Source organism: Zingiber officinale, chromosome 5A, assembly GCF_018446385.1.
Source record: "Zingiber officinale cultivar Zhangliang chromosome 5A, Zo_v1.1, whole genome shotgun sequence".
In the NCBI taxonomy this organism is placed as follows: Eukaryota; Viridiplantae; Streptophyta; class Magnoliopsida; order Zingiberales; family Zingiberaceae; genus Zingiber; species Zingiber officinale.
The window spans coordinates 79,189,538-79,261,626 of NC_055994.1; the positions used below are offsets into that span (position 1 = coordinate 79,189,538).

The 72,089-nt window shown below is 40.0% G+C and overlaps 3 protein-coding genes across 3 annotated transcripts; 2 read left to right on the forward strand and 1 right to left on the reverse strand.

Moving 5' to 3' along the window:
- The first annotated feature begins 14,960 nt into the window (after positions 1 to 14,960).
- Positions 14,961 to 20,026, forward strand: LOC121980690 (ATP synthase subunit O, mitochondrial-like). The gene is made up of 6 exons (XM_042532852.1): positions 14,961 to 15,144; positions 15,384 to 15,434; positions 16,723 to 16,966; positions 18,015 to 18,127; positions 19,041 to 19,127; positions 19,647 to 20,026. The coding sequence occupies exons 1-6, from the start codon at positions 15,025 to 15,027 to the stop codon at positions 19,773 to 19,775; spliced, it is 744 nt and encodes a 247-aa protein (XP_042388786.1). The 5' UTR covers positions 14,961 to 15,024; the 3' UTR covers positions 19,776 to 20,026.
- A 1,095-nt stretch (positions 20,027 to 21,121) lies between these two features.
- Positions 21,122 to 23,127, reverse strand: LOC121980693 (40S ribosomal protein S23). The gene is made up of 4 exons (XM_042532853.1): positions 23,015 to 23,127; positions 21,787 to 21,942; positions 21,588 to 21,714; positions 21,122 to 21,491 (listed from the first exon to the last, which is right to left on the reverse strand). Exons 1-4 carry the CDS (start codon positions 23,017 to 23,019, stop codon positions 21,351 to 21,353), a joined length of 429 nt encoding a protein of 142 aa, XP_042388787.1. The 5' UTR covers positions 23,020 to 23,127; the 3' UTR covers positions 21,122 to 21,350.
- Positions 23,128 to 32,646: 9,519 nt separating this feature from the next.
- On the forward strand, positions 32,647 to 37,350 carry LOC121979685 (myosin-14-like). Its single transcript, XM_042531672.1, has 8 exons — positions 32,647 to 32,697; positions 34,461 to 34,621; positions 34,888 to 34,993; positions 35,079 to 35,117; positions 35,206 to 35,289; positions 35,373 to 35,543; positions 37,272 to 37,306; positions 37,344 to 37,350. Exons 1-8 carry the CDS (start codon positions 32,662 to 32,664, stop codon positions 37,348 to 37,350), a joined length of 639 nt encoding a protein of 212 aa, XP_042387606.1. The 5' UTR covers positions 32,647 to 32,661.
- The last annotated feature ends 34,739 nt before the right edge of the window (positions 37,351 to 72,089 follow it).

Consider the following 72,089-nt stretch of genomic DNA (forward strand, 5'->3'; position numbering starts at 1 on the left):
ATGACATTGGACGGAGGAGCAAACCTCAAGATTGGAGGCAAACAATAAGGTAATATCAATTTTAATTAATATGTTGCCTTCTAATGTGATGAGGTGTGTAGGTGAGTACAAGAATGCTCATGATTTGTGGAGCAAGATAAAGAAGGTTCAATGGGAAGAGCTTATGCCTACACATGAAGAGGAAAAATTTGAAGAAAAGGATGAAGTGTCTCAAATTGAGGAGCAAACAGAAGATGAGCCATGCTCAACATCTGAAGAGGAGAAGGATAAAGAAATGTCATCCACTAGTGTGGATGAGGATACATCCTCAAAGGTTGAAGAAGAATCCAAGACAAGTGAAGAAGAAGAAGAAGTCTTGGAAATCAACCTAGTGAGCACCTCCACCGAAGCAAAGTCAAAAGATGACATTGTGTGCTTCGGGTACAATGAAAGGGGACACTATAAAAGTAGATGTCCTATGGGTAAGAAGAAGATATCTCCTAAACTCAATTCAATTCATTTTGAATCTAATTTGAGTTGTAGGAAGAAGAAGGAGAAAAAGCACTTAGTGTGCTTCACATATGATGAGCGGGGTCATTACCACACCAAATGCCCAAAGAAGAAAGAGATCAAAAAGTTGGCGCATTTGAAGAAGGAGGAGAAGAAGTGGAGAAAGAATGGAGGCTTAAATCAAGGGGGAGCTTCAAGGGTAAGAGAGGTATATCCTAACTTGAAGTTTAATTCATATTTAAATTTTCCCATGCATGCTAGGAGAAATGATTTTGTAAATCATAGTATGCCCATACAAAATTTTGGATTTAAATATCATGATAGAAATAGGGTAAATGTGTATTATAACCCTAAGAGACCAATTCATGATAAATCTAGAAATGATAGACCTAAGAAGAACCTAGGCAAAAATCCCAAGAAGGGGAGACACATGCCTAGGAAGGGTAGGTCTAGGAATGTCCAAGGTGGACATGTTGACTCTAGGTTTAGGATCATAGAAAGGGAAAATCAAGCTTTAAAGGCAAAGCTTGATAAATTGGAGAAAATCCTAGAAAGATTCAATGTTGGATCTAAGGGTTTGGGTATGGTGTTAGGTAGTCAAAGACCCAACAATGATAGATCGAGTCTAGGATACCAATCTAGTGTCTCCAATGCTAAGGGAAAGTCTTATGCTAGGGTTGCATATGACTATAGTAAGGAGAAGCCAATAAATGGCAAGAGAAAGCCATTTAAAGGTAAGGAGAAACTAACCAAGGACAATGTGTCCAAGGTTAAAAAGGTTAGGTTTGTAGGCCAACTGTCACCGGAGGTGCACCGATGTTGCCTAGCCATTGTGGATGAGCCACCTAGGGAGGTGACTAAGGTTAAGAACTCTAGGGGAAGCTCAAAGAGTTAATTTGGGACCCATGACCAATAGATCTCAAGTGAGTTTTACTTGGAAGTTTAGGTTGGGTCATGGAATGTGCCAAGTGGTTTAAAGACGGACTTGAGTCTCAAACCTAGGGTTTTGGCACAATTGGGTTGTGTTTCATGCTTAGAAATATGACATTGGGGTCATATAGCATGATAATTAGTTTTTGATGTATAAATGCCAAATAAACCAATGCTATGGATGTATTGTGGGTTAGTATGGGCAAATACATCAAGAGGAAGCCAAAACTAGGACTTTAGGGCAAGGTTCAATTGAATTTTTTAGCTAGTTTTATGTTTTGTGTCAATCTTAGATTTGTGATAAATATATTTATATATATATATTTTTCCCAAGTAGATATTGATAATAGACCTCTCCATAAAATTTGAGATTTTTTTGGAGGTCTGTGGAATTTTTAGCGCATTTCTGAAAGTGGGTCAAAAGGTTGATTTTTATCAACATAGTGTACCAGTCGACTGGTACAGTTAGTAGTCGACTGATAACAGTGTTTTTAGCACAAAATGTCTCTGTAAGTTCGTTTTCATGGGGGCAGTCGACTGGTACTTATGGCAGTCGACTGATACCAGTTTGAAACTATTTTTCAGCGTTGTTCTTGACCGTGTCAACTTGTTTAGATGTATGGGATCCATGGGGGATAAATACACGAGTTTAGGGTCAATTAGTTGATAAGTTTTCAACAATTGGGATATTGTTTGAAAGCTTTTTGAATGTTAGGCAAAGGGGGGGAGAAGTATGGTTTAGTTGGGAAAACCTTAGTGTCTTTGCGTAGGGGGAGCCTTGTGATAGGTTCTTAAATATCCCTGTGGGAAAATCCTAGCTCATTGGGGAGCATAGTGTAGGGGGAGCCTTGTGATATGTTCTAATGCATGTTGCATTTTGTTTCGGCAATATAAGTCCAAGTGTGTATCCTTGGCAACGTAAGTCCATTCGGCGGTGTAAGTCAAAGCGTGTAGTTTTGGCAACATAAGTCCATTCGGCGGTGTAAGTCCAAGTGTGTAGCCTTGGCAATGTAAGTCCATTTGTTTTAGCATATTTATTTGCTATTGTTTTCCTTAACTTAAACGTATTGCCAAACATCAAAAAGGGGGAGATTGTTGGAGCAATCCCAATGGTCCATGCGATCATGTGTTTTGGTGTTTAGACAAAGGGTTTAAGTTAGGTTCACCCTTGTATTTGATATGTGTATTTGAGTTGTGCAGGTTTGCAAGATACACATGTGACTCAGGTTGATGGCTTCGGGTCCGGTGAAGGATGAAGCATCCGAGGGACCGTGGACAAGACAGCGAGGACAAGGGTTGAAGGAAGCGACTTTGAGGCATACGCGAAGGATGACATTGGGGATTAGCTGCGGGCTTGAATGCATCCGAGGGACGAGAGCCAAAGGAAGTAGGCTTGAAGGCAAGAGGTCAAAGTTGCAAAGAAGCGTCAAGTGAGTCATAAGGGTGAGGGTACGAGTGCACGAGAGATTGTACTTGGAGTAAAATCCTAGTTTTAGGGTTTTACTGTAGCGTTACTGTAGCAGTAATGTAGCAATGGACTGCATGTTTTAGCAGTTGATTGGTGCAGTCGACTGGGAGCAAACAGAATGCTTCTGTTCGTTCGGTCAGTGTGGAGCAGTCAACTGCTAGTTTTAGCAGTCGACTGGTATCGAGCCGTTGGGATGTAACGGTCGAATTTCCACATAGGTCAGTCGACTGCATGTTTGGCAGTCTACTGGTAGGCGAAATTTTCAACCCACGGACTATATAACCAAAGCTTGGGAGCTTGGTCATAGCTGACGAAATTAGTGGTGGTAAACCTTAATTAGTAGTTTACTAGTCTCAAGAGTCTTGGTTAGTGTTGCGGTGAGGTTTCTCCACCCACAAGGAGCGACTTGAGATAGCCGGAATTTGTCGGGGGCTAATCTACCGACGGATAGGGATCGCCCACTTCAAGGACACGCCGTGGAGTAGGAGCCCTAATCTCCGAACCACGTTAAACGAACGTGTTAGCAATTTGCTTGTTTTTCTTTCCGTTAGTCTTTAGCTTGTTGTTTTGTTTGTATTCCGCTGCGCAAGCTAACATTGTAGGAAGCAATCGATTTGGGGGTGCAGTCTATCCAACCCCCCTTCAAGCCGGTCACCGATCCCCAACAGTTAACCCAACCTTGTTAAAGTTGACACTTGAGAGTATTTTCAAGGTTATTGTTAACCTTTGAAAATGAAAAGGATTGTAGGGTTACTCTTCGAAAGAGTAATATATAAGCCAAAAATTTGAAGAGTTGAATTTAATCTAAATTGGCACACTTAAGAAAAGTATAAGAAAAATCAAATTGGAATTTTGATACTTTCTTAAAGAATTAAGAGAAAACTCATGCTTTAATCAAATGTGATTAAGTCTTGAAGAGCAAAAATGTGACAAGTTTTGAGGATTTGTAATTAGGTTAAAATTGGCACACTTAAAGGAAAACCATAAGAGATACTAAGTTGAGATTTTGGTGTTCTCTTAATGGACTAAGGGAAATGTAAACCTTAATCTAAATTGTCACTCTTAGAAAGAGTAACATGTGCCAAATCTTAAGGAATCATGTGTGAATTAAATTGGCACAATTTGGAGAATCATATGAACTACCAAGTTGGGATTTTGGTATGTTCTTAGGGAGTCAAGGGCAAATCTGGGCTTAAAATATAAGGTTATTACTCTTTCGGAAGGATAAATATGCCAAAATTTGAGAAATGTACTTAATTTTAATTGGCATAAGTAAATCAAGAGAGTAAAGAAATGCCAAGTTGGGGTTTGACACTTTCTTGATGAAATTGGGCAATCTAGGATTTAATTCTAAGATTAGCTAAGGTTTAAGGACACTTAGATAGACAGTCTAGGTATCTTATGTATGCTAATTTGTCATGCCTTGTTTGCCCATCATATGTCATAACATCATATTTATTTTTACATTCATGATTATTATGAAAAATATAAAAATACCATTTCATATCATACATACATCATGTAGTTATAGGAAATTTTCTTTTGAAAATTATTTCTTTTTGATGCATGTCATAACATCATGCATTATTTTAATTTCCTTGCTATTAAGGACAAATGACATATATTCTGAATGGTAAATATCCCAACAAGTGGGATTATACCAAATGACATATTAGGTGGATGATCACAAGTTTCCTAATATCTAGATAGTTATGCATGATCCCTTAGTTTAGGGCAAAACCAAATATACATCTCATAAAAAACCATAAGGTGATTTGTATATGTTTTAGTACACATTAGATACGAGTGAGATGTTAGGATGTTGAACAAAACTCAAGATATTGATTTAGTGCATCTTGTTGAGTTTTAGGTTCATTAAAACACATAGTTATGTGTTTTCCAATCATTAGGAAAGCTAATGTACAAGGCATGTGCATTGAGCCCAAAGAACATGGTTGGATATTGGTTTTTAAAATATTTTTAAAATGCTTTTGAAAACCTTGGTGAAGACTATCTGTTGATAGTATTCATCATTGAAAAGTTAGATACAAACTAAGAGAAAATATTGAACTTTTCAAGAGTTTTCAAACTTGTGTCACTCTTTGAAAATAGGAACTATTTTCATAGAAATCTATTTTTCTTTGATAAAGTATACCCTAAATAATGTCTACATGAATTTTCATGATTTTTAAAATTTTTTAGAATTTTTGGGGAGTTTCAGAATTTTGCTAAAATTGAATTTCATGAAATCAAAAACCCAATCGATCAGTTGATCGATTGGGATGAGTTCGATCGATCAATCGATCGATTGGGAAGTCCATTTCCGTGAACAGAGGGTCAGTGGATCGATCAACTGATCGATTGACCCAGGCTGGATCGATCAACCGATCGATTCAGAGAGAATTTCTGCGAGTAGTAGCTTGCGTAATCGATCAATGGATCGATTGAAGTAGCTTCAATCGATTAAGTCCCAACTTCAATTGATTAGGAAGTCTGATTATGGCTGGAAAAGTCTGATTTCAGTACATTAAACCACTTCAAGTTCCAATAATCATTCCAAATTCCTTGGAATACATTTGTATATATTTAGGGGGGGTTTGTTGATGAAAACAGGTATGGATTGGTTAAAATAAATCAAAGTGAAGTTTAGGATAAGGTTTAGTTTCAATTTCGAATTTTGGAACCTCAAAACTTCAAGTTTTGATTTTCAATGGTCATTAATCATTTCTAACCCTTTGGAATACACTTGTATACATTTAGGGGGGAGTTGTCATGATGAAAACAAGTATTGATTGGTTACGGTAGACTTCGGTGAAGTTTAGGTTAAGGGTTAGTTTCATTATTGAATTTTGAACCTTAAAACTTCAAGTTTTAGTTTTCCTAACTGTTTAGGAACTCCACGTCATTGTTGGTGCAATAATAGAAGTTTGACCATGTTTTTAGGGGGAGTTACTCCTTGAATGCATGAAAAATTTATTTTCAAGGATCTTGGAAGGGGGTTAAACCTTCGTGATAGATAATACTCAAGGTTGAGTATTGATGAGCAATGGAAGATTGGTTATCTTCATTGCTAGGATGATAAATGCTCTCGGATGAGCATTATGAAGAAGATTATTGCTCAAGGGGGAGCATTGGGTTAATGAAGGGGATCAGACCTTCATTGGTAAAGTGAAAAATGCTCTTGGATGAGCATTGAGAAGACAATTACTACTCAAGGGGGAGCATTGAATACAATGAATGAGCTTTTCATTGGGAAGTTGATGCATGTTCTAGGATGAGCATTATGAAGTGAAGTAGAGCTCAAGGGGGAGCTTTGGCGGCAATGAAGAATATGAGATCTTCACTATGGGGTTATTAACAACATGTGAGGTTGTAAATAACGTAGAGTTAACTTTTATGGAGAAGAGTGTGTTTTCAATTTTTGATGTGTGACAAAGGGGGAGAATGGAAGGTTAAGTTAAGTCTTCATCCCAAGCAGGGGGAGTTTGCCCTCTAGGAAAGGGAGAGGATGAAGGAAACCTCCAGTCATGCCTTGTCAAGAAGAGGTTAAGACTATGAGATTTAGCCTTGGTATAAAGAAGAGGTTAAGGCTATGAGATTTAGCCTTGATATAAAGAAGAGGTTAATGCTATGAGATTTAGCCTTGTGATAAAGAAGAGGTTAAGGCTATGAGATTTAGCCTAACTTAGAGGTATTGCCAAACATCAAAAAGGGGGAGATTGTTGGAGAAATTTCCCTAAGTCAAGTTTGACCAGTTTGACTAAGCTTGAGTTGAGTCAAGCTTGAGTCGGAATTTGAGTTTTGATGTTTGACAATATAAGGAGTTTGCTGGAGCAATCGTCCGGTTATGGAGATAGTCAAAGAATTGACCAGGTTGATAAGAATACAAGTCAAGTAGGTCAAGGTTGACAGGAGACTTGACTGAGAAAGTTCTAACTGGATGTTAGACATTTAGAAAGTCCTAGTGAGGAGTTAGGCAGGAGAAAGTCCTGGTGAGGAGTTAGACAGTTGGAAAGTCCAAGTGTGATCTTGGCAAAGGAGAAAGTCCTGGTGAGAAGCCAGGCAATTGGAAAGTCCAAGTGTGATCTTGGCAAATGAGAAAGTCCTGGTGAGGAGCCAGGCAATTAGAAAATCCAAGTGTGATATTGGCAAAGGAGAAAGTCCTGGTGAGGAGCCAGGCAATTGGAAAGTCCAAGTGTGATCTTGGCAAAGGATGTAGTCCAAGCATGTGGTCTTGGCAAGGTAAGTACTAGTGTAACTTGGCAAAGAGAACTCGACAACTAGGATGAGGCCGAAGGAAGCTCTTGAAGGCAAGGCGTGAAGGATGAGAGATATCCGAGGGACGCAAGATTGATGGAGGAGGCTAGAAGGCTACCATCGACATCTTGAAGGTAGTATGCATTAGACACAAATTTCATGATGATTTTATATGGCCAATTCCATTGAGGTGCTAGCTTAATCATGTCTCCGACCGGCTTTATTTTCTTTCAAACTAAGTCACCTTCCTGGAAGGATCGAAAAATTACCCACCGATCGTAGTTTTGTCGAATTCACTATCAGTAAGCCATGAGTCAGGTAGTAGTTTTGTCTCAAGTTTTGCTGATGAGCTCCAGCCCGAGGAGGTGTCGATTGGTATTGTCCTGCTCATACAATAATCGTTGGTCGAACTCCTCCCTGACCTCAACTGAAATGACTACTTCACTGTTGTAGACAAGGTGGAAAGGAGTGAGTCTGATGCTTTCCCGAGGAGTCGTTCGATAAATTGATAGGATGCTTGGGAGCTCTACGACCCAGTTGCCTCCCATATGATTGAGCCTGAGCTTAAGCCTCTTGACGATTTCTTGGTTGGTGACTTTCTTTCAGGATATGTCATGGATGTGAAGGCTTGGGTGATGCCAAACCCTCGCCATCATTCTTGGATTTTGCGCCGTTGGAATTACCGATCGTTATATGAGACTAGCTTGTGAGGAATTCTGAATTGACACAAGATATTAATCCAAAGAATTTGATCATGGCCTGCTAAGTGATTTTGGGTAGGGCCTCCACTTCCACCCATTTGGAGAAATAATCCACATCCATTAGTAAGAACCTCTTCTGAGCAGGGGCAATGGGAACATACCCACAATATCCATCCCTCATTGGTTAAAGGGGCAACAAGAGACTATCGATGTTTTCAATGGTTTGGTCAGTCGATGAGATATATTTTAGTGTCTCTAGCAAGAAACGTAGGTAGCTACTAGCCGACTGGCGTCCGTGTGTAGAGTGAATAAAAAATAACCAGCTAGTAACACCTTATAAGCTAGCGTTCTCCTCCAGACATGGTTACCATAACAACTTTTATAGATTTCTTGTAAAATCTAATCAACTCCGTCTAACCCAACACATTTGAGGAGGGGTTGTGAAAATGCTCACTTATATAGTTGAACTCCAATTAAAGTGAAGTGGTCGACTCTCCTCCTAACTAGCCTAACTCACTCAAAGTTGACTGGCAAAACTCCTTGTTGTAGATATAAAGTGATCGAGGTTTTCCAATCGATTGACTCCTACACATTAGCCTACAGGTTGATTTGAGCTATTAACAGGTTTTGTGCTATTGAGCGGTCCAGGACCCAGGTGGACAACGAGCTTGTCATTTTGGCCAATTCACCCCTTGTGATTATCGGATCAAGGTATCTTGACTAATGTGACCTCCACAAAGTCTTCTTTTAGTTTCTCATAGGCCTCTTTGTACATATGCAACCTCTCACTATTGATTTTGAAGTTGCCCACAACCTTTTGAGCCACGAGCTGAGAATCTAAGTAGATGATTACCTGGGTGGTTTCTATGTATCTGGTTGCCTGTAGCCCAGCCAACAAGACCTCGTATTCAGTCTCAATATTAGATGCTCGAAAGTTTAGCTAGACAGATAATTGCATGATATCTTCTTGTGGGGATATGAGAAGAATACTTACATCGCTTGCTTATCGAGTGAAGGACCTGTCTACATAAATTTTCCATGTTCCCTCAGACTCAGGTTGATGAACTTTAGTTAAGAAATTAGCCAAGGCCTTGACGGCCGTTCAAGGTTGATAGTGTACATTATATTCACTCAACTCAATAGTCCATTTAATGAGTCTGCCAACTACTTCAGGGTTGGTGAGGACTCTTCCCAGCGAGCTATTAGTGAGCATTGTCACCGAGTGTGCAAGGAAGTATGGCAGCAAGCGGTGAACAGTAAGGACTAACCCGTAAGCCAACTTTTCAAGCGTGGTGTAGCTGGACTCAGCTCCTTTCAATATATGGTAGAAAAAATACACTGCCCATTATACACTATCGTATTCCTTGACCAAAATCACCCCCATGGTCTCCTAAGTGGTGGACAAGTATAATCAGAGCAGCTCTCCAGCGATATGTTTAAAAAGAGAAGGCAAAGTTTCCAAATGCTGCTTTAGTTCTTCAAAGACTTTGTTGCACTCTTTATCCCACTGGAACCTTGCCGCTTAGCGAAGTACTTTGATGAATGGAAGGGTTTGGTCAGCTGATCAGGATATGAATCTTAAGAGTGTTGTGATTCGACCCACTAGCTTTTGGGCCTTGTTGAGGTTCTACAGAGCTTGCATATCTAGGAGCGCCTACTCCTTCTCCAGGTTTGCTTCAATTCCCCGCTCGGTATCCAGATATCCTAGAAAAATTTTCCCTTTAGCTCCAAATACACACTTTAAGGGGTTCAGCTTCAACCCATACTGTTGCAAGGTGCCCCAAGTCTCTTCAAAGCTCTTAATAAAATTTACCGCCTGAACAGACTTGATGTGAATGTCGTCTACGTAGACCTCGACATTCCTCTCGATCTGGTTCCAAAAAATCTTGTCCATCATCTGTTGATATGTTGCACCTGCATTTCTTAAGCCAAAAGATATAAATGTATAACCAAAAGTGTCATACGCTGTGATAAAACTAACATTCTCTTGGTTCTCCTGGGTGAGAAGGATTTGATGGTATCCTTGATAAAGATCTAGTATGCAGATCAACTCACACCCTGAAGTGGAATCAACCATCTGGTCGATCTATGGGAGTAGAAAAGAGTCTTTGGGACTTGCCTTATTGAGATTACGGAAGTTGATACAGACTCGCCACTTGTTCTTAGGTTTTACCACCAAGATGACATTGGTGAGCCAAGAAGGGAATTGTACCTCCTGGGCATGTCCCACCTCAAGGAACTAGTCTACCTCTGCATGGATAATTTTATTCTAATCAACTAAGAAATCTCTCTTCCTCTACTTGACTGGTTAAGAGTCTGACATAAGGTAGAGCTTGTGCTCTGCCACTACCGGGACGACTCTTGTTAATTCCTTAGGAGACCAGGCGAAGACATCTCGATTTCATACTAGATAATCCACTAGGCTCTTCTTAGTCTCTGGTGGCATATCAGCTGCTATCTTTGTAATGCTCTTAGGTCAGTCGAGGTATAGCTACACTTCTATTGGTGTATAGCTACACTTCTATTGGTGTAGGTTATATTAATAATCAAGTTTTGATGTATGACAAATATGTTAAAGTTAAATATATTGTTTGTCTAATCTTTTACCAAGTGTGCAGGACTTGATAGGTCTAGAGGACCGAAACACCAGACTGAAGTCTAGCTAGGTTGATAGCTAGCACGAAATCTAAATTGGTTGAGATATGGCAAAAGGAAGTCCAGATTAGTTGAGATTTGGTAAAGGAAGTCCAGTTGGGTTGGCAACTGGTTGAAGTCCAGATTGGTTGAGATCTGGCAGAAAGTCTTGTTGAGTTAAGGGACTTGACATCAAGGAAGTTTGCAATTGGTAAGTGGAGGTAAGTAACTAGAGGAGAGATCTAGTGAGGATGCGTTCCCAGTTGAGGGAACAGTAAGCATCGGTTCGACCTAGAGTTTCAGCAAAACTCAAAGTCAGGATCGGACAGTCTAGAGAATGTCAAAATTTACCTTTATATATTATTTTTGCCTGGAATAACCTGTGTTGCAGGGTGAAGATTGCTGGAAAACAGGCATTCAGGCACCTAGAGCTTGTCCGGGCGCTTAGAGATAGGGGTGTAATCAAGCCGAGCTGAGCCGAACTCTTGAATGTTTGAGTTTGGCTCGTTTATAATCAAGCCGAGCTTGAGCTTTATTTAACGAATATATTCATGGCTCACGAGTTTATTCGAGCTTTTATCGAGCCTAAATGGGCTTAATAAATAATAATTATAAATCTAAATATTCATTAAAAACTAAGTTATATATTTAGAGAAAATTATAATATTTTTATTAAAATTTATAATTTTATTCTAATAAATAAATTTAATATATTTGTCTATATGTTTCATAAGTAGAGTGTAAAATATATAAATTCAATATTAAAAATTATTATTTTTATTTAAAAGTTAATTCATGAGCTTAACGAATATGTTTACGAACTAACGAGCCAAATATTGTGAAGCTTGAGTTTGATTTGTTTATTTTAATGAGCTTTATTAAACGAGCTCAAACGAGCTTTTATCGAATCGAGATTCGAATAACTCATGAGCGACATGGTTTATTTACACCCTTACTTGGAGATACTCTAGGCGCTTGGGTAAGGCGCTTTAAAGTAGCACCCGGGCGGCACCGCAGGCACCTGGAGGGTACGGACGCTCGGAGCATGTCCAGGTGCCTGAACCAGCAAAGTTCATCTAGAAGCTGAGTTAGAACGTGACGACTGGCCAACCCACGTCAGCAGTCTAGGCACTTGAAGGGGGTTTGGGCACCTGGATGTCAAGGATGAAGTTTCGACGAGAGCTCACCACGTCAGTACAGTCCAGACGCCCGGGAGGGGATCCAAGCATCCAGATGGAGCTATAAAAATGAGGGTTCGACCAGTAGCTTGAACACAATATTTGTTACAATTTTCATTCTTATGCGCTGCTCTGAGAAGACTCCAACGATCCTGAAAAGCTGCTCCGACAACCGACGATTAAGAAATTATGTTCATACTTTTTTCTCGTTGGTAACTTTTTATTTTATAGTTCGTGTACTCAAATTTTGTAACTCAAAATTTCAAACTGATAGTGATTGTCTAACGAAAGCACTCAATAAGTGTGAGCCTTGGTGTAGGAGTCGTCGAAGGTTCTGAATTAAGTAAAAATTTACTCGTGTTAGCGAATGCCTTTTTGTTTTCATCTCACTTCTTTTTCTTAGTTTTATTTATGCTGCAAACTCGGTATCTTAAAAAAGAAAAGAACGATTTCAAAATTGCATGATTCACCCCCCTCCCCTCTCCCTCCTCTCACGTGCTCACGATCCAACAACTTCCTCCTGTTGGATTGGCTCCTCTACTAATAGTAGAGGCTCCTCTTGGATTGCATGCACCCTTCCATACTGAATCTTTTGAGCCTTGCTCGCTTTGATTTTTATTTCATCTATATAAAACCTCCGCGTGGTTAGCTACTCTCCCCTTACTTTGCCGATCTGGCTCTCTACCGAAATTTTGATTTTTTTGATGGAAAGTAGAGATGACCACCCAAAATTCATGTAGGGAAGGTCTTCCCAAGATAATGTTGTATGAGAATGGAGAATCTACTAATATGAAGGGACTTCTCCGAGTCCTTACTAGGGGCTCGGTGCCTAGGGAGATGGCCAGTTTGCTTTAGCTAATCGGTTGCACCTTATTCCCTAAGCGATTGCACCTCATTCCCTGCAAATCCATACAAGACAGTGACCACTGGTTGAAACTCACTTGTATTAAGCTGCATATTGTCGAATGCACTATTAAACATCACGTTAATAGAGCTTCCGGTATTAATGAAAACTCTAGCCACTCGGCTGTTAGCGATGATCGCCTTGATGATGAGCTCGTCATCATGCGGGAGCTCCACTCCTTTCAGGTCTTGAGCCCCAAAGCTAATTTGGGGCCTCGTCGCTCTCTCCTAGGTGCAACTGGCCACATAGATCTCTAGTCGACACCCATGAGCCTTTTGGCTCGGGTAGAATTACCATCCGTGGGGCCTCTTGAAATCATGCTGATATCCCATACTGCGGCATTTCCTCGGTTCTCCTCTTCCTAGGCCTCCATTAGTTCTTTTCCTTGGCCAACCAATAGACCATCCTGATTTTCCCTCCCTTAGGCAGGTTAGCGGGGTGGCCAGAGGTGTTAGGGTGGTTGGCTTGTTGGGGTGGTTGGCTTGCTGCCTCAGGAGTTGAGTTGTGATTTAAGGTGGGGGCAAGCTTAGTCAGCCGCACGACGATAGTCCTAAGCAAACTTGAGACAATTTTCCATGTCGTGGGTATGAAACTGGTGGTAAGTACAATACCGGGATTTCCACTAGGAGGCTTGTTAGCAGGGGTCTAAAAAGCCTCCACCTGCTGCGCCACTCTTGCTTTTTGGACCAATGGAAGATTCGGTTGGGAGCCTATGGGGTGGATTGGAGGTGGTGGTGGTGGTCTTCACTTAGCTTGACTTGTCGGGCTGCCACCTCTTTCTTTTAGGTGGCTTGAGCTTCCTCTATATTAATGTATTTAATTATTTTCCCAAACATGTCATTGAAGTCCTTGGCAAGCTTCCTGATGAGGGCTCAGAAAAAATCCCCCTCCAACAGATCTTGAGAGAAGACGCTTATTAATATCTTTGAGGTGGCTGATGGGATGTTCAATGCCACTTGGTTGAAACGCTTAATGTACGTTCTCAAGGACTGCTTGGCAACTTGTTTGAGTGTGAACATACTATAATTGGTCTTCTAGTATTTTTTACTATTGGCAAAATGGTGCAGAAAAATGTTTCTGAATTCTTGGAAGCAAGTGATAGATCCGATTGATAGTCTGACAAATCATTTTTGTGCTGAGCCAGAAAGAGTAGTCAGAAACACTCGACATTTTATTGTGTAGCTATATTGGTACAATAGAGTGACGTTCTAGATTTTTCGGAGGCGATCCTCCTGATCATTGTTGCCTCTGTATTCTTCAATATACAAGGGTTTAAAACTCCTAGGCAGCTTCTCGTCCAACACTTCTTGAGAGAAAGATACGCTGGGTTGTTCAAATGTCTCCTGAATGGTCTGGGGCTTTCCTTTGTTTGGGTCCCTCGGGGGTGAATTCTCGACTGAGGAAGTTTGCGATTGCTCAATTTTGGTGCAGCCTTCTCCTGGCGCTCGGGAAAGTGCTCGAGGTAGGTTGCATAGTAGCTTCATCTTGGATCTTCCCTCAGAGGTAGGGAGCCCGATTGTTGAGGTCGCAGGTGCCCGACGTAGGTGAGACTCTGCAATTTGTCTCTCTGATGCTGCTCACGCCTTGGGTTCTTGAATAGTTCGTATTCTTCAGGCGTCACGGAGACATTGATTCTAACAGTATCATCCATCTTCAAGTTCTGGATGAAGCGAAGAGGTTCCCATAGATGTAGTTTAATTTAATCCCGTCCGAAAAATGAGTCAGTCGAGAAACTGGTGATAAGGGTAGGAATGTTGACGGAGGGGGATTGAGAGCTAGAACTCGAAGATGCGCCGCAGACTTTGGATCTCCGTGTGGGCAGGGAAAGACAGTCGAAAGTTGTACTCATGAGTCTGTCCACAGAGAAATCACACAAGAGCGTCAGGGTATAAGTCTCTGGCACACTCCAACACTCAAGTCAGAAAAAGAGCGTATATACACCCATTACGAATCCTTCGGCGGTAGATCTGCCCCTTACTGCCACGCCATCCCTGCCCGGCCGCCTCACTCCGCTGCGGATCGTGGCATCTTCGTCTGGAAACAGTGGCCCCTGCTCAGCAACACTAGTGAACGTCGCCGGCCCCCTGGATCGTCACCGTTGGGGGTGGAGCCCTCGACCACGACTTCCCGTCTTACGCCCGTCTCGAAAACGACTCGAAGTACACCGGCCTCCTTGCCCCGCCGCCTCACGCGGCCCTGCGCGGCGGCCGCTCGCGCTGCTGTTTTTGTGTTTTGTTTTGTTTTTGTTTCTTTGATGGTTTCTCTTTCTTTAACTCTTTTCCGTCTTCCAATTTCCAAATGGCAACTTCCGCAAGGATTCGTAATGGGCCATTGGGCCCGAGCTTATCAGGCCTAGGCCCGGCCCACTTTCTCCGCTATATTCCACTGCTGAAACTGGACCTCGAGCTTCTCGATCGCGCTGATTTAGTTCGCCGGTGAAAGCATTAGGGTTCGTTCACTGCGATGGCTCTCGCGGGGCGCCTCAGATCTGCCTTCCCTCTCTTAAACAAGGCCCTTTCCGCCGAATCATCAGTCCTCTTTACTCGATCGGCCGCCGAGGGGTCCTTGGGAAACCTTAGCACGGTAAGATCCACAACCCGATCTTTGCAATTCTACCTTTTTCTTCTTCTTCTTTTCTTTTGTTGAGGGCAGCTTTATCCTATGCTCTCACGTTGAATTTGGTTTTGATTCGCAAAGATTAGTGTGGAGTCTTCTAGGAAATATGATATGTTTCTTTTACTTTAGTTAAGGTCTTCTATGTATCTCTGCAATTTCTGATGTTCGTATGCTTTGATTTTGAAAGATTGAGATCTTTTCTGCAGGGGCTGAGGACTTTTGCGACCCAGACACAACCAACTGAAGCAAAGGTCAAGGTAAATGTCATAATGATATGTAATTTTCATTATATTTTTGTTATGTAATTGCTGCCTTTTGGTTTATTCGTGAAAAAACATGGGTGCAGGTCGGTAGTGGAACTTGTTGGATTTGATGCATTGCTATTATTCTACTCCATTAATTTAGGAAGAAATAGCTCAAAGTGAACTTTTTTAGTGGTTTGCCATCACGTGTTTGATTCATCAATTTGTTTTTTTTTTAGATTTCTACACTATTGTAGATCTTCTTTCCATATCTGTGATTCACTCTAGTATGGAACTCTCATGGAGGATTTCAAAAGATTCATGCATGGGAATGAGAAACTCCATTTTTTTGCTCTTATTCGTGTGGGTTTCTATGATTGAAACTAGTTCCTCATTCTTATTTCCAGCATTTAGTTAGTGTTTCCTTTCTTGTTGGTAATAGGAGACTTGACCTGTGCCTCTTTCCTTATAGCTGTGTGGTTTATACTTTCTACAGATAAGATTTAGACGCATCATATCATGATATATATATATATATATATATATATATAATTTCAAATATGTGGAGTGTGCTTTTATCTGTGCAAGCTAGTCCTTTTATTTTTCGCCACTATAGATGGAATTGTATCCTTTGTATGACATCTTAGTCATTAATAGACTTTAAAATATCATAGTTGATTGATTGGACTCAAACCACCATATCATAGTTAACAAATGGTACAGATTAATTTGTGAACTGTATAAACCTAGAATCACCTGATGTTCCTTTCAACAGGATTTTTGTGTTTTGAATCTTCACAAAATAAAACATACATTTACACCCTTTGGAGTGAGAATAGTAAACATGTGTCATGCGTGTAAAGCATTTTGTATATGTAGGTTATTCATAATGCAGATACATGCACAATTGTGAAAATTAAATTAAGTAATAAATGTGCACGAGGTGGAAGGAAACTAAGCTGCTTTCTGAGAAGAAAGGTGAAAGCGTCTAGTGGATTATTGAGAAGAACATAGTGGGTTTTCATTCTACCCTACACTTCATAGTGCTAAATGTTATTACAGTGTAGGTTTCTTCTGGACTTAAAAAATGAAAACTCTTAATAATTATTAGAGATTAATCAAAGTGGGAGTGAAATGGTGCATGCGTTAGGTAATTGGGTGTATATATGCCAAATAAGGAATTCCCAATGGGTGTTGCTAAACAATTTTTTTTTGTCTGGCAAATAATTGTAATTGATTTCCTATCTTATATTAGTTCATTAAATTTTCTTGATTTTATTCATTTTATCATGATTGAATACAGGTGCCCTTGAAACTATTTGGAGGTTCTGGAAATTATGCAACTGCTCTTTTCATTGCTGCAAATAAAGCAAATGCATTGGACAAGGTCGAAGCTGAGATTCTTGATGTGGTAGAGGCTTCCAAGAGGAGTCCTCGGTTTTCCAAGTTCATCAGAGACATGTCAATTCCTAAAAAGACCCGTGTCAAAACTGTCACTGAAATATTTGCTGAAGCTGGATTTTCTGATGTCACCAAGAATTTCTTAGGTATTATTCTTTTCATTTCCTGTGTTATGAACACTTTTGTCAATAAGTTGTAAAATGTCTATATTGCCATTAGTCTACTATGTAACCTACTCATTGCAACGTGTCTATCTATTAGTTTACTATGTACTCTATTTGATTACTTTTTTGGTGCTCTGATATGCTTTCTTGTACATGGTAGTTGTAAAATGTCTGTGCTGCCATTAGTTTACTATGTAATCTACATGTTACAACATGTATCTACTGCTATTAGTTTACTATATATTCTATTGCATTGCATTTTTGGTGCTTTGATATGCTTTCTTGTGCATGGTGGATAGATACTGTCACTTTTTACTTCATATGCTATTCATAGTCATTTTAGGTGGCTATAGAGATGATAATTTGGTGTATGCTTTTTCTTTATGGCCTCTTGATATTGTTTGTTTATCTTTAAAGATTAATGTCTTGTCAAAGTGTATCTTGCTGGATTTCAGGTACCTGATACATGATATGGCTACTTTTTTATTATTAATTTCTCAAGTAGTTGGATTAAATAGTTGGTTATATGCATTACTATGGATGATAATTGATATGATTCATGACTACTTCTTTCTTGCTTATGCCTTATGGACAAGTTCTGTATGCCTACCATGTTTTTGATCATGCATTACCTTTTTTCTGAAATTTTTCTACGAGCTTCATGGATAACTTGTATTGTTGAATATTTAGTACTCTATGAAAGGTTCATTTAGCTTTAAATCTATTGCCTATCTCAGTAAACCTATGTTGGTTCTTGGTATGATTTTCTTTTAAAAATGTCATTATCTATTCCTATTCAGTATTCATATTTGAAGAACATTAACCGTTAATAGTAGGTCCTACCTGTGAAGGTTTATTTTGTTTGAATTATTTCATATTTCCAGCATTACTGTTCTATGAACTGAATGGAGCATTTGTTCTATGTTCCTATCCATTTAATGAAATTAAGTATTGAAACTTTCTATGAGATTCAATTGCAGTTATAGATTGTATAACGTTGTGACTTTTCTTCCCCTTCTTTTTATGCAAGCTGTCTTGGCTGATAATGGAAGGCTTGCACACATAGATCGTATTTCTAAGAGATTTGTTGAGTTGACTATGGCACAAAGGGGAGAGGTTAAAGTCATTGTTACAACAGTTATCGTAAGTCCTCTTAAATGATTTCTCACCTGCACAACGGCTAACTTGGAATTCATTGTTAGTTAGAAAATTCATGATTCAATATAAATGAACCATGATAAATGCTTAACCATAATATTGTCTGACTGTTCTCTGTTATTTGAAAATAAGATATCAGTTGATATTACATTATAGTTATTGTCTACGTCTTACAGGGATAGTACCGTCCTCGAAAAAATTAGTTCTATGAGATTCTTCTCGATTTAGTTCATCGATTGAATCGAGTGTTATGGGTCATGTTCATGTGGAGTCCTAATTATTTACAGTTAAAAAAATAGATGGGCAGAATGCTCGAAAAAAAAATAACAAATGAATAAACAAATACATAAAATAAAACAATTAATTAGCTAATATGGCCAGTATGCACAATGATTTTTATGGTGCACTTTCTTCCTTCTACCTTATTAAACATGTCCGTCAACTAGTATTTCCATTAGAATGATTTTGCCTAGCATATCACGGAGTTTCATAATTTCTTTGCATGTTAGTTCAGCAGTTGTTGAGTACTACCTATCATGATAGCTTAACTTTGACAGCTAGTGGTCGCTTTATCAAAATTTAACAAAATATTAGATCAGCAGTATGTGGTCAGTTAAATCAAATTTTAAGATGGTACCAAATCTGGAGGTCTTGTATTAAAGTTCCTTTAATTTCAGTTATTTAAGAGAAAAAAGTACATTTGGTGAAGTTGATGCAGTGAACTTGTTGGACTGGCGGCTAGATAGTCCACTCTTGCAAATCATCTAAACAGATATTATTAAGAACTTTATCATGATAGGTTAAGCTTTAGAAGTAACCCCATTGAGAATCTGACACGATCCCTATGTGCCTTCTTGCATTCTAGCAGCTAACTAATATTTGGTGTTTTTCCTGCCAGCCGCTTCCTGCGGAAGAAGAGAAGGAGCTTAAGTTGACTATGCAAGATATTCTAGGGCCTGGAAAAACTGCCAAGATCGAGCAGAAGGTACTTTCTTTACCTACCATGTTAACGACACAATAGTGGTTTTAATAAACTTGTCTCACTTAACAGATTTTGCTTTTAGATCACAACATATCTGTTTCCTCAAACATGTTATTAAAAGAGATGTGGTTTCATGCAATATTTTCTTAAAGCTATTCTAAGAATCTCTACATTTCTTGCTTTTGCAATGGCAACAGATGTATCAATTGAATCTTCCTCATGTTAATAAGGAAACTGTGCAAACTTGTTTAAAAAGACGTTCATGATATTTGCATTTTGTTTATTTTTGCATAGTGCATTAAATGCTCATCGATAGCTCTATGTGTTTTTGCCTTTTAATAGGTTCTTAGATCTTTGTTTATTTCAATTGCTTCGCCTTGAGACAGTCCGAATTTTTTTTGTTGAACTATCAGTGCTGTTTCATTTTATAAACCATAAAGCCAGACCGATGGTTGATTGCCTTCTAGCTTGCTTTGTTTTCTATGAATTCTTATCTTTTTTCGCCTTTTGTGATTCTGACAGATCGATACCGGAATTCTTGGAGGATTGGTGGTCGAGTTTGAAAACAAGGTCTTTGACATGTCGATAAAGACCAGGGCCAAGCAGATGGAAAACTTCTTGAGGGAGCCTATTAATTTTGACAACCTCTAGGCCCTCTTCTCCCACATCCTCGACGCTGCTGTTATTCTCTGGTGGTTGACTTGAAATAAATTTATGTGGAGAAGTGAACTCTGAATATTTCAAGGGTCGTCCCTGAAACATAATTCCATTAATTTTCTTTTGTTTTCGAGTTAAATGAGATGTTTAAATTACACTTACCAGTGGCTGCCTCTGTAGACATGTCAATTGTAAGAAAATTTGGATTGTTGACTTGGAGATAAAAATGCTCCTAGAGAATACAAGAGGAAGCCGGTTGTCTTTGTTCTCCTAGAGAATGCTACTACGCACGGTAGACTGCCAGCGCAAGCTACTTCGCCTTCATTCCTCATCCACTCTGCGAAGGGCAGCACCACAACCAGGCACGAGCACCCCTCGCAACCGTGTCTTGGCCTGCGAGGCTCACTCCTTCAATTATGATTAAAAAAAAAAGGCGAAACGCTCGTTCCCAGCGTTATCGTCATACTCGACCCAAGATCATCATGAGAGAGGTAAAGCGTAGCATTCGAGTAGGCATGTGACGGACAGGATGTAATACGGAGATAGAGGATTTATTCCCGAACTGTTCCGAGGATCGACCTAGCGATCTCATTATGATAACACCTATCACATATCAACTCGGATTATCCGCGGGGTCAAGGCTCACTCCAAGATCAGCCGCCATGATTCTCCTCCTGAGATGGGCGGAGGTAGTTGGCAACTTCGCCTCCATCTCGTAGAAGCTGTTGGCCACCATGCTGAAGCTCATCGTCTGCTAGATCTGCCAGAAAATTTTGTACTTTTCTGATTCAATCACGGAATCCGTACTGTTTTAATAACTATATTTGGTAGTTGAAGTCTGTTGATGGTAAACCGACTAACGGCTAAGATAAAATAACTAATGTCGATAAAGTTTTTTTTAATTATAATTAGTAATAAGATTTATAAGTATTTATATATTAATTAAGGGTCAGAAATGATTTATTATTATTATTATTATTATTATTATAAAACTAATTGATCCTTTCTTTTTAATACAAATCTACTAGTTGAATCAGTTTTTGACTACTTGACGTGGATCTAGTCTTGTTTTAATGATTATGATAAAAATTTGGGTCTAAGGCAGAATTTAGTATCATAGTTTGTAATTTAGTGTTCCATAATTAAATTTTTAAAATTATTCTCAAGAATTAAATATTAAATATTTATAACATAATATAAGTTAATACATTAATTTAACACTAAACCTTTTAGTGTTTCTTTAATACAAACTTTGTAATGGATGCGACAATTTTAATACCATTTGAACAAACCAAAAGTTAAACACAATTGTCCTAAATTTTTTAAAAACAAGAACAATATTGATGAGAGAATCTACCACTTGAAGATTGACATGTAAATTTGCCACCGTATGTTGTTGGCTGCCTTAATGACAAACAAATGTAAACAAAGATCCTCAAAAGTGCTCAAATAAAAGTTTGTAACAATCAATGCATGAAAAATGTTTTTTAACAGAACAGAACATAAACAAGGTACTTAATTTCAACTCAAACAAGAGGCTAATCGGTGCATTTATAAGTCTTGAGACATTTAAGACCGAGGCTTCTCCTTCTTTTCCTTGAAGAGTGCCAAAAGGGAAACACCAGATACCTTCACAACCTTGAACCTCACTCCAGGAATATCACCAACAGCGTGGCCCTTACGCCCAAAACCAGCAATCAGCACTTCATCCTGCAAATGAAGCAGTCTCATATAATTAATTTTTCACTCACTGGGGTAGAAGTTATCAACACGCTCCTTGAGTTTGCTAATTGTGACAGAACTTACATTTTCTTCTATGTAGTTTAAGCAACCATCATTTGGAACAAAAGCTGCAATTTTCTTCCCGTTCTTTATGAGCTGAACTCTAGCACACTTACGGATGGCAGAGTTTGGCTGCTTAGCTTCGATACCTCTGTGCAAAGTGTGATCCGTGTCAATGAACCAAATCTAAGGAGGGTTTAGCAATAAGGATGGTGCAGCTTACATCTTCTCAAGGACGATGCCCTTGGCATGAGAGGAACCAGCAAAGGGTTTCTTCCATTCGTTGCCAAGATGACTCTTCTTGTATGATTTGTCAGCCCACCTCTGCCGCCTCCTGTGAGTCTTGAGCTTGCGCCCAGCTCCCATTCCACGAGTCTTCCTGTAGCAGATCTTAATGTTTGTGAATATTGCTCATCATCAAAGAAACATTTAATAAATCATTTACTACAAAATGAATCAATATTTCTTAGTTTGGCAGATAAATTGCATAGCTTATATTTTTTCACAATATACACAGTATTGTGAAATGTTAAAGGGTGGTAGTCTCTACAAAATTTGTCGTGGTGGTAATTGGAGGGAGAAGCTACCACCTCAAGAGAATTTCTACTCATCCTTAATGTGGGTCTTCTCCCCCAACTCTCCATGTTGATTTCTTCATGATCCTGATTCTTTTTTTTTTAACTTGTATTGGCCCTCTGATCTGACTCATTAAACCAAAATTCTTATGTATGTCCAGGACTCTGTATTAAAATGGGGCACATCACCTCATGCATAGTGTGACTGTTGCAGATATAATCAAGCGCCAAATAACATTTCTCTCATGCAGACGTAAGTGCAATTTATTGCAAACTATGTAAAAAGTTTCTCTTCTTGTTCTATTTTAATTCATGATTGAGTATGCATATTTTAGTATTGATAAGTTCACTCCTAAGATATTGAACCTACCACGCAATAGAGTAATTGACTACTCCTATGGTTTTGAGAACGAATGATGAAAGTTGTCTAGGTCATTAACCAAAAGTATAAGATCTCTTATCGCAAACTAGAGAGAAAACCCAATTTTAAAATAACGGCTTCTAGTTGTTTATGAAATATAAGCAAGAATAAAGAAATTTTCCATAAAACTCTGATCTATGGTTAACACCTCTTCCAGAGTTGAAATTTTTTAATCAAGATATTCAAATCTGTCATTTATACTTCTAAAAATTCTGAACAATTAGGCGATTTTCCCATTATACTTATGTTAATGGAAGATCCTAGCATTATACTGGTTATGCTATTCTCTGGCATGCAATTACTCGAGAAAAATATGAATCAACATACAAACCAAAAGAGAATCCTATGGAACTTGAAACATCTGTCCAAAGACTCAAAATACTACTCTATCTGCTATCGAGGCGACGGATACAAACCATAACGACCATCCAGCACTAAACGAGAAGTTTACTCACCCCATCTTGAAAAACGCCGAAGCTTTCCCTCCTCACTTCCTTGTGCGGCTGGTGGCGGAGCGCGAGAAGACGGCGTACTTCGAGCTTGGAGTAAACCCTAACGACGTCGATCCAGCATAACAGGATTATATATAGATAATTTCATGGGCCGTATGGTCCATAATCTGTTATTTGGGTTGGGCCCAATTACGGATAGCCTAAGAGGTAAGGTTATGAAATTATATATTTTAAAATAATATTTATAAAATATAATGAGTAAAAAAAACAAAAGAAGGCTCTGCTTTATTCCTCCCCTACAAATTTTTTTTTACTTAAGTGTTTGACTAAACTTATTAAAAATAACTTATAAACTCATACAGTTTATAAGCTATTTTAGGAGCTTATAAGTTGTTAAGTCTTATTTTAAAAATAAGTTGTTAAACTGTTTGGGTGAATTTATTACAATCAACTTAAATGTATTGATGTGTTTGACATTATAAGATCTTTTTATTAATAAAATTACCAAGAAGGTATAATATTATTAATAGAGAGTTTGGGTGAATTTCTACATCGGGGGAGAGAAAAATTAGAAAGAGGCATCGACAGATAAGATGACACGATGCTGGAAGAGAAAACGACAGAGATAGAAAGATATTAGGTTTGTAAAAATTTATGGAGGATACGATGGGGATTTATAAAATTATATAAGGATATTTTAGAGAAGAAAATTATTAAAATAAGATTTTTTTTAAAAAAGTAAGATCTCCCATACTTTTTTGAAAACAGTTTATAAGTTCCAAAACAGCTTATTTTGACAGCTTATTGTTGGTGCAATATCCCTCAGGTCAAGGTTGACCTGGGTAACCAAGCTGAGTCTTGGTTTGAGTTTAGATGTTTGACAATAAGATATTGATTGAAGAAGAGTCAAGTAGGTCAAGGTTGACCGGATACTTGACTGGGAAGTCCTAACTGGGATGTTAGGCAAAATGAAAGACCTAGTGAGTGAAGCTAGGCAGTATGAAAGTCCTGGTGAGTGAAGCCAGGCAGAAGGAAAGTCCTGGTAAGTGAAGCCAGGCAGAAGAAAAGTCCTGGTAAGTGAAGCCAGGCAGAAGAAAAGTCCTGGTGAGTGAAGCCAGGCAGAAGGAAGTCCTAGTGAGTGAAGCTAGGCAGATGGAAAATCCTGGTGAGTGAAGCCAGGCAGAAGGAAGTCCTAGTGAGTGAAGCTAGGCAGATGGAAATCCTGGTGAGTGAAGCCAGGTGAAAGTCCTAGTGAGTGAAGCTAGGCAGATGGAAAACCCTAGTGAGTGAAGCTAGGTGAAAGTCCAGTGAGTGAAGCCGAGGCAGGGAAAATCCGGATGGATCGAGGATGATTGGACATCGGTGTTGGGAGAATCCAAGTAGGTCAAAGGATTGTTGGATACTTGGCATGAAAGAAAAGTCCAAGTAGGTCGAAGGATTGACCGGATACTTGGAAAAAGTCTCAGTGGGTCAAAGGATTGACCGGACACTTGGTAAGGGAGTCCTAGCGGTCAAGGGTGACTAGATGCTGGGCATGACATACCAACAGTCAAGGTTGACCGGATGTTGGTTTGGGAGGTTTGGGACTTGGTTTTGGACAAAAATCAAGTCTTTGGATCGATCGATGGATCGATCAGCTCTGATCGATCGATCGACTCCGGACTATCCAAATCAGAGCCTCGGATCGATCCGTGGATCGATCGAGGTCCCAATCGATCGATGGATCGATTGGGGCGCAGCGCGATAAGCGCTGGATCGTTCCGTGGATCGATCCAGCGCTTTCGATGAGGCGCTGGATCGATCCGTGGATCGATCCAAGCCTCCCGATCGATTGGAAATATTCGAATCGATCGGGATCCGACCGTTGGCGTCGTTTATAGCTGCAGGCGTGTGATGGCTGCGGCATCTCTTCTCCGATTCACTCCAGATTTCTCGCCAGCTCCTCCACAGCACTCACAAAGCTCAGATCGCCAGTTCTTGAAGGATCTTGGAAGTTTTCCAAGTCAAGAGGCGGATCAAAGCCAAGAAGAGAAGCTAGGGTTAGGGTTTATACTCATTGTAAGCTTGTAAGCTTGTATTTCTTGTATCCTTTCCCTCTCTTCTTGTATTGAGTCTTGTAGGGCTTCTCCGCTCTTGGTAGTTACCATAAAGGAGAGTTTTATTTAGTGGAGGGTGTGTGTGTTGGTGTGGATCCTTGGATTAGTCACCTCTTGTGAGGTGGATACCAAGTAAACCAACCGTGTTAGCGTGGTTGTATTTGTTTCTGTATTTTCCGCTGCATATTCTTGAAGAAACAAGCAACGCCAAGCACCGAGCGAACGCGACGAGCTATTCACCCCCCCTCTAGCTACTTTTGGTCCTAACAAGTGGTATCAGAGCAAGGCCGCTCTTCACCGGAATCATCGCCGGAAGGGTCAAGTATAACAAGAAAAGCTAGAGGGTGAAGAAGTTGGAGCAAATTCTTCAAGTTCAAGATTTTATCAAGCTTAACTTCAAGATGCAATTCCAAGATGGGCTTGGATTTGACACAAGGGTGGCTCCACCATACACTTTTACGAGTTTCGATTCTTGGAAATCAAGAATCGAAAATTTTCTTATGATGGAGATAGAGCAATGGTTTGCTCTCATGGAAGGTTTTGAAGCTCCCACAAATTCCAAGGGCAAAGTACTCAAAAGGAGCAAGTGGAGCAAAGACCAAATCCAAAGATGTGAGGCCAATGACAAAGTGACCAAGCTTTTGGTCAATTTATTGCCAAGCAACATCTTGGAACAAATTGGAGAGTTTGAAGATGCCAAGGAGCTTTGGAGCAAATTGGCAAGAATTCATGAGATCCCCTCCACTGTACCAGATCAAGGAGAATCCAAAGAGGGCGACTCATTGGATCAAGACCAAGAGGAGGACTCCGAGGTTGAGAGATGCTCAACCTCCGAAGAAGAAGTTCAAGAAGAAGCTTCATCTTCAAGGGAATGTGAAGGGAACAAGGAGGAGCATAATCCTTGTTTCATATTCAAGATGATGAAGCCTCCACCTCTAGGATTGAGGGGGAGCAATCCTTGGTGACACCGGATCAAGAAGAAGGAGAAGCTTCTACATCCGGGTCAAGAGATGAAGAGATTGAAGAAGCTTCTACCTCCACGAGTCAAGAAAAATCAAATGGAGGAGAATCAAGATCGGATCAAGAGGAAGCTTCTACCTCCGGATCCAAAGGGAAAGATGCCACCCCTACAAGCAAAGGTATAAATATTTCAATTAAAAATAAAAATCATATTATATGCTTTGAGTGTAGGGAACATGGGCACTACAAGAGCAAGTGCCCTAAATTGGTCAAGAAGAAGGGCCAAGTGGCACAAAAGGGCAAGGCGAAGCCCAAGGAGATCATCCCCAACACAAAGAAGAGCAAGGAGCATATTATATGCTTCTCTTGCAATCAAAAGGGGCATTACCGAAGTCAATGCCCCAAGGGGAAGAAGGTGGTCAAGGCTCAAGGAGGCACTAGTCAAGGGGGAGCCTCCAAGGTAAAGAAGAAGGTAACATTTATTGAGCCTACCCCTTTACATTATGGTAAAAAGCATGATAGTTCTAACTTATATCATTTTAATGCTATTTACCATGAAAATAGAAAGCATGATAGCGTTAAAGAAAAACATATAGCTTTTCATGCTAAAACCACTACACCTAAGGCTAGGAATGTAGGTAAAAGTCTGGGCAATAACTCTAAAGATTTTAGATACAAGCCCAAGAACAAATATGCTCATGAATCAAATGAAAAATCTAAAACTAAGGACTTAGTGTTAGAAAATCAAGTCTTGAGATCAAGGCTTGATAAAATGGAAAAGACCCTAAAAAGGATGGAAAATATCCTATTAGGGCAAAATGAGCATAACCTAGGGTTAGGGGTACAAATGCCATCCAATGGCCATAGAGGTTTGGGATACAAACCAAAGGCTAAGAAGGATGTGCCCTCTTACCATAGAGTTCCATATAGTTATGGAACAAACCCTAGGTCTAGTGGTCAAGCCAAAAATACTAGGGAAGTCATCCCTAAGAGTATTTTTGCAATAAATGTGACTAAGACTTCTAAGAAGTCTAAGAAAGTCACAAACAAGGTCACAAGGGAGGTTATCCCTAGAGTTGACCTAGAAAATGTGACCAAGGCTTCTAAGAAGCCCAACAAGGTCACTAGGAAGGTATCTAGGGAAGTTATCCCTAGTGAGTACCTAGAGCATCCAAGGAGCACCAATAGGTGTTGGGTTCCTAGGAGCATCTTCTCTACCCCATAGATGGGTTAGAGAGTGTCAACTCCGATTAGAAGGGTAGTTAACCCAACTTTGAGGAAATTGACACTCAAGGAGCATTTTCAAGGTTTTAGTTAACCTTTGAAAATGAAATGGAATTATTGATTATTCCTTGAAAGAGTAAAATGCGCCAAATGGTGAAAAATTATTTTTATCTTAAAATGGCACAAATTGGGAAAACCTTGAGAAATACCAAGTTGGGATTTTGGTATGTTCTTAGGCAATTTAAGGCAATCCGGGCCTTAATTTAAAAGTGCTACTCTTGAGGAAAAATGGAATATGCCAACATTTGAGGACATGTTTATTTTCAATTGGCATACATTAAATCAAGGAAATTAGAAATGCCAAATTTAGGCTTTGGCATTCTCTTGTAGCACTTTAGGGCAATCTAGGTTTAAGGTGTAAGTTTAGCTAAGACTTTAAGGATACTTAGATAGTTAATCTAGGTATATTTTATTTATGCTAAATCTTGCCATGATTGTTTGCCCATCATATGCCATGACATCATGTCTAGTTTTTGCATTCATGTTTTATTATGGAAAATCCAAAAAATACCATGTCATGACATTCATACATCATGTAGTAATAGGATATTTTCTTTTGAAAATTATTTTCTTTTGATGTATGCCATAACATAATCATGCATTAAGTTTAATTCCTTGTAATTAAGGACAAATGGCATTTAACGACACTTATTGACAAGTGACATCCTAGGTGGATGTCTAATATTTCTAAAATGCCTAGATAGATATGCATGATCCCTAGATTAGGGCAAAAACCAAAATCTACATCTCACAAAGACTATAAGGTGACTTGTATGTGATTAGTGCACATTAGATACAAGTGAGATGTTAGGAAGATGAACAAAACTCAAGATGTTGATTTAGTGCATTCTTTTGAGTTTTAGGTTCATCAAAACACATAGTTATGTGTTTTCCCATCATTGGGAAAGCTAATGTACAAGTCATGTGCATTATGCCCAAGGAACATGATGGGATATTGGTTTTGAAAATGTTTTTAAAATGTTTTTGGAAAACCTTGGTGAAGGCTATCTTTTGATAGTAATCACTATTGAATAGTTAGACACAAACTTGAAGAAAAACACTAAAGTTTTGCAAGTTTTCAAGTTTGTGTCAATCTTTGAAAATATGATGTATTTTCATAGAAAGCTATTTTTCCATGATTAAGTATGCCCTAAATAATGTCTACACGAAATTTCATAATTTTTGGATTTTTGTAGAATTTTCTAGGGGTTTCTGAAGTTGACTGAAATGGAATTTCAGCAACTATCAGAGCTCCGATCGATCCATGGATCGATTGAAGTTCCTGAATCGATTCATGGATCGATTCAAACGGCAATTCCCGCGAGCAGAAGCTCGCTGGATCGATCAGCCGATTGATCCAGGGAGTCTGAATCGATCAGTGGATCGATTCAGCAAGGTTCAATCGATTGGAACCCAACTTCAATCGATCCAAGTTGCTGATTTTGGCTGGGAAGGCTTGATTTCAGCATCTTTGAACCTCTTTGAGTCTAGGTAACCATTCCAAGCCCCTAAAATACATTTGTATACATACAAAGGGTGTTTTCATGTTGAAAACAAGGATGGATTGGTTAACGAAGACTAAGTAGAAGTTTAGGTTGAGGTTGTTTCAAATATTGAACATTTAAACCTCAAAACTTCTAAAATTTGGGTTTCCTAAAAGTTTAGGAATTCCAAGTCATTGTTGGTGCAATGACAGAAGTTACCACCATGTCTTTAGGGGGAGGGACTCTTTAAAGACATGAAAAATTACTTTTCATGAACCTTGGAAGGTGGTTAACCTTCTTTAAAGAAAATGCTCATGTATGAGCTTTTGAACTTGAAATGGGGAGTGGATCTCCTCATTATTTCAAGTGGGAACTCAAGTGGTTAGATAATGCTCAAGGTTGGACATTTGTCTACATTGAGGGAGAAGTTAAGGATAAATGAAGGGTATGAGACCTTCATTATCGTGTTGATCACAACGAGTGATGTTGTGAACAATGATGAGTAACTCTTCAGGGGGAGAGTCTTCAACAAATGGATTTGTTGAAGTGTGCCCAGAATTGGAGCATAGGTTGATGTGTGTCCAACGATGGGTTGATGTGTGCCAATAGGGGGAGAATGTATGGTTAAGCTTAGGCCTTCATTACCTATGGGAAGGTCATAGGGGGAGAATGAAAGGACTCATGAAAGGGAGTAAGTTAGGCTTTCATTACCTAGAGGGAGTTTGCCCTCTTAGGGGGAGAATGAAGAGTTTAATTTATGCTTTCATTACCTAGTGGCATGAAGAAGGAGGCTATGGGATTAGCCTAACTTACATATGGGATTGTAAGTGTTATTGTGGTATTGTCAAACATCAAAAAGGGGGAGATTGTTGGTGCAATATCCCTCAGGTCAAGGTTGACCTGGGTAACCAAGCTGAGTCTTGGTTTGAGTTTAGATGTTTGACAATAAGATATTGATTGAAGAAGAGTCAAGTAGGTCAAGGTTGACCGGATACTTGACTGGGAAGTCCTAACTGGGATGTTAGGCAAAATGAAAGACCTAGTGAGTGAAGCTAGGCAGTATGAAAGTCCTGGTGAGTGAAGCCAGGCAAAAGGAAAGTCCTGGTAAGTGAAGCCAGGCAGAAGAAAAGTCCTGGTGAGTGAAGCCAAGCAGAAGGAAGTCCTAGTGAGTGAAGCTAGGCAGATGGAAAATCCTGGTGAGTGAAGCCAGGCAGAAGGAAGTCCTAGTGAGTGAAGCTAGGCAGATGGAAATCCTGGTGAGTGAAGCCAGGTGAAAGTCCTAGTGAGTGAAGCTAGGCAGATGGAAAACCCTAGTGAGTGAAGCTAGGTGAAAGTCCTGGTGAGTGAAGTCAGGCAAGGGAAAATCCAGATGGATCAAGGATGATTGGACATCTGGTGTTGGGAAGTCCAAGTAGGTCAAAGGATTGACTGGATACTTGGCATGAAAGAAAAGTCCAAGTAGGTCAAAGGGATTGACCGGATACTTGGCACAGAGAAAAGTCCAAGTGGGTCAAAGGGATTGACCGGACACTTGGTAAGGGAGTCCTAGCAGGTCAAGGGAGTGACTAGATGCTAGGCATGACATACCAACAGGTCAAGGTTGACCGGATGTTGGTTTGGGAGGTTTGGGACTTGGTTTTGGACAAAAATCAAGTGCTGGATCGATCAGTGGATCGATCCAGGCTCTGGATCGATCAGTGGATCGATCCAGGCTCTGGATCGATCAGTGGATCGATCCAGACCTGTCCCAGCGAACAGAGAGCCTCTGGATCGATCCGTGGATCGATCCAGAGGTCCCAATCGATCAGTGGATCGATTGGGACGCGGCTGCTTCGCGCGATAAGCGCTGGATCGATCCGTGGATCGATCCAGGCGCTCTGGATCGATCCGTGGATCGATCCAAAGCCTCCCCGATCGATTGGGAATATTCGAATCGATCGAGATCCGACCGTTGGCGTCGTTTATAGCTGCAGGCATGTGATGGCTGCGGCATCTCTTCACGGTTTCATCTCAGATCTCCACAGCACTCACAAAGCTCAGATCGCCAGTTCTTGAAGGATCTTGGAAGTTTTCCAAGTCAAGAGGCGGATCAAAGCCAAGAAGAGAAGCTAGGGTTAGGGTTTATACTCATTGTAAGCTTGTAAGCTTGTATTTCTTGTATCCTTTCCCTCTCTTCTTGTATTGAGTCTTGTAGGGCTTCTCCGCCCTTGGTAGTTACCATAAAGGAGAGTTTTATTTAGTGGAGGGTGTGTGTGTTGGTGTGGATCCTTGGATTAGTCACCTCTTGTGAGGTGGATACCAAGTAAACCAACCGTGTTAGCGTGGTTGTATTTGTTTCTGTATTTTCCGCTGCATATTCTTGAAGAAACAAGCAACGCCAAGCACCGAGCGAACGCGACGAGCTATTCACCCCCCTCTAGCTACTTTTGGTCCTAACACTTATAAGCTATTTGAAAAAAAAATTACCAAACAAATTTGAAGAGTTTATAAGTTTCAAAACAGCTTATAAGCTCAGCCAAATACCTTCTTATATCAAAAAGTATTTTTAATATTAGTGTTCAAATATTAGCTAACATTGTTCCGATTTATGCAAAATGATCCAATTCAATAAAATTAATTAAATATTATAAAATAATTTTAATTAAAAATATACAATATATATATATATTAGAGTAACACCGTTGAACAAAAATAATTTTTAAAATAAGATCATTTTTAACAATAAAAAAAATGACGGACATGCTTTTAATTTTCATCCAAATATAATTAAAAAATGTATTATAAATATTTATATCTTGCATGATTTTTTTTTAAAAAAATATTACATAATTTTCATAGAATTTATGTTACTTTAAAATCCTTTCTTCTATTTTTCATTTTACCCTAATGTTCTTTTTTTGACTTTCATTAACGATTTAGTCTTCATCTTCGTTGCTGCCTTCATAGCTCCTATTTTTTTTAATATTTTATCATGTCTAAAATTGTAGCAATAAATTTAGAGCTTAATTACTCATGCTCATTAGCATTCTTTGATAACCTTTTTTATTTATGGATTACATATCTCAGACCATTGATACAAGACTTGGATTATTAACTCAAAGGCAACAAGTTACGTGACCTCTTCCCATGTTCATTTTATAACATATTCACCTGAAACAATAATTTTTTTTTATTATTGATGGTTTTATTATTACAGTGGTGAGTGTTGGTCATAATCAATTGAGTGTATCCTTATTATTAAAAGTTTTACTATAATGTTTTGAAATGACCCACTAGCTAGTCTCTTGTCGATCTATTCACAACTAATCGCTTGATATGAATTGTAATATTTGATTTTATCCCTCTCATTGTGTATTTCATGATAGAATTTCAGGAAAGAGAATTTGGCTTGCTTAGGAAAAAAGTTGTCTCAACTGTGTCAATCTATAACCACATATCCCCTTACCGCCGATCATATTTTTTTCAGAATCTTAGTTGTTTCAAATAATAATCTCATTGTTGTCCTGATCATCCTTCATTTGGTTTGTTTCTTCACCAATGATTGAGTCTCACAAATTTCCTTTTCAAATATAAATATGATGTTACTACTATCCTTCAAAACTTTTATATTTTAAAATATATTTGGTTCATTATTAAGCTCATAAAAGATGAATTATTTCAAAATAAACAAATTATGTTCAGCCCTACAAAAAAATATTACTAATAGTTTCAAGAAGCCGGATATTAAGAAACACAAACTAAGCTTGTAGTGGAGCAGGAAACTTCCAAGAAGACTGCAGAAAATGCTTCTTTGGTACATGAGGCCCAAGTTATTGATATAGATTTGATGAATAAAGCCACAGCTGAAAATGAGAAACTAAAGGTGAGTTAGATCCCATAGTTGATCCCTCATAAATTCTTCATTTGCCTCTGTTTCTAAGTAAATTAACTTATATCACTTTCAAGTTGATGCTGGCTTATCTTTTCCAATCATCTCTACTGACGATACTTATTAGTAGGGCTCAGAGACTTCCCTTTACTACTGTCATGTGCCTAGTATCAGTATGAATTTGCATACCATACATGAGCATGTAAAGTATTGCTAACTTGGATAAATTTTTGTGTAGCCACACAATTCTACTCTCTGTATTTGTATTATGTAATTTGTACTATGTAAAACTAAAACAAAGAGTTATATTTGCATGTTCATATTAAGAGGATTGAGGAAAGATGTAGAACTAGCAAAGTAGAGTCAGGGAGGGAGATTGATTGGGTCAGGCAGTAATTTTTTTCCTTCAGCGGTATAAGTGAATATTACTAAGATTGTAAATAATGAAATGGATTCTGCTTCATTTGAACACTTGAATACTCAGTTAATGTTTAATGGCTAAAATCATTGTTGAAACCAGGGATGAGGAAAGCTCTGATGAATATCAAGGGTTATTTTTTTGGTTGGGTTGGGTTGACTAAAAAATATAAAAATGTGAAACAAATGGCCAGACGTAGTGGTGAGGTCATTTTTGCCAATATTGGCTTGGACCACATGAATCATGGGTATGTCAAGTTGTCCACTTTGAAAAGACACAATCTTGTAGTTTCTCAAAAGGCACCACTAGTAGTGAAAATCTCTTCAAACTTATAGCTTGAGACTCAACTTCCTGCTAATACGAGACTAAAGTCTCTTTGTCCAAATTGTAAATATTCCTCCTTAGCATTTACTTGTGCAGCAATTGTGTATACATAAATTTATCAATTATGATTTGCATTGATAAACATAAAGCGTATGTATGCTACAATAATGACTTGCCTTGTCACACCTTGCTTGGGGCAATCTACCAAGCAGTCAAGTGTTAGAGCAAACTATCTCACCCCATGTGAGTCTCGTGGCCATTGGTATGACATGAAACTCATGACGATCATGTGACAATTTCTTCAACACCTACTAAAAACATTTTATCTATGTGCTTCCAGGTAATTTTTGAAAACTAAATGTAGGCAATTCATTTTGGATTACTGAGAAGACTTTAGTTGCTGTGGTCGTTTCAGAGAAAACTTCCCCATATTTCTATTTTCCTTCAACAACTGTTTATGAAATATTTATATTTGATAATATATGTTTTTTCTTATTTTTGTGGAAGGTAAGTATTCTGTGCATAAAAAATCAAATTTATTGTATAGAAAAATAATTTAGAAAAAATGATGCCAATGTTCTTTATATGTTCTTTTCGGTTTCCAAAATTTTCTCTAGAAAAGGAAATCTGGTAAACTAGAGCTGGAAAATTTTGTAGGAAGCAAACTGCAAACACACCGTAAATAATCCAAATGGATCTTGCAGCAAGTGCATATTGATCGAGCATCAGGTTAGGTTAAAGTTACAGTTCGGACAATATTTCCATTTTGTTAACTAAGCATTTTGTTTTATCTAATGTAAAATAAAGTAGAATAGATTTGTCTGAATTTACTCTATTCCTTATTTTCTACATGAGTGTTTTATATGCCTTCCATGACAACTAGCCATTGTCCTCTTTGCTCAAGGGTTGGGTAATTGGGATTGGCATTTTGTGGGTGTTGGACCGAGGACTGATGTGATATGCTATTGTTCAGTTTTTTTTTTGTGCTTGCATAATGTTTTGGTACAAATTTCAGGCTTTGTTGAGTTCTCTAGAAACACAAATTCAAGAAACAGAGAAAAAGTTTGAAGACAAAAGTGCACTAAGTGAGGAAAGACTAAAGAAAATTCTTGAGGCAGAATCAAAGATTGCCGAGTCAGAGGCAAAATTAATTGATCTAAAAACATCAATGCGAAGGTTTCTATATTTTTATTTTTGTCTTAGTATGGCATATGATTAAATTTGAATTTAAGAATCAAGGTACAACTCTGAACTTAATTTCAATCCTTTTCATTTACCAAAAAACAAAAGGTTCGAACTTAAATTCAGAATTGTACATTAATTCTTGGATTAAGTTTGTACATTGAAAAAATAAGGTTTGAACTTAAGTTCAGAGTTGTAGATTGATTCCTAAGCACATTGTCTATTCCACAATGGATTAAGTTTGTATGTTCCTACTGCAGTCTTCAAGAAAAGTTGTCTAACATGGAATCTGAGAATCAAGTACTACGACAGCAAGCTTTAATGCTTGCATCTGCCAAAAATATACCTTCTACCACATCAAAACAAGTACTGCATTCTGAATCATCTCCACCATATCTTTGCACGTTTCTTTTTTCTGTGTTTTTCACTTACATGTTGCTATTACTTGCAGAATATGGATAATATTTCCCACCAACTTATGGATCATAAGGTCTGCAACAGACCCATGACATTATCAATCTCTCTTTTGTGACTTCTTCCATGAGTTGACTTGTGTTAATCCTGCATTGTTTTTGCAGGATCTACCAAATGCTCCTCCTCCTATTAAGCACATTGCCAAGACAGATTCAAGGCTGAGGAGATCTTATGTTGACAGACAACATGTAATGGAAATTCTTATGAAGGTTAAATTTATGTTTTCCCATTCTTTTGATAGGACATTTACCCAACTGGCTTTTTCTCTCAGGAGAATGTTGACATACTGATCAAATGTGTGGTTCAAAACATTGGTTTTGATGAAGGAAAGCCTGCAGCTGCAGTGACTATATACAAATCTCTTCTTCACTGGAAATTATTTGAAGCAGAGAAAACGAGTGTTTTTGACCGTCTTATTCAGATGATTGGTTCCGCAATTGAGGTTCTTATCTATGAAAGACAAATTTATACTTGTTTAGTTCCCCAACTACAACCTTTGCTAGTTGATCTGTTTTTCCTGTTAAGCACATGGCTTTCATCTGTTGACTACTGGAAGTTAGATTTAAGATTGTTTAGTAAACATAATTTTTTGTGGTAATTTTTTTAAATCTTATTTGTAATGCGAGAGAAAGAGTATTTTTAATTTTTAATTTTTTATTAGAGATAGCAAAACTAGAATAATAGGAGGAAAAGGAGACACGAATTGGGATATCCAAAAGAAGCTGAACAGCTGGCTGATATGTAAACTTGGGGGTTTGGGGATTGTTTTTTGGTTTTGATATTTGAAACCCCGATCTGACTGTTTTATTTAAAAATAAGTAAAATTCACATTCAACTGTGAAAATATATGATTAGGACAACAAATTGGCCTAATATGGTTTGACTCAACTTGATTTAGTCTTTGTGAAACTCAGATTTGATTTGTAAAAGAACATCTGAAGGTCTCTTTATAATCTAATCTTCTAATATATTTTTGTTTATTTCATTTCCATTTTCCCAGTGGACATTAGACATCCCAGCAGAGCCTTGATTAGATTTCCTAGTAGAACTCAATTGTTCAGGAATCAATTTTCAGCAGACCTATCAAAATTAAGGAAATTCAATTGATCTAATTTTAGTTAGCTACTTGATACTGATTTCTATGAGTCAGTCCATGAATGAGATGCATCATAAACATATTGTTGTTGGTAAATGATGAATAAATGCCATCCTATCCTTCCATATTAAATTGCTGTTTTATATAATATATATATATATATTTCTTGTATCATCCTGGACTTTGCTCCCTTTGATCGAGCAGTTTGAACTTTATGTAGGTAAAACCAATTTTTATGATTGACTTTCTTTTGACAATGTTTGGTTTAAACCACTAATAGACACTTATTTTTGTTTCCTGTGTGCAATACAGAAGTTTTTGAAACTGTGCATGGTAACTGATATTCTGTTAGTTCATACTGATTGAATGTACCCTTTTGGTGACATTTCGAAGGAATTTTAAAGAGCCAAACTAGGTTTCCAATTACTTAAATAAAACATTTTTAGTTGAATGATCCATTTTGATGGGTAAATCCTTCAAGCAAGGACATACAGTATTTTGAAGCATCTCGTGGTAGAATTTTCTGAAAACATCATTAGGAGATTTTTTTAGACCATGATTTTGAGAAAAAAAAGAAAACAGGATAGGATCTAAATAGGATGACTACTTGATTAGTTTAAGGGCATCAATTTAATCCATGCAGTCTTTTGTTATAACTCTATTTCTTGTGTTTTATCGTTAGGTAGATATTTCTTGGACAATATATTTTTCTTTCTAACTATACATTGAATGGAGACCAGAACTTAATCTAAATTTTCTGGTACTTGTTCTTTTTATGAAATTATTTTGCAGACTAGTTTTTTGTATTGGTTGGTTCTTCACTTTCTTCCACAATAGTATATATATTTTACTTGTGTGGATGTATGCTAAAATAAATTTAGATTTTCAGATACTTAATGCATGATTTTGCTAATCAGTCTGTTTCAGTATTACTGCTAAGTTCCTTTGTTTTTTGTTTTTTGTTTTGGTATCATCTGATGTTTCTTGTCAGCTACTTCTCTTTTATTTTCTAAGAATTGTTAAACTATAAGCCCCTTCCCAAAGATACTCAATCCAACTGAATATGTGACACAGGATGACCAGAGCATCGATCATCCAGCTTACTGGTTGTCAAATTCATCAACTTTGTTACATCTCTTGCAAAAGAGTCTAAAAGCTTCTGGTGCAGCTGCTTCTACACCACGAGCTATACCTCCAACGCCAACATCATTGTTTGGGCGAATGACACAAGTATGCAATTCATCAAGTCTTTCTGTTGCTATGAGAATTCTGTTGTAAATCATACATGGTTACTGAAACAATTCTTCTGAAAATGTAAAATTCATCAACTCCATTTCTTATGAAATGTGTTGCAGGGGTTTCGCTCTTCTTCAAACCTTCCTGTGGATGGACTTGCCTTTGTGCGCCAAGTAGAGGCCAAATACCCAGCGTTGCTATTCAAGCAATAGCTCTCAGCTTATGTTGAAAAAATTTTTGGGATCCTTCGTGATAGTACAAAGAAAGAGTTGAGCTCATTAATTTCACAGTGTTTACAGGTGAAATGATTTGCATTTGTTTCTATGGTTGTGCATTCTTTTAAATTTTTGGTGAGCAGAATCTCTCATTCATACTCAAAACTAAGCTCGTACCGGTGGCAAAATGCCAGAATTTACAACTTCATGCTCTTAATGTTTCCTGTTCATGATTGTAAGCTGTACACATCTTTGATTGCACAGGCACAGTTTAAAAATCATCAGACATTAGGAAAAGTACAGTTCTATTTTTATTGTTATCATATTCTAATCGCCTCTATAATTTGATTCTGCATAAATTCCTTGATTGTTTTTCTACACTGCCTATAATTGTTGCACTTGCCCTTGATTCTTCTTGAGCTTCATTACTTGACCACTATTACACATTTTCTAAAGAGGTCCAGTCAGTGTTCACTGCATATACTTTGTGTTTAGGAAAAGGTTTAAATACACTAACTTGGTCATTCTGGTGTGGCCAGCTCTGGTATACTCAGAGAAGTATAGGAATCTGTACGAATTTGTTTCTAGGAATACAATCTTTTAAATGATACTGTTAGTTCTATCAGATGCTACGAGGACATGACTTTTAATTGCACTCGGAGTGATAAACACGTTTGATGGTGTTTTAATACGTTTAGTACTCACTTTAAATTTGCTGATTGTGAATTTTTAAACTAGGTAACAAAGACAGTAAGAGCAAAGACTATGCTAAGAGGACGATCCTTTGTAAGTAACACTCAGAACAGCCCATGGCAGAATATCATTGACAATCTTAATAACCTGTTGGCAATTTTGCAAGAGAACTATGTAAGGATTCTTTTGTCATGTATAAATTGTGAATAAATATTTATTCTAGCAATTAGATTACCTTTGTCAATATTTAGGTACCTGAGATTCTTTTTCGGAAGATCTTGTTGGACTCCGTGGGTATTTTGATGTGATCAATCAAGTTAGTTAGGTCCTGCTTTGTTATTTGATCCCTGTGTCTAAGTGTGCAGGAACTTAGGAGCGCAGGAAGTCGAGCGGAAGACGCAGCTAGCGAGAAGGACGGCACGGGAAGAGAGCCGACGGGCTCAGTGCGTCCGAAGGACGAGAGAGCTGCGGAAGAGTACACCGGTGGGCGAGAAGAACATGTGCGACGTTCGAGGGACGTAAAGACGGGGCGGAAGACTGCTCGAGGAGAAGGTCGGGAATTGGGTTCGGGTGAGCCCTATTCCGGTTGGCCGTAATCACCCAAGCGAGCAGAACCAGAGCAAGTCAACCAGGAAGTTGACTTGACAAGTGTTCGGTCGACCGAACGTCTTTATCGGTCGACCGAACCTCAATCATCAGAGACCAGCTGTTGGTGACACGTCAACAACCAGCCGTTGGTGAAGTGTACGGTCAACCGAACCTTCTGATTGGTCAACCGAACCAAAGATAAACCAAAGACCTGGTCGAGCGATTTGATCGGGCCAGATCAGGTGGAGACCGTTGGCTGATCGGTCGACCGAACACTGTGATCAGTCGACCGAACACTGTGATCGGTCGACCGAACGCAGGCTCGATCCAGAGAGGCTGCATCTGGACGGAAGGCTGGGCAGGTTCAGCAGGTTCGGTCAACCGAACCTAAGGATCGGTCGACCGATCCCTCTCGAGTCAAATCCTGATCCCGAAGATCAAGTGATTTGATAAGTTCTGGAACCCCTATATAAAGGGGCCTCGAACAGCTATTCAGGAATCAACTCTGATTTTCATTTTCAAGCAACTTGTAAGAACTCTTAGTGTAAAAGGCTTCTCCGCTTTCAGAGAAGGAGACGTTCCTAGTGCGTTTTCCAACTGCCTTGGATTAACAACCGACTTGGGTGTAACCAAGTAAAACACTGAGTCTGTTTTTCTCTGTTTTTATTTTAGCTCTATTTAATTTTATAATTGTTGCTTTTATTTTAAAGTTGAAAGTTTTGAGGAGGGTATTTTTTATTTGTAGGCAATTCGCCCCCCTCTTCTCGGTCCCGCTACACCAACAGGTGGTATCAGAGCCCAAAAGCCTCAGAAGGACTAACTGCCGACTGAAACACAAAGATCAAAATAATGGCTGGCGCGAACATTCATCCTCCAAAGTTCGACTGAGATTTTGCTACGTGGAAGCGAAAAATGGAGGTATTTTTTAAAACAGACTTCGATATTCTTATTACTATGAAATATGGTTTTGCAGCCCCAAAGATAAAGAAGAGTACCAATGGACAAAGAAGGAACAAGAAGAATTCGTCGCAAACGGAAAGGCAGAATTTCACCTGCTCAGTGTTCTGCCGCCCCAGGAGGTAAGTCGAATCGGAAGCTACGACTCCGCGAAAGACCTCTGGGAAAAATTTCTGGAGCTTCACGAAGGTACCTCAGAAGCAAAATTGGCAAGGCGAGACATCCTCCGAACTCAGCTGACGAACCTCCGGATGAACAACGACGAGAAGGTAGCGCTGTAACGACCCACCTTCTACTAACTAGGCTGTGAGGCCAATCGTTACATTAATCTGTGCTAACTAATCCATGACCGTCATTAAATACTAAGTGCGGAAGCTGTACTAACTGAAATTTTGCTAAACTACTAACATTTCTTGGTACTATACATGCTAAGGGGTGTAACTAACTATTCATGACATGTTTTACCTTCCCCATGGTCAAGGAACTGAACTTAAACATTTTTCCGCTGATATCAGACCTCCCAATCGATCCATTGATCGATTGGAATGTCGGATCGATCCGGTGATCGATCCAGCACGCTACTGTGCTCGGGCAATCTTCTGGATCGATCGGCTGATCGATCCAGACTGGTCAATCGATCCAGTGATCGATCCCAGAGCCTTCTGTTCGCGACGGAATTGGCTGGATCGATCGGTTGATCGATCCAGACGCCTACTGTTCATGAGACGAGTTGCCCAGTTGATCCATCGATCGATTGGAAACTCTCGAATCGATCAGCTGATCGATTCGAGTTTCTGATTTCGTGCCAATGTTCTGATTTCATCACTATTTCGTGCCTCAATCTCATTACAGGTTCTAAAATGATTAAGAAACACTCTAACAATAACAACTGACATTCTAACATTATAAAAACAGTGTTCTAAGCATAATAAAGTGCATGGTCAACTAATTCGTAGCAATTACCATCTTAAAGTGCAAATGATAAAATACTGAAAGGTTTTAATGCTTAAACCAAGCTTGCTAAAATTCCTTAGATCTCTATCCCAAGTTCCTGCCCACACACATCTTCATAGCATTGTCCTCCAGCCTCCGCTAGTTCATCTTTCCTTTACCTTTATCTGCAGTATAAGGAAAAGAAAGTATCTATAAGCTTTCGCTTAGTAAGAAACCATCTATGTCACTAAAACATGCATACGATGTATTTATGCTTTTTAAAACATGCTATCAAACATATGATGAACTTGTTAACACATGGCATACTGAAATCACTAAACATGAACACTAAAGCATGGCATACAAGCTAATCATAAACTATCATGAGTATCAATAAAGGAAACTGAACTGAGCTAAGCTGGAACTGAATTCAAACTCAACTATCATAACTAACCCTTGTGAGTTTTGAAAAACTATAATATAATAGATTAAAATACATAATCATACTGCTAATGGGCCCGACAACTGTACATGCTATGCGCGCATCCTTAACTAGACCCGGGGTTGCAAGTCCCGAATTTAGTAAGGTTTACTAGGTTATCTAAATCTAGGGACCGACTATGGGAGCCCAGCACAATGGATATCTAATCCTGTACAGTGCCCCTACTGGAAGTAAAATACTGGATCATAGCTGACTAATTTATCTTGCTTTTACTAGGTTATCTGAACCTAGAGGCGACTATGGGTGCCCACCCATTGGACCGTAGTCCCATATATGCTGTAGCAAGACTAACTAAACTATTTTAAATGCTTCTAGTGCATTTACTGAGCTATTAAAAAAAAATGCCTACTATAGCACTTTACTGAGCTAAGCATTTTATCGAACACTTAGTGTGCTCCAACTCTCCCCTCTATTAGGGAGATCACCTCTAGGCACCCGACATCGTCTAGAATCTCCAACTGAAAGGGGAAAACGTGTCTGGCCCATCTAGAGGTGCTCAACTAGATCCCTAAATCTGCGAGGAGGGTTCAATACACGCTATGCGTCGAAAAATCTACATATGGCTAAATTAAAAGCATTCTATCATACGAAAAGCTACTTATACTGCAGGTGAGTGGTTTCTTTGTAAAATACCGGAAATAGGCGGATATGAATAAAGGAATTTTTCGGAATTTTTGAAAATTTTTCAGGAATTTTTCAGAGCTCGTACGGACGAGTTGACGGAGATAAAAACGGGATCCGGAAAAGCCTATTTAGGCGGCCCGTTTAAGCGAGGAAATGTTTATATTTACATTTCCTTTTCTTAATTTCATTTTATTTTCTTTTTATTCCCGTTTCTTTTTCCTCTTCCGCGAGCCCGAGCCCTTCTCCCCGACGCCGCCCGATTCTCCTCCATGCCCTAACCGCCGGTCACGACGGTTTTCCCCCTCTTCATCTCCTCCTCTTCTCGGTGAAGCCGAAACCCTAATCTCCCTGCCCTAGCCACCCGGCGCCGCTCGATCGCTGACTACCGCAACCGCCGCCGGCCATTTCTTCATCTTTTCTCCTTTTCTTCCTCCCGAGCCGCACCCCTCGGTGCCCTAGCCGAGCTCACTGACGCCGCTGCCTCCCTCTCCCCTCCTCTGGTCCGAGGAGACACTGCCGGCCGCAACTCACAGAGCCGACCTGTTCTTCTGTGCTCAGCCCGCGACACTCATCTCTCGGCCTTACCCTTTCTCCTGTGCCCTAGTTCCGGCCGTTGTAGCCACCAACAGCTACCTCTGATCCAGAACTGGTGAGTTTGCTAATTAAGCTTTGGTTGATATCATATTTGGAGGAATTGGGTAGCATTTGCTTTTGTATAGGTTTGTAGAGGTTGAGTGTTGATTTTGGTGACTAATTGGAAGTGATGGGTTCTGGCAGTGAGACCTGTTCTCAGTAGCAAGTTGTCTCTGCTGTGGATTAACAATCAAGGCTGAGGAATAAGGTAAGGAGTAGGGCATTTGATACATGTTATTGATCATGATTTTGATTCGATTATTTTAGATGGTTGATCATGTGTAGATTTGAATTAGGGTTATGTTTGAATTACATTTAAAATGGAATATGTGATTCATCATGTTTTAGATGCATGGGTAATTGGACTTAGGTTTTAGATTTTTAATCAAAGGGTGGATTGAGGATTAGGTAACTAATCCTAATTGATCGTCCAATTGTTTAGACAGGATGATGGTCATATGATTTGGGTTTTCCCCTAATTTAGGGTTATAGATTTTTATTTGGTTATTTATGAGAAATGTAGCTAAATAAAATATATTACATTGGTGAAACAGGACTTTGACGCGAGACGAGTATCTCGGAGTCAGATTTGCACCATTTTATCGGAGGCGGGTACTTTTGACTTTTTTGTCTTTGATATGCTTAGTAATGAAATTAACATGTTACATTAGTTGTGTTTCTTATCTGTTTCGGTTAATCACTATCCAAATCTTGGTACATGCTTGATTGATTGATTGGTTTGCATCTCATGTATATTTTACCTGTTATACATGCTTGTAGGGGGTAGTGATATACCATGCTTCACCATGTTCAGGACCTAGGTTTTTATGCCTTCTGTGTACCTTTGATTTGATATGATTCGTTGACCTAGGGTGCACTTTTCTATATATATGGATTAGGTCAGGATGTTTATATGGTTATTGCCATGCATCATTTGCATGATTGCATGCTGTGCGATAGTCCGCTCCATTATTGCTGAGCACATCGCCAGTTACATGGATCTGCACACACCACCACTCATGGGTTAGTGGTCGATTCAGGCAGAGTGTGTTGCAGCAGGGACTCTGTTAGGCACCGTTGGTCCACTCATGGGTAGTGTGACACAACGTGTTATCCGGCAGGGATTCCTCCCCGTCTTTGAGTACCGGGAGTTGAGGGCATTGCGCTCCCTCATCTATGATTTGGGGTAGGAGGATAGGTGTACTCCGACAGCATCCCGTCCACTCGGTCACTCATCACGAGTAGTGACGACAGAGTGCACGGTTGTCACAGCCCTACCCACTCGGCCTCACTTTTGTATGAGATGATCGACTGGCGTCAGGGGTGACCAGGACGCATCATTGGCATCATATGCATGATGCATTTATTGCTTGTGTTTGTGTTTGCTGCATTTATATGCTGCATATTGTTTGGATACCTATGTTTGACATGCATACATGATTTCCTTATCCCTCGGACTGTTTGACCTTATACTCAGGACCTGGTTAGTACAGTATTCTCCTGTTTATTTCAGATGCATTCTTATCTTTCTTATCAGGAGACTGTACGCATGATTAGTGCTAGGTGTTGTTTCTTTACTTTGCATATCAACTGTACCTGCTGAGTGTTGGACTCACCCCGCCTCCATTGTTGATATTTTCAGGTTGATGCTGTCAGGAGGGAGTTCCAGTCGCTAGTCCTCACTGCACGTAGTGTTGGTTCTGCAGACCTCCAGGATATGTTTGGTTTTCTTTGGTTTATTTCTGTTCTAGACTGTTTGAACTCGTTATGTTCTGGATTTATTTGCTTATGGACATGATATAGATTTTATTATATCGATGGATTTGGATTTGGTTTTTATTCTACTACATGCCTGCCTGGATGGCAGAAGAGGTGAGTTCGTCGGTTTTGAGCTTTACGAGTGTAGTTGAGTAGGGTGGTTTTTGAGTCAGAGTATTATTACTGCGTGGTTGTGTCAGCCAGAGGCTGAATATATATATAAACTGCGTGGTGATTGATTTTTATTATTGTTATGATTCCAGCCGCCTGTGGCTGAGTATTTAGTGCTTGTAGAAAATTTTTGATTGTCCGCCGTACAGGGGAGATGCTGCCGAAATTTTCTCGGACAGGGACTCTTCTGGGGGCGTGACAATTTAGTGGTATCAGAGCACAGTTATACGATCTTTTGTTTTCGTATTTTGGATGTTTGGGATAACCTGATACCAATTTATTTACTTGGTATCAGAGCGCCAAGTTTGGCGATACTTGTTGGATTTTTGTATTATGGATTTTCGGGATTTATCTGATACCAATTTATTTGGTATCAGAGCGGGTTATGATACCTGCTTTTGGTGTTCTGGAGATTTATCGGATACCTGTTGCTGGTATTCTGGATATTTGGGTTAGCCAGGTTTGCGAGTCAAACTGGGCATTATCGGATTTTCGATATGCTTATGTTTCGGATTTCCGTTTCGGATTTATTTGGATTTCCAGCGATATGTATGTTCGGAATTTTGAGGTCAAATTGGGGACTGGACAGCGACGGAACATCTCCAGACGGCAAATAGGTATGTTGTTATTTTATGTTGGTTATATTGGTATTGATATCTGTAATTTAATTTAACAGATATGAGACGATCTACTCGTATTGCTGCGAGACGTGGTGCTGGACGACCACGTGCGAGGACCACGGGATCTCTGGATATGCCAGAGATGCCCACTGTTAGTGAGCCTGTCAGTCAGGGACAGACTCAGGATGCAGCGGGAGCATCGGGCTCTCAAATCCCGATAGCTCCTGTGGAGATACCTATTTTGGCCACACCGACGGTATCCACGCCTACCCTGTTTACAGTACCTGTTGGTTGCTACTCGGAAAGCCTAGAGGTTCCACTGTACAAAAATTTTGTACAAATGTCTGAACCTTTTCCTAGCTACCATGTGTTCTTTTAAATTAAATTTTGGATCGCCTGCGGAACTTAACACGTTTGATCCAAAACTTAATCTATTTGTTCTTTTAGGTTTTGACTTGGGTCTCCTGCGGAACTTAACACGTTCGACCCAAATCACCTTAAGTTATTAATTCCATTAAATATTAATTTCCATAATCGGTTCTCAGTACTGACGTGGCGAGGCACATGGCCTTCTTGGATATGGGAGCAACCACCACCGACTAGACAAAACCTTTTATAGAAAGCTAATATTTAATTTCCTAAAATAACTTTAGGTTAACCGAAAAGAACAATCAAATCACAAGGAAAAGAAAAACAAAAGAACACAACATCGAAAAAATATATTCGAAATTCTAGAATCGTAAGCCTCTTGTATTTGGTATTATTTCCATAAATAACTAGTATGATGCGGAAAGAAAAATTACTAGTTATACCTTGTAGAAAAATCTCTTGATCTTCTACCGTATTCCTCTTCTAATCTCGGACGTTGTGTGGGCAACGATCTTCCAAGATGAGAAACCACCAACCACCTTCTTCTCCTCCTAGCTAGGTTCGGCCACAAAAAATAAAGCTTCACCAAGGAAGAAGAAAAAACACCAACCAAGCTCCAAGAGATGCAAGCTTTCTCTCCTTCTTCTTCTTCTTCTCCAAGTAGTATCCGGCCTCCACAAGAGCTCCAAGCAATAGAGAATTTCGGCCACCACAAAGAGGAAGAAAGGGAGAAGATGTTGGCCGGCCATACCAAAGAATAGGAGAGGGAGAATAATAGAGATTGTTCACCATGAAGTCTTCTCTACCCCCTCTTTTATAATCCTTGGTCTTGGCAAATAAGGAAATTTAATTAAAAACTTCCTTAATTCTTTTGCCATGAAAAGGAAAATTTTATTTAATTAAAACAATTTTCCTTTTCTTAATTTACATGGCCGGCCACCCCAAAGCTACAAACAAGGAGAGTTTTAATTAATTAAAACTTCCTAATTTGTCTCCAGAAATTTATAAAATTTCTTCAATAATTTAATCCCTTCATGATTGGTTTATAAAAAGGAAATTTAATAAATTAAAATCTTTCTTTTAAACATGTGGATAAAAAGAAAGTTATCTCTAAAAATTAAAATCTCTTTTAATCTACAAATAAGGAAAGATATCAAATCTTTTCTCAATCTTTTGTAGAAACTAATAAAAGAGAATTATTAATTTTTAAACTTTCTTTTAAATCATGAACATGGTTAAAAAGGAAAGTTTTCTTAAAATTTAAAATCCTCCTTTAATCAACAAATAAGGAAAGATTTCAAATTTTAAACTCTCTTTTAAACATGTAGATGATTTACAAATAAGGAAAGTTTTTACCAAAAATTAAAACCATCCTTTTAATCTACAAATAAGGAAAGAAATTAATCTCTTCTCTTAATCTTTTGTAGAAAGTTATAAAAGGAAATTTTAATTTTAAACTCTCTTTTAAAATCATGATATCCACATAAGAAATAATTTTAATAAAAATCCTTTTTAATATTCTAGTGGCCGGCCACCTAAGCTTGGGACCCAAGCTTTAGACGACCACCAGCGTGGCTCATCCACTTGGTCTTGGCCGGCCCTAGCTTGGGTTCTAAGCTAGCTTGGCCGGCCCCATTAGGATGGGTAAGAAGGTGGGTATGTGGTGGGTATAAATCTCTATATACAAGAGGCTACGAAAGGGACCGAGAGGAGGAATTGGTTTTGGTCTCCCGATCAAATTAAGCATCTCGAGTTCGCCCCGAACACATAACTTAATTTTAACAATAATAATTCATTCCACTAGAGAACTATTATTGAACTACCGCACCAATCCCAAATTACATTTTGGGCTCCTTCTTATTATGAGTGTGTTAGTCTCCCTGTGTTTAAGATAACAAATGTCCACTAATTAAGTAAGTTACTGACAACTCACTTAATTAATATCTTAGTCCAAGAGTAGTACCACTCAACCTTATCATCATGTCGGACTAGGTCCACCTGCAGGGTTTAACATGAAAATCCTTATGAGCTCCTCTTGAGGATATTATCAACCTAGTATCTCTAGGACACAGTTTCCTTCTATAATCAACAACACACACTATAAGTGATACCATTTCCCAACTTATCGGGCTTATTGATTCATCGAACTAAATCTCACCCATTGATAAATTAAAGAAATAAATATCAAATATATGTGCTTGTTATTATATTAGGATTAAAAGCACACACTTCCATAATAACCGAGGTCTTTGTTTCTTTATAAAATCAGTATAAAAGAAACGACCTCAAATGGTCCTACTCAATACACTCTAAGTGTACTAGTGTAATTATACAGTCAAGATAAACTGATACCTAATTACACTACGACCTTTTAATGGTTTGTTCCTTTCCATTTTGGTCGTGAGCTACTATTTTATAAGGTACTGATAACATGATCCTCTGTGTGACACCACACACCATGTTATCTACAATATAAATTAATTGAACAACTACATTTATCATAAATGTAGACATTTGACCAATGTGATTCTTATTACTAGATAAATGTTTATACCAAAAGCTAGGCTTTTAGTATACACCCTAACAATCTCCCACTTATACTAAAAGACTAAGCTGCCATATCTGCTGCCATACATCTGATTCCTAACCCTTCAACATGTCCATCATAAGCTCTTGCCTTAAGGACCTCGGTGGAAGGATCTATAGGTCATCACCTGATGCAATCTAGGCAGCAACAACTTCTCCTCGTTTATACGATTTCTCGTATTGGGTGGTACTTGCGCTCTATTGTGTTTACTTGCCTTTTTAGACTTATGGTTTCTTCGCGTTTGCTACTGCACCAACATTATTACAATAAATTGTAATAATCTTTGGACAAACCAGAAATCATATCTAAGTCTATCTTGAGATTATTGAGTCATTCAGCTTTTATAGCTACCTCAGAGGCTTGCCATATACTAAGCTTCTATGGTGGAGTCCAGAAAACCACCTATGCTTATCACTCTTCCATAGTTATGACTTTACCTCCTAAAGTAAACACAAAACCCCGAGGTTGACTTATTATTGTCCCTATCCGATTGGAAGTCAAAATCCATGCAACACACAAGGACTAAAATAACTGTCTTGTAAGCTAGCATATAATCTCTAGTGCCTCTAAGGTACTACAATATATGCTTTACTATGTCCTTGTCTAGGGTTACTTTGATATCTGCTAACTATGCCTTTGGCAAAACAGATTTCTGATCTCGTACATAGCATACATTAGGCTTCTAACAGCCGTAGCATAAAGAACTGCCTTTATTTCCTTTATCTCCTTTGATGTCTACAGAGACATATCTTTAGATAAAGTTACTCCATCCTTAAAAAGTAAGAAACCTTTCGAGGAGTTTTGCATGCTTAAAACGAGCAAGGATTTTCCAATGTATCAAGCTTGGGATAAGTAAAATATATTTTTCTTTCGATCCCTTATTATTTTGATCTCAAAAAATATATACATTCTCTCAAGTCCTTTATATCGAATTATTTGGACAACCATACCCTTACTTCTGACAACATTTTGATATTGTTTCCAACTACCAAAAATGTTATCTACGTATAGTACAAGAAATACCACCACGCTTCCATCACACCTTTTGTATACACAAGACTTATCCAGTTACTAAATAAATCCATAGATCTGGATTACTTTGATAAACCGGATGTTCCAAGACCTTGAAGCTTTGCCTCAGTCCATAGACTGATTGAGCTTACACAAGATGCTCTTAGCCCTTTGCAATGAACCCTTCTGGTTGCTTTATATGGATGCTTTCTTCAAAACTTCCATTAAGGAATGCTGTCTTGACATCCTCTTGCCAAATAGATAAAAGAATCTGGATAGACTTAAGCATGACTACCAGTGAAAAAGTTTCCTTTTTCATCAAGCCTTGCTTTGAAAGTTACTACCTTCCTGTCTATCCCTCTTTTCCTATTATAGACCTTTTTATACCTAACGGCTTTTACACCATTTGGTGATTCTACAAGCTTCCAGATTTTATTAGAATACATATATTCTAATTCTTTTATTCATTACTCTTTGCCAAGATGCTGCATCTTTATCTTGGAGTGCTTCATCATATGACCGGAGATCAGGTTCATGCCCTCCAGGGATCGAGTCCAAAAACTCTCCCAAAACATGAACCTATTTAGGTTGCATAACAACCCTCCCACTACAATAAGACACTTTCTGTAATTGTGTATCAATTTGTGATACGTGTTGCAGTTTTCTTGTGGTATCTCATCTTGTACAGTTGGTACTATGTTAGACTTGTCCTTTATTATTTCCTTAAGAACAAATTTACTTATGAGCACGTGGTTCATTATATAGTCCTTTTCTAAAAAATCAGTCATTGATGCTAACAATGACCTTCTGATTTTTAAGACTATAAACTTACTTTTGTTTATCTAGGATAACTTACAAACAAGTGAACTCCTATCCAACTTATCATTGTCTCTCTTTAACATATGTGCTGGATTACCCGAATCCGAATATGCTTCAAAATAGGTTTTCACCTATTCAGTAATTCTATATGAGTAGAGAGTTCTAACTTGGAAGGTACTATGTTCACTTTCGTTATCAGAGTTTATCCTTAAAACAAATTTGGTAATTTTCTAAATAACTCATCATCTATCTAATTATTTCATAAGAGTCCTTTACCTTCTTTCTACTACACCATTCTATTGGGGTGTACCAGGTGCAGTTAGTTGGGATTGAATCCCTACTTTTGATAAGTGACTCCTAAATTCTCCCAAGAGGTACTTGCCACTACGATCTTACCATAGTGACATTTACTTTAACATTTCTCCGCATCAGCCTTGTACTCTTTGAACTAATCAAAGTACTTAGTCTTGCGGTACATTAAGTAAATTTATTTGTATCTTGAATAGTTGTCTATAAAATAGATGAAATATTCAATACTACCTCTTGTCTGGATAGTCATAGGATCACACAAATCAGAATGAACCGATTTCAACATATCTTTGACTCTATACCCCTTGGACTTAAAAGCTTCTTGGTTATTTTCCTTCCAAGTAAGACTCGCAGGTTGGAAAGATTTCCACTACTAATGAACCCAAAAGTTCATCAGCTTCCAATGAATCCTACTTAAGTTAATATAACCTAGCCTTAGATGTCAAAGATATAATTGGTTCATTTTCGAAGGTTGCTCTCTCTTAAGTTAGAAGATGTGTTATTAATTTCCATTTGTTGCATCATGGGAGTTATTGGATTATAAATTGTCAACCAATCATAGAATAGATAACTTGCCTATTTTTCTTGATAACAACTTTGTTATCAAAATAGACACAATATCTATTCTATAATAGTTTAGAAACTGAAATCAGGTTCTTTCTAAACTTAGTATGTAAAGACAATTCCTAATAATCCAAATTTTATTCCTATTAGAGAATAAACCTCTCCCACTGCAACAGCTGCTACTTTTGCAGTAGTGCCCATGTGGACGGTGTTTTTTATTTTCATTTAGTTGACGGGTATCCTGGAACCCTGCAATGAATTGCAGACATGATCAGTGGCTCCCATATCTACACACCAGGTACCGGTAGATAACTCCACTAAACATGTATCAACTAATGAATAAAATACACCTATATTGTTCTTAGTTCTAAGAGGACAGTCTACCTTAATGTCCAAATTCTATTTCCAATCAATTATAATTGGGACCACTAAGTCTATCCTAAAGTATATCAGCTAGGGATTGACCATCTTCCTAAGAATCACAAAAATATTTGGTTAAGACCAACTCCTTAAAAATCCCCATGAATTTTGTATGTCACGTTAGTGTGGACGTATACAAATTCAAAGAGGAAATTTTATTTAATTTTATTATCTCGTCAACTTTACTTTATGACGAATAAAATTAATAGTTGGTCTATCTTTAATCAAATATTTGGTCAAGATTCTAAATTTAAAATAATATTGATTCCTCTATCAATACTATTTAAATTTACCAACACCTCAAAACACCGTGAATTTTGCATGCCACGTTAGTGTGGGCGTATACAAAATCAACATTTGTAAGAGGAGGGTTTTACCCATTAACTATCTTGTCAACGTAACTTTATGACAAATAAAATTATCTCAAACACCGTTAATTTTGTATGCCACGTTAGTGTGGACGTATACAAAATCAATCATTTGTAAGAGGGGTTTTAACCCTTTAATTTTATTATCTTGTCAACCTAGTTTTATGACAAATTAATAGTTGGTTTCATTTGGTCACACAAATAATAGCAGTGACTCCGATGGGGAGGATACTATTAGATGTGTCTAAGTGTATACCATTACTTGACACTAAGTCCATTAATAAGATTATGCCCCTTCCATTGGGGAAGATCACACGCTCTTAATTAACTTCCTATAGTCATCCAAAATGGAAGTCTATTCTAGTGATCCGCAAACAAGCTCATCCGTTATGGAGGAAGGCACTCGAGCCAACGCAAGCTTGTTTGCATCACTTACAAACCAAGAATGGAGACCATAGGATTTACTTAAAATCCTCTCCCACTTAGTTATTTATAAATGAGGAATTTTAACTATGCTAGCCTACTAAATATGTATACTAACATGCACACACAGCACAATATAAAAGTAATAAATAGAAAATCTAATTTTCAACTATTATGGCTTTTATCTATGGTTGTCCTTCGTGTGTTGTCATCCCAAGCTACTGCCACATTTGGCCACCGCCACCGGGTCTAGCTGTCGCATCCATCTTGCTCCTAGTTCCGCTGCGCCTCTGGTCCTTAGAAGGTTCCACGCTTTGCAAGATTCGATCCGCGACATAAATAGAATTTTACATTTTTGATCCTATATTCCATAAAAGGAATGTACATGTATCTAGATCAAAAATAAAATCCTAATAAAACTAAATACAGCTCCTGCTGTATTTATAATACAATCATGCACACACATATAAATGCCCTTGACATGTCCAAGGGTCCAATCACACATAATAACTAAAAGCCATAATAGTTGGATCCTGCATCCACAAAGTTAGCACATCCTACTATTATCCTGCCTAAATTATGTATGACATGTGCATAATTAAACTAATACCAAATACACAGAGGCAAAACCCTAGCTCTGATACCAATTGTTGGTTGCTACTCGGAAAGCCTAGAGGTTCCACTGTACAAAAATTTTGTACAAAGGTCTGAACCTTTTCCTAGCTACCATGTGTTCTTTTAAATTAAATTTTGGATCGCCTGCGGAACTTAACACGTTTGATCCAAAACTTAATCTATTTGTTCTTTTAGGTTTTGACTTGGGTCTCCTGCGGAACTTAACACGTTCGACCCAAATCACCTTAAGTTATTAATTCCATTAAATATTAATTTCCATAATTGGTTCCCAGTACTGACGTGGCGAGGCACATGGCCTTCTTGGATATGGGAGCAACCACCACCGACTAGACAAAACCTTTTATAGAAAGCTAATATTTAATTTCCTAAAATAACTTTAGGTTAACCGAAAAGAACAATCAAATCACAAGGAAAAGAAAAACAAAAGAACACAACATCGAAAAAATATATTCGAAATTCTAGAATCGTAAGCCTCTTGTATTTGGTATTATTTCCATAAATAACTAGTATGATGCGGAAAGAAAAATTACTAGTTATACCTTGTAGAAAAACCTCTTGATCTTCTACCGTATTCCTCTTCTAATCTCGGACGTTGTGTGGGCAACGATCTTCCAAGATGAGAAACCATCAACCACCTTCTTCTCCTCCTAGCTAGGTTCGGCCACAAAAAATAAAGCTTCACCAAGGAAGAAGAAAAAACACCAACCAAGCTCCAAGAGATGCAAGCTTTCTCTCCTTCTTCTTCTTCTTCTCCAAGTAGTATCCGGCCTCCACAAGAGCTCCAAGCAATAGAGAATTTCGGCCACCACAAAGAGGAAGAAAGGGAGAAGATGTTGGCCGGCCATACCAAAGAATAGGAGAGGGAGAATAATAGAGATTGTTCACCATGAAGTCTTCTCTACCCCCTCTTTTATAATCTTTGGTCTTGGCAAATAAGGAAATTTAATTAAAAACTTCCTTAATTCTTTTGCCATGAAAAGGAAAAATTTATTTAATTAAAACAATTTTCCTTTTCTTAATTTACATGGCCGGCCACCCCAAAGCTACAAACAAGGAGAGTTTTAATTAATTAAAACTTCCTAATTTGTCTCCAGAAATTTATAAAATTTCTTCAATAATTTAATCCCTTCATGATTGGTTTATAAAAAGGAAATTTAATAAATTAAAATCTTTCTTTTAAACATGTGGATAAAAAGAAAGTTATCTCTAAAAATTAAAATCTCTTTTAATCTACAAATAAGGAAAGATATCAAATCTTTTCTCAATCTTTTGTAGAAACTAATAAAAGAGAATTATTAATTTTTAAACTTTCTTTTAAATCATGAACATGGTTAAAAGGAAAGTTTTCTTAAAATTTAAAATCCTCCTTTAATCAACAAATAAGGAAAGATTTCAAATTTTAAACTCTCTTTTAAACATGTAGATGATTTACAAATAAGGAAAGTTTTAACCAAAATTAAAACCATCCTTTTAATCTACAAATAAGGAAAGAAATTAATCTCTTCTCTTAATCTTTTGTAGAAAGTTATAAAAGGAAATTTTTAATTTTTAAACTCTCTTTAAAATCATGATATCCACATAAGAAATAATTTTAATAAAATCCTTTTAATATTCTAGTGGTGGCCACCTAAGCTTGGGACCCAAGCTTTGGCCGACCACCTACTGACTCATCCACTTGGTCTTGCGGCCCTAGCTTGGGTTCCAAGCTAGCTTGGCCGGCCCCATTGGATGGGTAAGAAGGTGGGTATCGGTGGGTATAAATCTCTATATACTAGAGGCTACGATAGGGACCGAGAGGAGGAATTGGTTTTGGTCTCCGATGAAATTAAGCATCCCGTGTCTCGAACACACAACTTAATTTCATCAATAATAATTCATTCCACTAAAGAACTATTATTGAACTATCGCACCAATCCCAAATTACATTTGGGCTCCTTCTTATTATGAGTGTGTTAGTCTCCGTGTTTAAGATAACAAATGTCCACTAATTAAGTGAGTTTCGACAACTCATTTAATTAATATCTTAGTCCAAGAGTAGTACCACTCAACCTTATCATCATGTCGGACTAGGTCCACTGCGGGTTTAACATGACAATCCTTATGAGCTCCTCTTGAGGACATTATCAACCTAGTATCTCTAGGACACGGTTTCCTTCTATAATCAACAACACACACTATAAGTGATACCATTTCCCAACTTATCGGGCTTATTGATTCATCGAACTAAATCTCACCCATTGATAAATTAAAGAAATAAATATCAAATATATGTGCTTGTTATTATATTAGGATTAAGAGCACACACTTCAATAATAACCGAGGTCTTTGTTTCTTTATAAAATCAGTATAAAAGAAACGACCTCAAATGGTCCTACTCAATACACTCTAAGTGTACTAGTGTAATTATACAGTCAAGATAAACTGATACCTAATTACACTATGACCTTCTAATGGTTTGTTCCTTTCCATTTTGGTCGTGAGCTACTGTTTATAATTTATAAGGTACTGATAACATGATCCTCTGTGTGTGACACCACACACCATGTTATCTACAATATAAATTAATTGAACAACTACATTTATCATAAATGTAGACATTTGACCAATGTGATTCTTATTACTAGATAAATGTTTATACCAAAAGCTAGGCTTTTAGTATACACCCTAACAGTACCATCAGGTGTACCATTGGTGTACCCGACATCTGCTCCAGCGCAGCCTACGGTGTATTCAGTGCCACCACCACTTGGATCTACAGTGTATCCTATACCAGTGGCACCTGTACCCCCAGTGCCTACAGTAGCAGCAGCTGCTCCACATCCGGTACCTTTTCCTACCGTACCTCCAGTTGCCACCACTTTTGTTCCCCAGACAGTACCACCGACGACTTATGCTCCGGTATATACAGCAGCACCGGGAGTTCCTCCTCCGGTTTATTCCGCGGTACCACCTGTAGTATCAGCTCCAGTGTTTCCGCCAGTTCCTGCAGCCGTCCCGACACAGCTCACTGATATTGTCGCTGCACGAGCTAGGATTCCAGCACTGGCTGAGTCGATGAAGACTCGTTTCACTCTTTTCCGCGGAGATCTCGATCCGAGTATGGCTCTGTCATGGATAGAGACTATGGAGCAGACTTTCTTCTATATGGCTTGCTCCGAGTGGGAGAAAGCTGGCCGCCTATCATTTACGGGATGAAGCTAATGCACGGTGGGTTACTCAACGTTCTATTATTGGTGGCGCGTCACATGGACCGAGTTGAGAGAGGCTTTTGAGCCGTTTCTTTTGTCCTATCGGATGGCTCAGCGATTTTATAGTCGAGGCGAGAATAATCGCCGATGACCGAGTATATATCAATTCCTCCGGTTGTACAGCTTTGTCGAGTTAGTTGCGGAGGACGAACTCGCGATGATCAGATTTACTACGAGTTGGACGGTTATCGCATATACGACTTGCGGATTAGGGATTACATCTTACTCTGATGCATTGAATCGAGCTTTGATGATAGAGTTAGCTCGGCAGACAGCATATCCGGACAGGAAAATAAAGCATACGGGTCAGACATCAGGGCAGGTCCAGCAGACACAGGCGACAGGACAACCTCAGAGTAGTCACAGACGGTCAGGTCAGGGTACTTCTGGGGCGTCTCGTAGGCCTCAAAAATCAGGGCGGTCTTCTTCAGGACGTTCCCGGTTTTCTTAGCAGAACCGGCAACCACCTTCAGGTGAGACTCATTGTTTCAGATGTGGATCCAGAGATCACCTCACCCCAGCTTGCTCTCTGGGACAGTTAGTTTGCTTTTATTGCAAACTGCCGGGACACCAGAGCCGAGATTGTCAGTTGAAGGCTCAGCACACGGCTTCCGGAGGGTCAGGTTAGAGGGGACAGTCTAGTCAGTCAGGGGCATATCGAGGAGGGCAGAAAGCCCAATCTTCACAGCGTCAGCAGGGAGCAGCTCCCTCCGCAGCAGCATTTGGCATGCTTGGACAGGAGTACTCCAGTGCTTCTGTAGGACCCCAGAGTTTTGCTCCAGGACCATATTATCCGACTCAGGGGCAGTATCAGACTCAGTCCCAGCCAGCTGCACAGTATCAGTCACCATCCTCTCAGTCTTATCTGACACATAGTCCAGCAGCGCCTCAGTGGCAGGCTTCTGCCCAGCCGCAGCAGCCGCTGGCAGTGTTACCACCTCCTCCATGCTCAGCGGGCCGACGGATCCGTTTTCCATGGTACGATTTCCATTTATGCATTTACTGCTGATATTTTGATTGATACTGGTAGTTCGCACTCTTTTATATCCCGTACCTTTATGCGGGAGATTGGTAGATTACCTACTGTTAGGTTGCAGCGATTGACTGTCTCCCTACCATCCGGTGATACTTTAGACGTCACCCAGGAGATCAGAGGTTGCCCGTTAGACTTTGACAACATGATACTTACGGTAGATCTTCTAGTATTGGAGATGGTCGAGTTTGATATCATTCTTGGTATGGATTGGCTATCAGTATATCATGCTACCGTTGATTGCCAGACGAGGGTGGTCACCTTTCGGCCTCCGAACCAACCCTCGTGGAGTTTCACGCATCGAGACGACGGCATCTCGATTATTTCGGCAAGGTTTCCTGTTATCTTTGATTAGTACTGAGGACAGCAGTAGTTCGCAGCTCTCCGACGTTCCGGTAGTCCGAGAGTATCCGGATGTATTCCCAGAGGAGTTACCAGGTCTGCCTCCCAGAAGGCAAGTGGAGTTCACTATTGAGCTGATTCCGGGGACCGCACCGGCATCGAAAGCTCCTTATCGTATGGCACCAAAAGAGTTGAACGAGCTGAAGGTTCAACTCCAGGAGCTTTTGGATAGGGGATTCATTCGCCCTAGTGTTTCACCATGGGGTTCTCCAGTTCTATTTGTCAAGAAGAAAGACGGCACCATGAGGTTATGTATTGACTACAGGCAGCTGAATTCAGTGACCGTCAGAAATAAATATCCATTACCACGGATCGAGGATTTGTTTGATCAGCTCAGAGGTACTTCAGTGTATTCTAAGATTGATCTGCGATCCGGATATCATCAGCTGAGAGTCAGAGATTCTGATATCCAGAAGACAGCTTTCCGTACCAGATACGGTCATTATGAGTTTTTGGTAATGCCATTTGGGCTTACCAATGCTCCAGCGGTGTTTATGGACTTGATGAACCGCATCTTTCTGGAGTATCTGGATCAGTTTGTTATCGTTTTCATTGATGACATATTGGTCTACTCTCGTTCAGAGGAGGAGCATGCACAGCATCTTCGCACAGTCTTGGAGATTCTTCGACGACATCAGCTGTACGCGAAGTTCAGCAAGTGTGCATTCTGGCTATCCTCAGTTGGGTTTCTGGGACACGTGGTTTCTAGCAGAGGTATTTCAGTTGATCCTCAGAAGATCGAGGCTGTCACCGGTTGGGTGTAGCCGAAGTCAGTTCAGGAGATCCGCAGTTTTCTGGGATTGGCCGGATATTACCGACGTTTTGTCGAGGGCTTCTCGCGTATTGCTATGCCACTGACACGTCTTACCCGGAAAGGCGTGAAGTTCATATGGTCCGAGGATTGCGAGACCAGCTTCCAGGAGCTGAAGCGGAGATTAGTGTCGGCTCCAGTTTTGGTTTTACCTTCTGGAGAGGATGGATTTGTACTTTACACCGACGCGTCTCTACAGGGTTTGGGCGCTGTTCTGATGCAGCACGGCAGAGTAGTCTCTTATGCTTCTCGTCAGCTGAAGGAGCATGAGAAGAACTACCCAGTTCATGACTTGGAGTTAGCTGCCATCATCTTTGCTCTGAAGCTTTGGCGTCATCATTTATATGGTATCACATTTGAGATTCTCACTGATCATAAGAGTCTCAAATACATTTTCACTCAGAAGGAGCTTAATCTCCGACAGAGGAGATGGATGGAGTTCCTGAAGGACTACGATTGTACCATTAGCTACCACCCTGGGAAAGCTAATGTGGTTGCAGATGCGCTCAGCAGGAAGTCCAGAGGGACTTTAGCTTGCCGGACTTGATCGAGACTTGATTCGAGTTTCGAGTTAGATCTTGAGGCGAGGGACCAGCAGGCGGTATTCGGTTACCATGGTTGCTCGATCGTCGATCGGGACGAGGATCCGAGAGGCATAGGCCGATGATCAGCATTTGCGGTTTATTAGCAGCCAGATAGCTTCCTGGCAGCAGACGGAGGTATTATATTCTTCCGAGGCGATTATGCGTACCTCGGTCTCATCCGGTCTTACAGGAGCTACAGAGGCACACCGTTCTCGATTTGCGATCCATCCAGGCGGGACCCGTATGTATCGAGACTTGAGACGTTCCTATTGGTGGAACGGTATGAAGAAAGACATCGCGGATTTCGTAGCTAGATGTCTTGTTTGTTAGCAGGTGAAGGCTGAACACCAGAGACCTGCAGGATTACTTCAGCGGATTCCTATTCCTGAGTGGAAGTGGGATCACATTACCATGGACTTTGTGGTAGAGTTGCCGAGGACACGACGAGGTCATGACGCGATTTGGGTAATCGTAGATCGATTAACCAAATCCGCGCACTTCTTAGCGATTCGGAGGACTGATTCCCTGGATCGATTGGCAGATCTGTATTGCCGAGAGATTATCAGACTACATGGTGTTCCATTGAGTATCATTTCGGATAGAGATCCACGGTTCACGTCTCGTTTCTGGCAGAGTCTGCAGCAGGCCTTGGGCACGCGTACAGCCTTCCATCCACAGACAGATGGACAGTCAGAGCGGACTATTCAGACTTTAGAGGACCTGCTGAGGTCATGTGTTATGGATTTTGGAGGCAGTTGGGAGGACCATCTGCCGTTAGTAGAGTTTGCTTACAACAACAGCTTCCATTCGGCTATCCAGATGGCACCGTTTGAGGCGTTGTATGGTAGACCTTGTCGGACACCCGTCCTTTGGGATGAGGTTGGAGAGGCCCAGTTGTTGGGACCTCATAGAGTTCAGCAGGATGCAGAGTTGGTCCGTACTATCAGACGGAGGATGTCAGAGGCGCAGGATCGCCAGAAGAGTTATGCTGATCGGAGACGCAGACCACTAGAGTTCTCTGTTGGCGACCATGTATTTCTACGAGTTTCACCCACGAAAGGGGTGAAGAGATTTGGCCTCAGAGGTAAGCTAGCTCCGCGGTACATTGGCCCTTTCGAGATCTTGGAGAGGATCGGAGCAGTAGCTTACCGACTGGCACTACCACCGTCCCTGTCAGGCGTGCACGATGTATTTCATGTATCCATGCTGAGGAGATATGTACCCGATCCGATGCATGTGCTGACAGATATTCCAGTTCCTGTCCAGCCTGACATTACATATGAGAAGGTTCCGGTACGGATTCTCGACCGGAAAGAGCGTCAGTTGCGGAACAAGACTATCCGGCTAGTTAAAGTTGGATGGCAGCATCATTCGGACGAGGAGGCTACTTGGGAGCTCGAGGATACGATCCGAGCACGATATCCTCATCTTTTCACTTGAGGTATGTGAGTTTATTTACCGTTCAGCATTTATTTTTATTATCTGTTATTAGTACTTGCTGATGGTAGATACTGAAATTTGGGGACCAAATTTTTTATTAGTGGGGGAGAATGTAAAATACCGGAAATAGGCGGATATGAATAAAGGAATTTTCCGAAATTTTTGAAAATTTTTCGGGAATTTTTCAGAGCTCGTACGGACGAGTTGACGGAGATAAAAATGGGATCCGGAAAAGCCTGTTTAGGCGACCCGTTTAAGCGAGGAAATGTTTATATTTACATTTCCTTTTCTTAATTTCTTTTTATTTTCTTTTTATTCCCGTTTCTTTTTCCTCTTCCGCGAGCCCGAGCCCTTCTCCCCGACGCCGCCCGATTCTCCTCCATGCCCTAACCACCGGTCACGACGGTTTTCCCCCTCTTCATCTCCTCCTCTTCTCGGTGAAGCCGAAACCCTAATCTCCCTGCCCTAGCCACTCGGCGCCGCTCGATCGCCGACTACCTCAACCGCCGCCGGCCATTTCTTCATCTTTTCTCCTTTTCTTCCTCCCGAGCCGCACCCCTCGGTGCCCTAGCCGAGCTCACTGACGCCGCTGCCTCCCTCTCCCCTCCTCTGGTCCGAGGAGACACCGCCGACCGCAACTCACAGAGCCGACCTGTTCTTCTGTGCTCAGCCCGCGACACTCATCTCTCGGCCTTACCCTTTCTCCTGTGCCCTAGTTCCGGCCGTTGTAGCCACCAACAGCTACCTCTGATCCAGAACTGGTGAGTTTGCTAATTAAGCTTTGGTTGATATCATATTTGGAGGAATTGGGTAGCATTTGCTTTTGTATAGGTTTGTAGAGGTTGAGTGTTGATTTTGGTGACTAACTAGAAGTGATGGGTTCTGGCAGTGAGACCTGTTCTCAGTAGCAAGTTGTCTCTGCTGTGGATTAACAATCAAGGCTGAGGAATAAGGTAAGGAGTAGGGCATTTGATACATGTTATTGATCATGATTTTGATTCGATTATTTTAGATGGTTGATCATGTGTAGATTTGAATTAGGGTTATGTTTGAATTACATTTAAAATGGAATATGTGATTCATCATGTTTTAGATGCATGGGTAATTGGACTTAGGTTTTAGATTTTTAATCAAAGGGTGGATTGAGGATTAGGTAACTAATCCTAATTGATCGTCCAATTGTTTAGACAGGATGATGGTCATATGATTTGAGTTTTCCCCTAATTTAGGGTTATAGATTTTTATTTGGTTATTTATGAGAAATGTAGCTAAATAAAATATATTACATTGGTGAAACAGGATTTTGACGCGAGACGAGTATCTCGGAGTCAGATTTGCACCATTTTATCGGAGGCGGGTACTTTTGACTTTTTTGTCTTTGATATGCTTAGTAATGAAATTAACATGTTGCATTAGTTGTGTTTCTTATCTGTTTCGGTTAATCACTACCCAAATCTTGGTACATGCTTGATTGATTGATTGGTTTGCATCTCATGTATATTTTACCTGTTATACATGCTTGTAGGGGGTAGTGATATGCCATGCTTCACCATGTTCAGGACCTAGGTTTTTATGCCTTCTGTGTACCTTTGATTTGATATGATTCGTTGACCTAGGGTGCACTTTTCTATATATATGGATTAGGTCAGGATGTTTATATGGTTATTGCCATGCATCATTTGCATGATTGCATGCTGTGCGATAGTCCGCTCCATTATTGCTGAGCATATCGCCAGTTACATGGATCTGCACACACCACCACTCATGGGTTAGTGGTCGATTCAGGCAGAGTGTGTTGCAGCAGGGACTCTGTTAAGCACCGTTGGTCCGCTCATGGGTAGTGTGACATAACGTGTTATCCGGCAGGGATTCCTCCCTGTCTTTGAGTACCGGGAGATGAGAGCATTGCGCTCCCCCATTTATGATTTGGGGTAGGAGGATAGGTGTACTCCGACAGCATCCCGTCCACTCGGTCAATCATCAGGAGTAGTGACGCACAGTTGTCACAGCCCAACCCACTCGGCCTCACTTTTGTATGAGATGATCGTGGCGTCGGGGTGACCAGGGCGCATCATTGGCATCATATGCATGATGCATTTATTGCTTGTGTTTGTGTTTCTGCTGCATTTATATCGCATATTGTTTGATACCTATGTTTGACATGCATACGAGATTTCCTTATCCCTCGGACTGTTTGACCTTATACTCGGGACTAGTACAGGATTCTTCTGTTTATTTCAGATGCATTCTTATCTTTCTTATCGGAGACTGTACGCATGATTAGTGCTAGGTGTTGTTTCTTTACTTTGCATATCAACTGTACTGCTGAGTGTTGGACTCACCCGCCTCCATTGTTGATATTTTCAGGTTGATGCTGTCAGGAGGGAGTTCCAGTCGCTAGTCCTCACTTCACGTAGTCTGCAGACCTCCGGGATATGTTTGGTTTTCTTTGGTTTCTTTCTGTTCTAGACTGTTTGAACTCGTTATGTTCTGGATTTATTTGCTTATGGACATGATATAGATTTTATTATATCGATGGATTTGGATTTGGTTTTTATTCTACTACATGCCTGCCTGGATGGCAGAAGAGGTGAGTTCGTCGGTTTTGAGCTTTACGAGTGTAGTTGAGTAGGGTGGTTTTTGAGTCAGAGTATTATTACTGCGTGGTTGTGTCAGCCAGAGGCTGAATATATATATAAACTGCGTGGTGATTGATTTTTATTATTGTTATGATTCCAGCCGCCTGTGGCTGAGTATTTAGTGCTTGTAGAAAATTTTTGATTGTCCGCCGTACAGGGGAGATGCTGCCGAAATTTTCTCGGACAGGGACTCTTCTGGGGGCGTGACATTCTTACCTCTTACGTGAAGTTCCTTACAATTCTAAACGCTAGGTTTCCGGTGGAGAAGATCCTTTCGACGATCTTCTCACGTCTACACGTTCCTCTCGCGAAGGGGAGCGTCCTTGAGTCGAAGTCGTCGTCGGAAAGTCCTCCTATGGCCCTAGGGACGAAATCCCTAGGTGTGTTTGTGGTTGGCGCCGAGAGAAGAAGAGGAGAAGGGGCGGCGTCGTTGAGGGTTTGAGGAAAAGAAATCCCGATTAAAAATAACACCCCACTTAATAATTTCCTATTTATATTAAGTGGTACTTCGGCCCAACTCTAATATAAATTTAATTGCCTCCCTTTCCTTTCAGCACGGCCCTGCTGGGTTCAACTGGTTACTAGAATTATTCGTAAACCATAGGTCTCGGGTTCAATTCCCGCTTAGGCCGTTTTCGTTTTCTATTTGTTTTTGCTACTTCCGCTACTCTAAAAATTCCATAAAAATATTCTAAAATTCCAGAAAAATCGTAGAATATTTATAAAAATAGTTTTGAGAATTTTCGGGCGTTACAATCCCCCATACCTTATAAAAAGTTCGTCCTCGAACTTAGAATAATTCTGGGTACTTCTGTCTCATACTAGCTTCTGTCTCCCATGTTGCCTCTTCTGCTGTGTGACTGTGCCAAATAACTTTGACTAATAGTACTTCCTTATTCCGTAATTTCTTAACTGCTCAGTCTATTATCTGAATAGGCCGACTGTCATAGCTGAGGTCTTCATGATCTTGTACCGCTCGATCACCAGGTGGCATCGGGGTATGCTTCTTCAAGATAGAGACATGAAATATATTGTGGACAGCTGACATTTCTGGGGTAGCTCTAGCTCATATGCTACCTTGCCCACTATCTTGCGATGAGGTATGGTCCCACATATCTAGGACTTAGCTTGCCCTTCTTTCCAAAAGCATTACTCCTTCATGGGAGCTACTATGAGGAACACAATCCCCAACTGAAAACTCTAAAGGTCGGCATAGCATAGCTTTTCTGGCGGCTCTGTCTCTATCCTCTGGCGGATCTGTTGTATAGCCTGTAGTATCCGCCACTAGATCCGTCTGAAGTTCTAGTTCTTTCTGCTCACCACTCTCATACAGATTGAGATTTACACCTCCGCCCATAGAGAGCCTCGTAAGGTGCCATCCCGATAGTGGTGATAGCCGTTGTTGTATGCAAATTCTGCTGGACTCGGATATTTGCACCAACTTCCTTTGAAATCTAGGGCACATGCTCGGAGCATACCTGATTTACCCGCTCCGTCTGTCCATCTATCTGAGGATGGAAGGCTGTGCTAAACTTCAACTTCGTGCCCAAAGCTGACTGTACACACTCCCAGAAGTGTGATGTGAATCTGCTATCTCTGTCTGATATATTGGTTCGTGGGACTCCATGTAGTCTAACGATCTCCTTGAGATACAACTGAGCTAGCTGTTCCATGGAGTAGGAGATCCTGATAGCTAAGAAGTAGGCTGATTTAGTCAACCTGTCAACTATTACCCAGATGGTATCAAAACCATTCGTGGTTCTGGGTAATCCCACGATGAAATCCATAGAAATGTCTTCCCACTTCCATTCTGGAATCTGAATAAGCTGCAAAACTCCTCCTGGTCTCTGATGTTCTGCTTTAACCCTCTGACAGGTTAGGCAGGTGCTAACATATCGAGCGATGTCTCTCTTCATCCCAGGCCACCAAAAACGTTTCTTCAAATCCTGGTACATTTTGGTGGAGCCAGGATGCATCGCGTAAGGAGTCTTGTGAGCCTCGTCTAGGATTTTCTTCTGTAGTTCCTCTTGATCTGGAACACATAATCTGTCACCGAAGTACAATACTCCACTATCGGACACTCTGAATTCTCTACTTTCTGATCCTGCTATCCCTTGCTTGATTCTCTGAACTTCAGGATCCTGCTCCTGAGCTATCTGGATGTCACCAAGCAAGGTAGACTCTAATGTCATAGTAGAGAGCTGTCCGACTATGAGTTCGAGATCGAAATCTGTGATCTCTTTCTGTAGGGGTGGTGACATGGCTGCTAGAGATAATAGGGCAGCACTGGACTTTCTGCTAAGTGCATCTGCTACCCTATTTGCTTTTCCTGGGTGGTAGAGGATGTCTATATCGTAGTCTTTGACCAGCTCTAGCCATCTGCGCTGTCGCATATTCAGATCCTTCTGAGTGAAGAAGTATTTCAGACTCTGATGATCTGTATACACTTTACACTGAGCTCCATACAAGTAATGTCTCCAAATTTTGAGGGCGAACACAACTGCTGCAAGCTCAAGGTCATGAGTAGGATAGTTCTTCTCATAATCCTTGAGTTGTCTGGAGGCATAGGCGATCACCTTGCCATTTTGCATCAGCACTGCTCCTAGTCCTAATTTAGAGGCATCACTATATATATCAAAGCTATCTGTGTTTTCTGGTAGAGTCAGAATAGGTGCGCTGGTCAATCTCCTTTTCAGCTCGCTGAAATTGTTCTCGCAGTCCTCTGTCCACTGAAACTTTCTGTTCTTTCTGGTAAGAGCTGTCAGTGGGGAGGCTATCCTGGAGAAGTCCTCTACGAATCTTCTGTAATAACCTGCTAATCCCAGAAAGCTTCTGATTTCACTGGCGTTCTTGGGTCTTTTCCAATTACTCACAGCTTCTATCTTACTGGGGTCTACCATAATACCATCCTTTGAGATGATATGGCCCAGGAAGGACACCTGATCTAACCAAAATTTACATTTCGTGAACTTGGCGTACAGCTGGTTTTGTTGAAGGGTCTGCAATACTATTTTCAGGTGCTCTGCGTGTTCTTCCTGAGTTCCTGAATAGATAAGAATGTCATCGATAAACACAATAACAAATTTATCTAGGTAATCCCTGAATACCCTGTTCATGAGGTCCATGAAAGTAGCTGGAGCATTTGTCACGCCAAAGGGCATGACTACGAACTCGTAGTGTCCGTATCTAGTCCTGAATGCTGTCTTGAGTATATCCCCTTCTTTAACTTTCACTTGATGGTAACCTGATCTGAGGTCTATTTTAGAGAACACTGCTGCTCCCTTTAGCTGATCGAACAGGTCATCTATTCTGAGAAGAGGATACCTGTTCTTGATGGTGACTTGGTTCAGTGCCCTGTAGTCTATGCATAAGCGCATGCTCCCGTCCTTCTTCTTCACGAACAATACAGGCGCTCCCCATGGTGAGTGACTAGGACGTATGAAGCCCTTGTCAAGCAGCTCCTGTAATTGCCCATGAAGCTCCTTCAGTTCTGCTGGAGCCATGCGGTAGGGCGCTTTGGAGATCGGATTTGTACCGGGAATGAGTTCTATCTCGAATTTAATCTCCCTGTCTGGTGCTAAGCCTGATAACTCTTCAGGGAAGACTGCTGGGTAATCACATATGACTCGGACCTCTGCTAGCTGTTGGTCCTTGTCCTGACCGGTACTGACTACATGTGCTAAAAATCCCGTACATCCTGAATCCATTAACCTCTGTGCCTTCATAGCTGAGAGAAACTTCTTGGCCTTTCTCTTGAGTTCTCCAATGTACTCAAACTGCACTTCTGTTTCAGGTTGGAATATGACTTTCTGTTAACGACACTCTATGGAAGCACCGTATCTGATCAGGAAGTCCATTCCAAAGATGACATCGTAGTCAGTCATATTCAGCACTATCAGATCACAAAAGAGTTCTCTGTCTGCTATAATGACCGGCACTGCTCTGAGCCAGTGCGTGGATGCCATAATTCCTCCTGAAGGTAACGTCGTCAAAAACTGACTACTGAGTACCTCTGAAGGTATTGCTAACTTCTCGGCAAATGCCCTGGATATATATGAATGGGTTGCCCCAGTATTGAATAAGACAGTTGTACTTTGCTGTAAAATACTAATCTGACCTGTGACAACCGTCGAGGCATTTGCTACGTCCTCTCTGGTGAGTGAGTAGATCCTCGCATTCGTCATAGCTGGAGGGGCTTCTAGTCTGCCCTGGCTGATGTGTGGACCATCAAGAGCGGCCTGCATATGATGTAACTGAGCTGGCTGGCCTCCATACTGAATCGGCTGTGGTAGAGGAAGACTGGTCTTGTTCGGGCACTGCTTAGCTATATGCCCTTCCTATCCACATTCAAAGCATCCTCGTGTGCCCTTACGACAAACTCCAGGGTGGAATTTCCCACAAGTAGCACACTTTGGATAGCTGGGCTGTTTACTAGCCGGTCCTCCTTTTGGGTAACTCCCCGATTTGCGCTTGTTGCTGGAGTTCCCTTTCCAGTTAGAGCCATGGGAGCTGTGACCCTGCTGTTTCTGAATACCTGGGCCTCCTTGACTTTTAGATTCTGAGAGGACTTGCTTCTCCTGCTTTATACCGTTCTGGTAGTGCTCGGTGGTCAGAGCACTGCTGACTAGTTCCTCGGTGGTTTGCGGCCTATGAACGCCGCCAGCCACGTTCATTGCTATTTCCGGCCTCAGCATCTTGAGCATCAACCGGACTCGTTCTTTCTCTGTGCTGACTAGTTCAGGGCATAGACGAGCCAATCTGTTGAATTTCTTCACGGCTTCCTCCACTGAAAGGTTGCCCTGACGAAACTCAGTGAACTCGTCGTAGTGGCGGTTTGTAACCCACATGTGAAAGAATTCCTCAAAGAACTCCTTCTCGAAGTCATCCCATGTCATCTGGTTTACAGGGCGCTTCGCTCTAATTCTCTCCCACCACATACGTGCATCTCCTGTCAGACAGAAGGAGGCGCACTTCACCTTCTCATGTTCTGGCCAGTCCAGAATCTCCATCGTACTCTCCAGTGTTTTGAACCAGGCCTGTGCATCCCATGGTTCACTGCTGCCTGAGAAGTTCTCTGGTTTGACTCTTTGCCACTGGATCAGATAGGCTTCTCTCTGGGTTCCTGCTGCTGGGGCCACTGGTGCTGCAGGTTGGACTGGTGGAACCTCTAAAACCACTGGTGTCGCTAAGTTAGGCTCCGGGGTGACAGTGGGAGTGTTCTGCTGACTAGCTTTTAAGGTGGCTATTTCCTGTTGCTGTTCAGCTAGCTGCTGCTGTAACTGAGCCACTAATGCTGTAAGGTCTGGGGGAGGCACTGAACTGCCTGCCTCATGCTGGGGCTCAGTGGCTGCTGCCTTTATAGCTGGGCGTCCTCGTGCCATTTCTAAAGACATGAAGGACATACATGACTAACACAAGCATAATAGAGTAACTATTTTTATCATGTTAACTACTATCATAAACAAGCATGCTTTAGTTATATCTGAACATGAAAACAAGAAACATAACGAAAGTGAGAGATGTTCTTACTTGGAAGCTGCAGGTTCAATGCTGATGTGTGTGTAGGAAGTATGGGAACTTGCTCTGATACCACTCTGTAACGACCCACCTTCTACTAACTAGGCTGTGAGGCCAATCGTTACATTAATCTGTGCTAACTAATCCATGACCGTCATTAAATACTAAGTGCAGAAGCTGTACTAACTGAAATTTTGCTAAACTACTAACATTTCTTGGTACTATACATGCTAAGGGGTGTAACTAACTATTCATGACATGTTTTACCTTCCCCATGGTCAAGGAACTGAACTTAAACATTTTTCCGCAGATATCAGACCTCCCAATCGATCCATTGATCGATTGGAATGTCGGATCGATCCGGTGATCGATCCAGTACGCTACTATGCTCGGGCAATCTTCTGGATCGATCGGCTGATCGATCCAGACTGGTCAATCGATCCAGTGATCGATCCCAGAGCCTTCTGTTCGCGACGGAATTGGCTGGATCGATCGACTGATCGATCCAGACACCTACTGTTCACGAGACGAGTTGCCCAGTCGATCCATCGATCGATTGGAAACTCTCGAATCGATCAGCTGATCGATTCGAGTTTCTGATTTCGTGCCAATGTTCTGATTTCAGCACTATTTCGTGCCTCAATCTCATTACAGGTTCTAAAATGATTAAGAAACACTCTAACAATAACAACTGACATTCTAACATTATAAAAACAGTGTTCTAAGCATAATAAAGTGCATGGTCAACTAATTCGTAGCAATTACCATCTTAAAGTGCAAATGATAAAATACTGAAAGGTTTTAATGCTTAAACCAAGCTTGCTAAAATTCCTTAGATCTCTATCCCAAGTTCCTGCCCACACGCATCTTCATAGCATTGTCCTCCAGCCTCCGCTAGTTCATCTTTCCTTTACCTTTATCTGCAGTATAAGGAAAAGAAAGTATCTATAAGCTTTCGCTTAGTAAGAAACCATCTACGTCACTAAAACATGCATACGATGCATTTATGCTTTTTAAAACATGCTATCAAACATATGATGAACTTGTTAACACATGGCATACTGAAATCACTGAACATGAACACTAAAGCATGGTATACAAGCTAATCATAAACTATCATGAGTATCAATAAAGGAAACTGAACTGAGCTAAGCTGGAACTGAATTCAAACTCAACTATCATAACTAACCCTTGTGAGTTTTGAAAAACTATAATATAATAGATTAAAATACATAATCATACTGCTAATGGGCCCGGCAACTGTACATGCTATGCGCGCATCCTTAACTAGACCCGGGGTTGCAAGTCTCGAATTTAGTAAGGTTTACTAGGTTATCTAAACCTAGGGACCGACTATGGGATCCCAGCCCAATGGATATCTAATCCTGTACAGTGCCCCTACTGGAAGTAAAATACTGGATCATAGCTAACTAATTTATCTTGCTTTTACTAGGTTATCTGAACCTAGAGGCGACTATGGGTGCCCACCCATTGGACCATAGTCCCATATATGCTGTAGCAAGACTAACTAAACTATTTTAAATGCTTCTAGTGCATTTACTGAGCTATTAAAAAAAAATACCTACTGTAGCACTTTACTGAGCTAAGCATTTTATCGAACACTTAGTATGTTCCAACTCTCCCCTCTATTAGGGAGATCACCTCTAGGCACCCGACATCGTCTAGAATCTCCAACTGAAAGGGGAAAACGTGTCTGGCCCATCTAGAGGTGCTCAACTAGATCCCTAAATCTGCGAGGAGGGTTCAATACACGCTATGCGTCGAAAAATCTACTAATGGCTAAATTAAAAGCATTCTATCGTATGAAAAGCTACTTATACTGCAGGTGAGTGGTTTCTTACCTCTTACGTGAAGTTCCTTACAATTCTAAACGCTAGGTTTCCGGTGGAGAAGATCCTTTCGACGATCTTCTCACGTCTACACGTTCCTCTCGCGAAGGGGAGCGTCCTTGAGTCGAAGTCGTCGCCGGAAAGTCCTCCTATGGCCCTAGGGACGAAATCCCTAGGTGTGCTTGTGGTTGGCGCCGAGAGAAGAAGAGGAGAAGGGGCGGCGTCGGTGAGGGTTTGAGGAAAAGAAATCCCGATTAAAAATAACACCCCATTTAATAATTTCCTATTTATATTAAGTGGTACTTCGGCCCAACTCTAATATAAATTTAATTGCCTCCCTTTCCTTTCAGCACGGCCCTACTGGGTTCAACTGGTTACTAGAATTATCCGTAAACCATAGGTCTCGGGTTCAATTCCCGCTTAGGCCGTTTTCGTTTTCTATTTATTTTTGCTACTTCCGCTACTCTAAAAATTCCATAAAAATATTCTAAAATTTCAGAAAAATCGTAGAATATTTCTAAAAATAGTTTTGAGAATTTTCGGGCGTTACAAGCGCAACTCCAAGCGAGAGTCAAAGATCTAATAACTCAACTGACCAACCTCGGAGAATCAGTAACAAATCGAGACTCAATCCGGTACGCGCTCAATGCCTTCCAAAGAACTCCAGAGTGGGCGTCCTTAATAGATGCTTACTACATCTCTAAGGATTTTGAGGTAAGTAGCTTAGAAAAATTATTCTCTACATTCGAACTTCACGAATCTCGTATTGCAGAGTCTAAACAAATAGAAAAGTCAAACCTCAACATTGCCCTACAAGCAGAGATGGATGATCTCGACTCCGAAGCGTCGATCGACGAAACCGAAGCGGCGCTATTGGTAAGAAAACTAAATAAATTTATTAAAACTAACAAATTCAGATCGGAGTCGAAAAAGCATCAACACAACAAAAAGATTATCTGATGCTACAACTACAACGAGGAAGGACACATGAAGGATGATTGGCCCAAGTTGAAGAAAAGGCACAAAGAGAAGCCTCAGAAACCGACGCCCTCTACACGCAAGAGTCTCAAGGCTACATGGGATGATACTTCATCCTCCGAGTCAGAAGTCAAAACCTTCTCAAGAATAGCACTGATGGCCAACCATCTCTTTGAAGATGACTCGGACTTAGAGATGAGCATAGATTAAGGGGGAGAATCAGAAGAGGAGAGCTACAATGAAGGGGGAGCATCACCAAGTGAGGTAAGTAAGGTACGTGATCTTACCCCTATTAGTCTTTTCGATTTATCAAAATACTTACGAAAGATCTAGCAAAATTAGAGAAAGAAAATGTTAAATTGAAATTAAAATTAGAAGAATCATGCTCCTTAGAGTTATTTAACAACCTAAAAATAGAAAATGATAGTTTGAAATTACAAATTGAAAACATGAAAACTGCTGCATTTCCAAAACAAATGGTTTTCAAAAATCAAAACTTAAAATTAATGGAAAGCCAAATTGGTATATAAGAAAACATCAGGGACAACTTAGAAAAATTCCCAAGACTTATGTACCGCCCAAATATTTAGCCAACCCTGTAGCAAGGAACCTATATTGGGTTCCAAAATCTTTACTAGGTTAAAATTCTCTTTAAGTTAAGGCTTTCAGAAGAAAATTAAACATTAAAATTTCTTTATAAGGCTTTGACTAAGGAAGTGGTTGTTGCTCCAATAACCAAGAAGGTCTAGTGCCTCGCCACGACCTGGAAGTCAAAATATTGGAATAAAAATGTTTAATTAACTTTCTGATAAAGTGTTAAAATTAAGATTAAATAATGCTTTAGAAAGTTTCTTTTAATTAACTTAGAATTTTGAACATGTTTTAGACCCCGTTTTTGCTGTGATCAAAGGGGGAGAGATAGACACAAGTTAAGGGGGAGTTAGAAATATTTTT

Coding starts and splice junctions, on each gene's coding strand:
- LOC121980690 (XM_042532852.1), top strand. CDS start 15,025: ATGGCTCTCGCGGGGCGCCTCAGATCTGCCTTCCCTCTCTTAAACAAG. Junction 15,145..15,383: donor CCTTGGGAAACCTTAGCACG/GTAAGATCCACA, acceptor TCTTTTCTGCAG/GGGCTGAGGACTTTTGCGAC. Junction 19,128..19,646: donor CTGCCAAGATCGAGCAGAAG/GTACTTTCTTTA, acceptor TGATTCTGACAG/ATCGATACCGGAATTCTTGG.
- LOC121980693 (XM_042532853.1), bottom strand. Junction 21,715..21,786: donor GGCATCGTCCTTGAGAAGAT/GTAAGCTGCACC, acceptor CACTTTGCACAG/AGGTATCGAAGCTAAGCAGC. Junction 21,492..21,587: donor TAAACTACATAGAAGAAAAT/GTAAGTTCTGTC, acceptor CTTCATTTGCAG/GATGAAGTGCTGATTGCTGG.
- LOC121979685 (XM_042531672.1), top strand. CDS start 32,662: ATGAATAAAGCCACAGCTGAAAATGAGAAACTAAAG. Junction 32,698..34,460: donor CTGAAAATGAGAAACTAAAG/GTGAGTTAGATC, acceptor TACAAATTTCAG/GCTTTGTTGAGTTCTCTAGA. Junction 34,994..35,078: donor CTTCTACCACATCAAAACAA/GTACTGCATTCT, acceptor TATTACTTGCAG/AATATGGATAATATTTCCCA.